Here is a 72,089-nt window from a genome sequence, read left to right on the forward strand (position 1 = left end):
GAACAGGGTGTGAAGTGGGGGAGCAGTGAGCGGGAGGGCCAGAGAGATCAGCAGGGATGTGATCTTGAGAAGCTGTGTGTGCCATGATCTGGCCCTATTAATACAGAAGGGTCTGAAAGCCTCTGTGATTCTCTTCCATGGTTAAGCATTTTAATTGCATTATACCTCGGATATTCCTAAATATTTAAAACACTGGCATGGTTGAACTAGACAACCTTTAAGCAGTTTCTTCCAACCGTGAGATTTAGATTTCATGATTTAGGTTTTATGATCTCAGACTGAAAAACATGTTAGTTTTCCTCCACTAGTGAGACCATGGCCTCTGCTTTTCTCCTAGGAAGTCCCTCTTATAATCACTCTCTTCCCAGGATTAAAGGGCTACTCTGCCTTCACGTTGCTACCCACTCTCCTGGAAATGGAGAATCAAGCTAGGATGCGGTTTTCCTTTCATTACTACATCCATACAAGAGTAAATCAAGAATAAAAGTCCAGTTAATGAAAAGATCACTGGTCTTAATATACTTAGCAAAATTTTAAAGGCAATTAAAATTATATACATAGACAATGATAAAAATTCTAATGAAAAGACCCGGCTCTCCCCTAAAAGAAAAAATCATGTAATGTATATATGCATTCCATAAAAACATACATGGGGAAAACTTTAGAAGCCTAAAAACAAAACATCAGTAAACCAAGCCACACTTAGAAAAATGAAAGCTGATTTTTATTTTATCATCAACAGCCATTCTTTAGACATGAACATGCATACGTAATATTCTACGCACACATCACAGTTTTTAACGTTAGTTAATAAAGGTTAAACACACAACATACATCCTTACAAAAAAAGTCAAAATGCAAACTTAAAACTTTAAACAAAAGTATTACTAATTTAAAAAAAGTTTGTGTTGGGTACCATTTGTACAACACAGTTAATTTAAACATTTTCATTTTGGTTGCACATGAAAAAGGCGGCAGTAGAAAATAAAGTCATTGAGGGTTTTTAAATAGCAGAATAGGCAGTTTTGCCATGCAGGAGAAGCAATATTAAATATTAGTTTCAAAAAAAATCCACATTTAAAAATATTTAGTTCAAGTCACAGAATTTTTCTCAGTAGAGACCCCAATGCAATGCATAATTAGCTGCCTTAGATGGCCTGTTTGAAAGGATGATATCCCTTCAGAGTGTAACTTTACTAATTTTGGCACAGAAAAGAAGTCTTAAGAACAAGAACATGATTAAAAAAGAGGGAAGAGGAACAGAGGAAAGAAATAAAAGCAAGAATAAATGAGATAGTAATTGCAATCACTAAAAAACTGTGCATTCTCAGTCATTGCAGAATACTGTCTTCTGTCTACAGCAGGTGCTTATTCCAGAATTGTTATTGCAGCATGGATTTAATTTGCTTGGAGGTAGTCTCATCATTCAAATGTTTTGTTGTGTACCTAAAAAGAGGAAAGAAAAAAGATCGGTTTTAGGAACTTAAAAAAGAATCAGTATCAGGTTCTCTAATTATGACAGGATGGGAAATTGGTCTCAGCAAAACTCTCAAAATGATGGCTTCTCATTGTAGCTTTAACCCTGTTCAGGTTCTGCACAGCCTGTCATCCTCACTCCCTTTCCAACTGAATAGCCAGTAGCTATTTAACTGAGTTACAACTACATTGCTGAGATGATTGGTTAACCTCTCAAGTAAACAATTAGCTGTAACTTCTCACTCAGAAGAAAATGCTGTTCTACCCCAGAGGCTGGCAAATTATAGCCCATGGGCCATCCAAACCACCAATTTTTGTATGGACTGTGAGCTAAGTCTATTTTTTAACCTTTTGGATGGGGGGTGGGGTGGGGGAAGGAAGACAAAAAAAAGAAATAGTACTATTTCATGTGTTATTGTGGAAATTCTACAAAATTCAAATTTCAGTGCTTACATACAAAAATTTTATTGAAACACACATGTTGATTCATTCATGTACCATCTATGGTTACCTTCCTGCTATGGTGGCAGAGGTGAGGAGCTATGACAGAAACCATGTGGCCCACAAAGCCTTTAATATCTACTTACTCCCTGGCTCTTCACAGAAAAGTATTCCAACCCCTGTTCTATTCTGTATTTAAGATGTGTCAATTACTACAGCTGTTATATCTCTAAAATGTCTCAATTCTCCAAGTGCCTTATTTCTAGGCATGTGTTTTGCTACATGCATGCAAATCCAACGTAAGAATTAAAAAAAACAAGAGTGATAATCATAAAGATTCACGACAGTACTCCCTTAAGCAGTAAAAATCCACTAAGCAAGCCTATGTCTCAGGCACTGTTCAAGGAGCTTACAACCCAGCAGACGGAGAAAGATAATGATACACTAATACCAGTGACAAGGTAAAGCCTAGCGGCAAAGGAGTATAACAAGAAGAGAAGTATAACAAGAAGAGGCTACATACAGAGACAGGGAAAAACCATCTCACATGGACACCCAGAGGCCACACATAGTAAGGAGTTTGGAGATTATTTTAAGTGCAATAAAAGCCAGTGGAGCATATTAAGCAGGAGAGGGGTGTGATGTCACTTAAGTTTTATCATTCTGGCTGTTGAGGGCGAGCTGTGGGGAACAGAAGGAGCAGCAGGGAGGCATTAAATAAGGGGGCTGTTACTGAGCACCAAGTGTGAGATGATCAGATGTCAAGGCTTGGGCCAGATTACAGCAGCAATGGAGACAGGTGTTCAATGTGTGGGTGTGGACTGTATTTTGGAGATAACCCAGACAGACTAATTTGGTTCACAAGAATTCCACATATAATCTTAAGGACTAGATCTTTTTTTCTAGAGACAAGGTCTGGCTATATTACCCTGGCTGGCCTTCAATTCCTGCGCTTGGGCAATTGAGAGCCCAAGTAATCCTCCTGCCTTGGGCTCACAAGTAGCTGGGATGACAGGTGTGTGCCACCATGCCCAGCTAGGACTACATCCTTTTCAGCAGGTCCACACAGATCATCTTTCTGTGTTTAAGAAATTTAAACCCAATTCCTATTAGGTTCATTTCAAATTAATTTAAAAACTGAAGAATGCTTATTAAGTACCTGATATACTGTCTACAATGTTACTGAGAAGTCACTCCCAAACTGTTCTCATGTTTTTGAATAGGTATCAGAGTGCCTGGCACATAACTGGTGCTCAACAAATATTTGTGGAAGGAAGACAAAATAAGCAGCCAGGTTGGGAAGAAAAAAAATCCATAAAGGAATATTTACATTAAATGCTAAGTGATGTTGCAAGGATTTAACCTTTTTGTTCTCTTTATGTAAAGTATACACAATTACATGAAATCCTACAGATGTCTCGAAGTTCTCAAAATCCATTTCTTCATTTATTTCTCCCCTACTTCTTTATACAACTAAATAGTGGAAAGAGCCAAGTAATGTGCACAGTAAAATTTCTACTGCAGAGTAATTAAAAGGATCACTACTCAGCAATGTACTATACTATTTGAAGGGTGGTAAGTGTTTTCCTCTCTACCCATGACGCAAGTTCTCGCTCCTTCTATGGGATGTGATCTTAGCTTCCTTCTTTGGACAAAGCCAATCCAGAGCACACTGCATCACCACACTCATTTATCAAGAAAAGGCCAATATTATCTAATACATGCTAAAATAAAACATGAAGATATATGGCGTTACTTTCCTTTGTGCACAAAAACAAAATTTTTTCCAAATGCATGACTGTTCTACTAAAAAAAACCCAATTATTTACCTTTACTCTTAAATTTAATAAAGAAGACAATTATCTACTACTGAACCTGAACTCCCAGTTCTCTTTCTTTCCCTCTTATGATTAAATGTATTTGGTTCCATTTTTCCACCTGTAAAATGGACATATGACTTGATGCCTTCTCTTAGTAGCACAGGAAGTTCTATATAAATAATTACTACAGAAAAGCATTCAAAACAAACATATATATGCATATGGAATTATTCTCTCATTTACAATGTTTTGGTCACTAAGTTCTATTTGGTGGAGGTGTGTAACACTCGTGTAGTATTTTTGGGGTTACAAAATGCTTTCTAAACATGTGCTCTCAGTAAAACATATTAAAGGCTAGATGGATTTACTTTAAGAAATATTTTTCAAAGTATCAGCATTATCTATATCAGCTAGGGTGTTTGTTTAAAAGGAAAGTGCCTGAGTCCCAAGTCAGACCTGATTTTGTTGTTTCTAAAAGCAACATTTTATTTTCTAGTTTCCATTATCTATTACAAAGGAAAGAAAATGTGCCAAACTGACAGGTGACTCTTGCCTCCATGTTGCTTTCCTTCCCTCCCCTTTCCCTCAAACACAGATTACTTTGTGGGAGACTTCAACCCTGTCTTTCACTCGCCATCACTGCCCTCCTCTGCTTTCATTCTAAGGAAAAGGAAACTGAACTACCCTTAAAGTGAAAAGTAGGATTCTGAGTTAGGCATACTACCTTCAAGCTGAAGAAAGAATCCTAAAACCTCCTAGATCTCAATTACCTCTAAGTTTTTGAAAAAGATTTCCTGCCACTTGCTGGCTTCAAAGAGCCTGACCAATCAAAAAGACAAAGGCTTGGGAGAAAAATCAGGCTGCCTGAGACACAGGGAGTATTCAGAAAGAAACCAAGGAGGAAAGACTCATGGTATCATTAAATATTGGCAAAACCACTGAAGTATGCATTGTAAAAACCCCAAGAATACAGAATTCTAAAAACTAAGCTTATGGTTACAATACTTTGACATTATAAGGATTTTAAATTATGTTCCTTAATCTTGCTGATGTTCATTTAGAATAGATCACCTTTATTCAGGCAGTAACCGCTTATGCAACACTTTTCATAATCTTTTAAAAACTATTTTTAAACATTTTTTCATAATCTTAATAAAATCATTTGACAGTTCCACTTAGCTGAAATGATACAGCCTACATTTTATGTGGTAAATATCATTCTATAAATATTTCTGTGTTCATGTAATTTTTGTGTTTAAACCCCCAAAAAATCAAGTAATGGGATGTCATCTTTTATGTCATGTGAATACTACCAATTAAATCTCTGTAGTCAAGTATTATAAAATACTGAGATTTTCATTTAAAAATGTTCTAGCAGCTGGGCACAGTGGCTCACGCCTGTAATCCTAGCACTTTGGGAGGCCGAGGTGGGTGGATCACTTGAGGTCAGGAGTTTGAGACCATCCTCGTCAACATGGTGAAATGCCGTCTTTACTAAAATTAGAAAATACAGGCACACGCCTGTAATCCCAGCTTCTCGGGAGGCTGAGGCAGCAGAATCACTTGAACCCAGGAGGCGGAGGTTGCAATAAGCCAAGATTGTGCCACTGTACTCTAGCCTGAGTGACAGAGCAAGACTCCATCTCTAAATAAAGAAATAAATAATGTTCTAGCATTTGCAGAAGTTTGAGCAACTAAATTAAGTAAAACTAATCTAAGAACAGACATTAAATAATGACTACTTAATTTTTATTATAAGAAATACGTAAAAGTAACAGAACACAAGTCTGAACACAAATGTAATTACGTTCTATTAAGAGGAAAGAGCTAGTTAGTTACAAGCCACTTTGTATGATATTATTTTGTAAAAAGATAACTACTACATAGAGCTATTATCTACATATGTAAAGAAAAAACTCTGGAAGGCTATAGGCTAATAGTGGCTTATCTCAAAATGGTGAGATTACATTATTTCTTTTTATTTACATTTTCTTATGTTTTCTGAATTTTATTTATAACTGGCATATAATACTTTTATTAAAAAAACAAGCAATCTCTGTTTCAAGAGAAGCAACAAGTAAAAGCCAAAATCTTCAACCAGAAAATGAAGCTGCTATTGTCATGTGTCCCACACATTCCTCATCGTAAATACTATCACCAGTGTTTGGAAGCGAGATTATCAGTAAACAAAATAGGATCTTCATATTTCCAGCTTTAACACTTATTTTTATATCCTATTCACACTTAATGCATTTTCTTTACATAAACCATTTTCCTTACAGATTTTTTCTGTACATATGTATGCGTACATATACACACCTGAGAGCATTTAGAAGACCTTCTACACTATTAGGAGGTTGGTCCTTAAGAACTTTGATACAACCTTTCATCTAAAGAAAAAGAAAACAGAAAAGGTAAAACAGCCATTTTTTTCATGTAACATTCCTTTTCAAAATAGTAAAATAAACCAAGACCGTAACTATGGAACCCAAGAGATAACATACTATGTCAAATTAATTATTCTTAGAACAGAAAAAACCCAACCTAAGTGTTATTATTCTCACTTAGTCAGTGAGAACAGAATCAGTCAAGCTAAAGTACCACACATGCAATGAAAACAAAGGGTTTGCTAAGGGAAGACTTCCTGGAAAACGTGCTGAGTGGCGATTTAAAGGACAGAATGGGCCAGGCGCGGTGGCTCACGCCTGTAATCCCAGCACTTTCGGAGGTCGAGGCAGGCAGACCACAAGGTCAGGAGATCGAGACCATCCTGCCTGACACGGTGAAATCCCATCTCTACTAAAAATACAAAAAAATTAGCCAGGCGTGGTGGCAGGCGCCTGTAGTCCCAGCTACTAGGGAGGCTGAGGCAGGAGAATGGCATGAACCCAGGAGGTGGAGCTTGTAGTGAGCCGAGATTGCACCACTGCACTCCAGCCTGGGTGACAGAGCAAGACGTCATCTCAAAAAACAATAATAAAATAAAAAAGAAAGGACAGAGTGAGTATGTTAAAGAAAACAGGAGCTTTCAGGTAGAGAAACCCCACAGAATAAAGTATCACACAGAGCACAGATAGGAATTTTTCAGTGCTGGACCTGGAGTTATGAGAGGCTGAAAGCCAGGAGTCATATGAACTGTTATGCCTGGCAGCAGGGGACTCACAGGTTATTTTAAAAGGTAACCACTTGATGACAATGGTATTTAACATATATTAGTCTGGTTATTGTAAAAAAGCATAATACAGCAGAAAGAACACAGGCTTTGGAAGCCAGAGAAATGTGGGTTCTACCATTTTCTAGCAAATTTTTTTTTTTTTTTTTTTTTTGAGATGGAGTCTCGCTCTGTCACCCAGGCTAGAGTGCAATGGTGCGATCTCAGCTCACTGCAACCTCTGCCTCCTGGGTTCAAGCGATTCTCCCACCTCAGCCTCCCGAGTACCTGGGACTACAGATGTGTGCCACCATGCCCAGCTAATTTTTGCATTTTTTAAAAATAGAGATGAGATTTCACCATGTTGGCCAGGTTGGTCTTGAACTCCTAACTTTAGGTGATCCGCCTGCCTCGGCCTGCCAAAGTGCTGGGATCACAGGCATAAGCCACTGCACCCGGCCTACTAGCAATTCTATTACTTAATCTGCTAAACTTTAGTTGCCCTGTCAGTAAAGGGAGATGACACCTAACATCCTTAGAGTATTTGCAGAGTCACAAGGGAGAACAAATGTAAAATTCCTGGGACATGGCAACTGTACAGTAAATATTAACTCATTTCTCTTTACATATGACAGGTGTACATGAAGGCAGGAAGCTTGGCTAGCAATCAGTAATCGAGATCCGAAATGCTAAGAGCCTAAACTAGCTATGAAAGGGAAACAGGAAGACAATTCTCACCAAACATTAAAGAACTAGATGTGAGAGGGTGGGGAAAGAAACTATGAAGTAGAGAAATTAGAAAACTATTTCTAATACAAACTTTTACAGAGAGAAGAAAAGCAGAGAGCCAACTATAGTCACAAATTATGATGACTGGGTAGGGGAGGGAAAATACATAAAGTCTTCATTGTTTTCCACTGGAGCATCACTACTGGCTGTCTTTTTAATTTCAAGACAGGGTCTCTCTTGTCACCCAGACTGAATGCAGTGGTGTGATCATGGCTCGCTGCAGGCTGGACTCCCAGCCGCTCAACGTAGCTGTGACTACCAATGTGTGCCACCACACCTGGCTCATTTTTTCTTTTTTTGTATAAATGGGGTCCTCACTATGCTGTCCAGGCTGGTCTTCTACTCCTGGGCTCGAGTGATCCTCCTGCTTCAGCCTGCCAAAGTGCTTGGGCTACAGGCATGAGCCAGCACACCTGGCAGCACTACTGACTTTTTGTAAGTATTCTGAAATAAACATTTTATATTTGAAATGGCCTTTCGCCAAAGGACATGATTCAAAATTTCTTATATTTAATTATTTATTTATATTGCCAAATATGTAGTAGAAGCCTTCCAGGAGGTACTCAATAGACAGTACAGTCATCCTTTGATCATTCTATTGCACCTGAATACAGGCCACAAGAAACACAGCCCAAGGACAGAGGAGATGAAAGTCCACCATTTCACAAACTATAAATCTGAGTTTTGTGAGAGTTTGCTAGCTCTTATCATAAAATAAAATCCTATGGTTTCCATGGAGAAACTCGTTTGAAATTACTTACATAAAACAATAACTTACATCAATTTTGGAAGTTTTAGCAAATGCTCCCACTGGATGTACGTGGTCATAGAGTATTATGACGCCCACCATTACCCTCAAGCAGAATGACACTGTCTCTTCATTTGTAAATCTGCTTCTGTATTCCCTGAAGAGTAGATAAGATATGCATGGAAGAAGTGCATTACAAAATTATTTTTAAAACACACGCACAAGAAAAACCTTTTCTGGAATATTTTATTCAAATTTCTATCAATCAGTTGAATGCAGTATGTTCACAAGTAGCCACACTGATACATTCAAATCTTATGTCTGTTTTCCTTTCCATACCAACCCCCTGAAAGAGATACAAAATTCTTTAATGAGGTGATTCTCCTTTAAGCTGACGCTGACTTGCCGCTTTGATCTCTAAAAGGGACACTAACATTATGCCCCTTACTCCACAATGAGATCCCCAGAGATATGAGAAGATGGTGAGTGGAGCAGTCATCACCCATGTATTCTGGTTTCTATAATATCTGCACCCACATTAGTGTATTACTCCTCTGCTAGACTGATAGCAACAATTTTAGAGAATGGGTGCTACATAAAGGCTGTTACCACCTATGATGAAAAATCACTAGCTTAATAGAGCAAGCAGGTTGGCTATTTAGGGGCTAACTTGATTTAAATAAATTATAGTATTACTGGATATCAATTTTACTAAAACTCAATCCTATTCTCCTCTCATGTGTGAAAAAGAAAACTGAACTTTTATCTATATACAGAAGGCAGTATATCACAGCAGAAAGAGTACGGAACCAAGATAGAGACATCCAAGCACATGGATACTGTCCCTTCGTTTCCCAGGACCTCACTGCCTGAAGCCGGTGGTGGGGGGAAGGAAGAGGATTATGATGATAGTTGCCCTCCTATTTCATAAGGTTTTCCAATGAGAAGATGTACAGTATAGTGCTTTGGACCATCGTATATGTGGCCCATTGTTGACCAAAACGTCATTAAGCAGCACATGACTGTATTTATAATTCTGGAATCCAGGAGGGATTCTTTCTGCCTGCTAACAGGAAAAATCTAGCCAGGACACACTATATCCTACATCATAAATGCTTTAGAGAGGAGAGAAAAAAAAAAGAATTCAGGTTCGCGTTGGAAAAAACAAAAAAGAGTGACAATTAATAATTGAGAGACAAAGGGATAAACAGAAGAATAATTCCAGCCCTTTGGCAAAAGGGTAAGATTCTTTACTAAATATGGAAAAATAACATTTATGGTAAGTATAACCAAGGAGCTTTAAAGCTCTTCTCCTACATTCCAGCCACCAAAAAACCACCACCACATTTCTGTTCTGAGAAGAGAACTAAGGGTCTGAGTCAGACTGACTAGTCTGAGGTACCTGAAGACCAACTAACTCTATTTTATGCTTAACCAGAAGTTACATTAAATAGCCAAATTATTTTAAGTTTGTTCACATATTAATATTCAATATTTGGAATATACTTACTTTCTACTTTCCAGATAAAACATGTTCATATATGAACATGTTTTGAAATATCAGTCATCTCAACAGCACTGTTAAAGTGAAAAAGATCAGCTGATACTCACGGTGTTTCCAGCATGACTCTGCATACACTAGCCATGGTGCTTAAACAATCTGTGGTATTTTCTATTGGTAAATTTTTATTCTGTAGACGTGTATGAAGAACAAAAAAAGTAAAAGTAACAAACAGTTATTACTTAAGCACAATTAAAAATTTAGCATAATGTGAAAAATTAGCAACTTTAAAACCTGGTTCCTACTCCTAATTTTCTAAATAATGCACTAGACTCTAAGCAACTGTTCCAAGCACTGGGGATACAGCTACGAGCAAGATAGCGAAGGCAGTACTCTTCCGAAAGGCACTTGCATTCCAGCTGTGTAAGAACAACTGCAACAATGCAGACAGGGGGTCAAAGGTATAGAGTTTTACAGGCTATGCAATAGTTGGATTCTATCCTAAGGGTACTAGGAAGTCACTGGGAACATTTTACATGGAGGAGGGAGGGAACGTGGTTTATGTTTTTTTTTTTTTTTTGGAGACGGAGTCTCGCTCTGTCGCCCAGGCTGGAGTGCAGTGGCCACATCTCAGCTCACTGCAAGCTCCGCCTCCTGGGTTCACGCCATTCTCCTGCCTCAGCCTCCCAAGTAGCTGGGACTATAGGCGCCCGCCACCTCGCCCGGCTAGTTTTTTTTTGTATTTTTTAGTAGATACGGGGTTTCACCATGTTAGCCAGGATGGTCTCGATCCCCTGACCTCGTGATCCACCTGTCTTGGCCTCCCAAAGTGCTGGGATTACAGGCTTGAGCCACCGCGCCCGGCCAAACGTGGTTTATGTTTTAAGATTACTTGGCTGCTCTATGGAGAAAGGACTGTATTGGGGCAAGAGTGGAGGAAATAAGAATGGTCAGGACACGAATGCAGTAATCCAGATGAGAAGTCTGATGTGGCTGGTGGCAAGAAACTAACTTTTCATATTCATGATATATTAATATTTTGGAGGGATAGCCAACGAGACTGTTTGATGGAATACATGTAGGGAGTGAGGTATGGAAAGGAATTCAGGATGATGGCGAGGCATGGTGGCTCACGCCTGTAATCCCAGCACTTTGGGAGGCCGAGGCGGGTGGATCACCTGGGGTCGGGAGTTCGAGACCAGCCTGACCAACATGGAGAAACCCTGTCTCTACTAAAAATACAAAATTAGCCAGGCGTGGTGGCACATGCCTGTAACCCCAGCTACTAGGGAGGCTGAGGCAGAAGAATCGCTTGAATCCGGGAGGCAGAGGTTGTGGTGAGCCGAGATCGTGCCATTGCACTCCAGCCTGGGCAACAAGCAACAAGAGTGAAACTCCGTCTCAAAAAAAAAAAAAAAAAAAAAAAAAAAAAAAAAAAGAAAGGAATTTAGGATGACATAACTTGTAAGTTTTTGCCTGCACTGGTACTATTAATTGAAAAAGCAAAAACTAAAGAAAGGGCAGGGTTGCAAAAGGCAACCCAGAGTTTGGTTTGGCCATACCATCAGATATCACTGAGGTGTCGACCACTCCAGAGACACTGCAAATAGGTGGACAGGTGTGCACATGTGGGTCTCAGAAAAAAAGTCAGGACTCAACGCATACATCTGGGAGTCTGTTGGCTTCAAGACGGTATTTAATGTCTTGGGCTTGCTGAGATCACGCCTGCAACAGGAGGATGAGCAACAACACAGAGCAGCTGCCTAGGCAATGCTTACCTCTGACACAAATTTTGTTGTGGCATCACTCAAGGTTTTCAGCATTGGAGTTGCCTCAGCATAAAACAAAGACATTCGATTTGCCAATTCATTATTTACTTCATTTTCTCCTTCTGCCTGTGGGGAAGGTAAAAGCATTTGATGTTAGTTCACGAATTATTACATACAATAACAATTATAAAAGGACCCAGGCAGGGTGCCTGCCTCAATTACATTTTAGACTCTCATGTATCGATAATACTTAAATATTCTTTAAAAAAAAAAAAAAAAGACTACAAATGATCTGAAGTTATTTTTTTTTAAAAGATTAACCTCTTCAAAAATATTTTAAATGATATTAAAGAATCTAAATAAAACCTTGATGAACTACTACATACAAGAGATTCTAAATGTTATGGAGGACAGAAAAATGATTATAAAATTGTACCCTGTCCTCCATCATGAACAATTAAGTATCCATACAACATCCACGGTAAGATTCTAACAGGTGATAACACAAAAAGGGAGTCAGAGGAATATTAAGTTGGAATAGAAGAAACTAAGGAGAAGAGTTATCCTTTTGCAGGTGATATTGGGCAGGTAAACAAGGTATTCCAATCTGGCAGGGGAAACAGTATGTTTTCAAATGACTCCCTAGAAAGTAATTCAGCATATTCAGTGTAATGTGGCTGCAACCAATGAAAGATACAGGTTGGGGTCAGACTGTATTGTACAGTACCTTAAATGCTAGCTTAAGTTCATATTTTTCTTCCATATGGAATGGGGAGCCATTTAGAGTGTTAGATGAAAGGAATGACAACTAAGTCAATTTCCTAAAGAAAATTAACTGATCATCATGGGTGGATTGTAAGAAAATGGAAAAAGACTTGTAGGTCCGAAAAATGAGTTATGCTGTGCAGAATGACTGCAGAAAGAGTGGGAATTAGGCTCTCTGTTGGAACAGTGGGAGGAGGAGATGGAAAGGGGGATGGAGAAGACATTTCAGAGATACTTCGGAAAACAATTGGCTTTTACCTGTAATTATTGAGGGTAAAAGGAAGAACCAAGATGACTAATGTCTTTAGCCTTAAGTGATGGCAAGGATGGGTATAGTATACGATTGGCTGCTTTGCTTTTATCTTATTTTACATGGTAGGTATGAAAAAGACAGATGTTAAGGTCAGTCTCACACCAGGAACTGGTCAATGCAAAAATCAAATTGGTGCAAGTAACAGATGTTTCGTAAAGAGGAATCTTTTCCTCCAACTCAGCGCCTTAGTGCACGCGCTTCCTAAAATATTTTCTCAAGGAAAAAGAAAATGAGTGATAGTCTTTGATATATATATATTTTAAATCTCTTATGCCACTTATCACTCCTTACATAGTTATAGTACTTCTCTATTCAACTATCTATCTGAAACAAGGGTTGATCTTTGAAATTTTTCAGAACAATTATAAGGTTCACAGAATACACAGAGAACAAGCTAATATTTTCTTCCACTCTAGTTTTACTTAACGGTACTTAGTTCCTTGGAGGTAGAAAAGAGTAATAAACAGCTTAAGAGGAGGATGGTAAGAGGTTAACAGACCTAAAGAAGCCAGAAGAAATGCTATACTAGCCAAGGAGCAGGCACAAGCCATTTTCTCAAACAGCCATATCAGGCACAGATGTGTTAACAGGCCATGACCTCACTATCCCCTCGTGCCAGCATTAACCATTAATTTCTCGGAGGAAAACTGACTTGGGTTCAAGATTTCTCTCCGAGAAATTAACTCACGATAATTTCTCTCTAAGACTTCCATTCTAAGAATATGGAGACAAAACACTTGTAACTATGAACTCACAAAATTTCTGTACAGTTAAAATGAGAGTACATCGCGAAATTTTATAAGCATCAACGTTATACAGACAAGCAATTTTACTGAAGTAGTTGTGGGAATTTAAGAGACTGTGAAGAAAAATAGGTAAATACCATACGGTTTGTTAACAGTTTGCTTTTCTTCCTACAGCTGTGGCTGCCCATAATTACTATCTTTATTACTAGCTTTAATGCTATCTGAATGAACAAACAAAATAATAAAATGAACAGGTTCTAAGTTATTCTTACCATCCCCCTAATTCAAAGCATTAACTTACCGGTACATTGTTAATCCTCATACGACTCAATGTTCTTCTATAATAGCTGAAATCATTCTGTATGGCAGGATTTGTCATCTGAATAAGACATTTGTGGGAAAAAAAAATGTTATGTACTAAATGCTAATGTAAAAAATTAAGTGAAAAATCTTCAGTTTTAATTAGTATAAAACATTGCATAATTCATAGTATCATTTTAAGAACTAGAACTGGTATAATCTAAGGTGGCTTATAACTGTATTCAGTCCTTACTGAACATATAAAACGGAAGACCACAGGCAGTATACTTTCCCTTTTCTTTTCAGTTAATTTCAGGTAATGTACTAAAAGCTTGTTTATCAAACAAAAACAAAAAGGACTGTTTAGGCACTTGTTTTTAGTTACTACGATAAAAGAATGTAGATATGGTCAACAGAGCAATCCTCAACCTAGAATTTTACATACAAATCTGACTGTGATACAATTATAAAATGCTGAAGTTTGGAATCCAGCTCTTCCATTTTCTAGAGAGGGTACCAGAGGCCCTGAAAAACCAAAGGACCTGGCCAACATCTCATGACTGGGGTTACTGTGGCAGAGTACAAACTGGAACTCAGGTCTCTTGATACGAGACCTAGTGCTTATTCCTCTACATTCATTCTTTTTAACAACAAGGTATTTATAGTTCCAAATACTATAAACAATGACAGATGAAAAAAGAAACAGAAAGAAAGGAAGAAAGCGGGAAAGAAGGAAGGGAGAAAAAAACAAATTTTAGCAACATTTTAATATAAAACTGTTGAAAAACGGGGCCAGGGGGTGTGAGCAGAAAAGAAAAAACATTAGAAAAGAAGCTCAACATTTTGTTTCGGAGATAATTTTTAAACAAAGTTAAATGAAGACTGCTGAGATGGTGTGGATCACCTGAGGTCAGGAGTTCCAGATCGGCCTGGCCAACGTGGTGAAACCCTGTCTCTACTAAAAATACAAAAATTAGCCAGGCATAGTGGCACATGCCTGTAATCCCAGCTACTCGTGAGGTTGAGGTGGGAGAATCACGTGAACCCAGGAGGCAGAGGTTGCAGTGAGCTGAGATCACGCCACTGCACTCTACCTTGAGTGACAAAGCAAGACTCTGTCTCAAAAAATAAAAAAAGATTGAGACTGAATACTCAGTAATTTGCTCTTTGCCATATATCAAAAGACCAGTCATAATTTCTAAATCCAGTTTTCCATTTTTATTAAGGTCTAGCAGACATCATTTAAATACTTTTTAACAATGTTTCCCAGCTTTTTCTCCCAGTACTCATTAAAAGATTCATGATTTTCATAACAATCAGGGCCAATAGATAATTCTACCTTGAGTTCATCAAACCGGAGTGTGAAATGAAGAATTTCTGCAAACTGTTTAGCAAGAGCCTGCTCTCGCTCTAGATGCTGGGTGGGGGAATATGGGGTACTTGTTAAGGCTCCCAGAAGACCTCTTAATGCTGCTTCTAAAGAAAAAAATTGAAAAAAACATTAAGTGTTTGTATCTGTGTGATTTTTTTTTATTAAAAAGTGAACAATTCATAAATGTTAATTCCCAGAAAAGTTCCCTTTAAAAAACAGATGATCTAAATATAATAAAAACTAATTAAGAAGTTTAAATGTTGCCATTACTAATGTACTGCACACATTATGAATACCGTTTAACAAAATACCTTAAAGGGACTAATTCAAGGGTTTATAATTCTGTAAACCCAGAATGAAAATAGTGCAGAAGTGAATTTGAATTCAACACCAGAATCAAAGGGCAAATTTTATATTACTTTAATAATTTCACACAGTGTGGAATTTGGTTTTATGAAATGGTAACTATTATCTACAACTGAGTAACTTTCTTCAATGGCACTGTGTCCACACTGTTTGTATATGCCTATGAATCAATTACCAATTTCTCATACTTTGAATATGTTTTTCATTTATAAACACAAACTGTTTGCTTTCCGTTACTAAAGAGAACAAAATATGTGGTTCAATAAACTTCTTGTCTTAGAACTTGACATTTCAAGGCTACAATATAAATATTCTAATTCATTACATGAGCAAAATGGTCCCTTTGAAGTAAGTGCTACTTTTGGGATGCTAGGCTAATAAATACCGTGTTTGATAATGGAAATACTAAATAGTAATACTAATACTAAATACTAATATTTCATTTCAATATTTCAAAAAGCCATAGAAATCAAACGAATTCAGTTACAGATCACAGAACTGGGAAATGCTGCTAGATTCCGGTCAGAGAAAATAAGAGCTTACAGAGTTAAATTATGATCTGACGTTAATAAATGTCAGATTAATAAACAAATATTAATGATAAATTTAAAACTTTATGTCTGGTCATCAGCCCGTAACTTAAAAAAAACCCCAGTTTTCCTATTTACGAAGATTTACATATGAGTCAACATCTACTGTACACTGAATATAGTCTCCCATTTGATTTTCACCATCAACTATGACATGGTCATTGCAGATGGATCAAATGAGTTTCAAAGAGCTTAGAGCCCAAAGTTATAGCTAGTAAATGCTACGTATTTCTGACTCCAAAGCCCTATTCTTTCTACCACAATGAACTCTCTGAAATAAAGCAACATTGTACGTAGCCTTCTGTAACCTTATAAAACATTAACCTCCTGATTACTACCAATAGTACCAATTACTTCTGTAACCCTACAAAACATTAATCTACTGGTTAAAAACAACAGTAGGTACTTATGTGTCTGTTAGATACCAGGTACTGAACTATCTCTTCACAGACATTATTTCTCATCCACACAATAACTCTAAATGACAGCTATTATCCTTTTTTTTTCCAGTAAGTCAGAAAATGTATTGACTGGCTACCCTGTGCCAAGCACTGGGAAAATGGATATAGACAGACATGCTCCCTGTGCCCATATGGAGCCTTATTATATATAGAGAAAACAAACGATTACAGTTGTGATATGTGCTGAAAATAAGTACACAGTACAGTGGAAAGGTATAAAAATAAGACCTCACCTAATGGAAGGCCTAGGAAAAGATTTCCCTGAATAAGTGACTCGTGGACTGAGACTGAAGTATGTAGTAAGGATGAACATGGGTTTGCAGACAGAAAGGCAGGGAGCCAGACCCTGAACTGAGAAGAGCATGACATACTTGAGGAACTGCAAGACCACCAATATAAGAGTACAGAGGGCAATCAGGAGGGTAACTAGGACTAACATAATTAATACACACATAATTTGTGTACCACATTAAGTACTCCGGCTTTGGCATCCTAACGTCCCTGGAGAAATCATTTAAGCAGAGGAGTGGCATCATCAGATTAGCATTTTAAAATGCTACTTCATTTGCAGTGTGGAGCAGTGTGGAGCATGGACTATAGGGGTATGGATGGTGTATCAAGGTGTAACAGTGGATGTGAAGAAGATCAATTAAAAGTCAAACATTTTGGGTTATATTTTAAAAATGGTTTACTTCTCCAAAGATTCAGTCTATGTGTTGGTGTTAAGTGGAAAACTAAGAGAGACACAGAACAGAAAAAACATTTTCACAAAATATTATTATAGTCTGTTAAAGCAAAAAAGAAAAATGCATTTGCCTAGACTTTATCAGGTCTCAGGGTTAATTTCAGCATTCCAAGTTCTCTACCACTTTTGGGATTGGAGTCAGGTTGCTTGGCTAAGTTGGGATGGTCAGTGACCATTAGTTGCAGAACTTTTGTCTATGAATGGCTGAGGCCCTCAATGGTAGATCTACGATGAAAGGGAAACTCAAGATGATAAATCTGCTAATCTGCCTTTGAAGCCGCTAGATCAGCCTCACCCTGCAGGCCTGTGCCGGCACAAGTCAGTCCTACTAGCCTACAATACTCTGTCTCAAGAGAGAAACTGGAGACAAAGAACCCACAGAAAATGTGCCAGAGGTCTCTGGATGAGTTGGAGAGAAAGAGAGAACAAAGAAAAGATGACTGGGATTGGACTCAGATGAAGCTCCTAAAACAAAACCATAAGATTGTGATTTTTTAAAAAGCAGATGACCAGGAGAAAATTAATAGGCTATTAAGCCCTAAATTCTGGAAGAACTAAAGGAAGCTGGTAGATAAGTGCAGGAGCCAAAACCATAGAAGGTGCTTGCAAGGAAAAGACAACCAGAAGGAATGATAAAGATGACAAATCAGTCCACAAGCTAGGACAGGGAAGAATAACTAGTTGACTAGAAAGAGGAGGCCCCTGGGGAGAGTTTCCCTATAGAGATAAGTCGTTTATTCTCACCAATTGCCATCTATCTACTCTCAAATCCTCAGAAGAGAACCTGAGGACATGGATTGTAAAGGATTTAAGACAACCAAGAGTCATGACCACAATTACGGTGGGCATTTGGGGCCTTTAAAATACATTTTGATAAATTCTGCCCAGTGAAAAGAAGCTAACACGTTGGAGGGACTTATTATGACCCTTGGAGGCAGTCCCTAATGTAAGCCCCTAAAGCATGAGGAAGACTGAGGAGGGGAGACAAAGCAGTTTGTCCTACTGCCTGACCATACAACCTTCCCTTAGGTATCTGCCTCAACAGGAGGGGCTCCAAGGCCTCTGAACAAAACAAGCAAGTACAGAACAAGCAAGTATGGCAAGTTTACCAGGGCAGTGTGGTTAGACCCTGTCAGCAAAACTGAGTATCTTCAAATTAAGCAGGTAATCCTTGCCCTGTCCCACTGTAAGTATGCAAACTGGCAAGGGATCAGGGTCCTTCTTCTGAAGTATAACCCCTGGTGTATCTGTAGTGCTCAGGCCAAGAAACCTTCTCCTTAGAACTGCAAGATTCTGAAGGATCATGTGCGTCTTCACAGTTGCATGCTGCTCCACGGTGCTGTCTGTGCTGGAATAGCACCCATGATGGGACATACACCATGAGACCGATCAATTCCCATGGTAAAAAAAAAGGACTTATGTTCAACTAGTTTGGCCTATTTTACAAGTATTCTTTGTTTATTGGGATATGCTAAAAGGCCAAGATGAGCTTGAATAGCACCTGAGCACCATCAAAAGCAATTTAACTATAAATGCAGCCAGAAACCAGCATAAGAAAAGCTGTATATAGTAGACAAGACAACCAAGACAGAAAACCTAGGCTGATTGGGTTATAAAGTACAAAGCTACAGACTATGGAGACACTTGATTGAAAGACAAATAATGTAAAATAACTAATTCTAAAATTGGGAAAATAAACTACAATTCTTATTTCCAGTAAGAAAAAGATAATTTACACAGTATTTCTATCCAAACTATTGTCTGTCTTAACATTATATTTAACAGGCTGTACTGCATCTAAAGGAAAAACAGCAGTTATCTCACTTTTTTTCAGAACATAGACATTTTTAAAAAATGGAACTTAAACTTCGGAAGTTACAAATACAAATGGCCAAGTAGCAAATATAGAGTAAGATATTAAAAAACATGAAACAATAAAAACTTACTACAAACTAGAAAGCACAATTCCTAACTAACGGAGACAGAGATGGTTTGCCATGTGGCTCTGGCTCACTAACATGCAGATTAATTATTGCTAGTTGGAGGCTTAAAAAAAAAAAAAACCAAAACCATACAGTGACCAAGTGTTAAACCTGGCAACTAATTAGAAAATTTTAAAATTATGTGGGCCAGACAAATCAAATCTCAAGTTTAAATTTAGCTTTTGGGTCCCCAGTTTGACTTCAGTCTTACAGTATATACCCCCTGGTTTCTGACTTACGGATTTAAAAAACAAACAATCACAGTACGATTTTCTTATGATTAATTAGTAACATTTATACGTTTCAAAAATTCAAACTTTATGAAAGTATGTGTTTTAACTACATTCAAATCGTTCTAATTTCTGACACACATCTATACTATTCCTCTCCTGTGCCTATAACTGTACAAAATAAAGTGCTTCAAATTTACAACTTTAAAATCACACAAAGAGCTAACTGGCTAAATCTTACCTGCTCTGCCTCTTCCTCCTCCAACAAAGGGAGTTCCAATTTTGCTTGCTCATATTGAAGACACAATTCTGAACTTTGAATAATTTTTCCCAAACTTTGGGTATATCACTAGCCCTCTCGCTCGCTCGCTCTTTCTCAAGACAGGGTCTCACTATGTCGCCCAGGCTGGAGTGCAGTGGTGTCATCACGGCTACTGCAGCCTTGACCTCCTGGGCTCAGGTGATCCTCCCACTTCAGCCTCCAGAGTAGATGGGACCACAAGCAAGTGCCACCACACTCAGCTTATTTTTGTTTGTTTGTTTGTTTTTAAAGACGGGATTTTGCCATGTTGCCCAGGCTGGTCTTGAACTCCTGAGCTCAAGCAATCTCTCAACCTCAGCCTCCAAGTGATGGGATTACAGACAGGAGCAAGCACGCCCAGCCTATTTCTCATCTTCTACAGTTTTATATACATGAACTGAGCGTAACCAGTGAAAATTTCAAGAAAACCTCTTTGATTTCTTTGGATGCTAAAGGGTCCTATTATGAGAAATCACTTGGTAGAATCTCTCTCCATCTCTACAGTAAGTCCTTTTCCCATATATGGGAAAGTAATCCTCAGGCCCTTGGTTAAACTTTTGTGTTCTTAAAATCATTTAAAATCAATGCTCAGATTCATGTATGTAAAATCACAGATGATGAGGAAAATAACTTGTGGACAAAAATGGTCTAAATGAATTAAAAGGCCAGGGCTGAAAGAAGATTACACTATAATTTTACAGTCTAACAAACTTGCTTTACTTATAAACAGATACTAAACCAAATTCAGCATTATGAACATAAAATACTCTAAACTTCTGGAATGAATAAACATCTTTTTCACTAGGCAAGTCACAATTAACAAAACTTTCAACTTACCTAATCTCTGAGAAAATTCATAAAATTTCTTTAATTTGCCTACTAGTGGAACAACTGCACCCCATGCCTTCTCTTGCAACTTCTCATCTGCTGGATGCTGGATTGCCTTCAAAATCCAAAGAATAAAAATAGTTAGATTTAAAAAAAAATAAAACGGTTCATTTTTACATTAAAATGCAGGCTTTAGCAAACATAGGAAACCCTGGTATAATCTATAAAATACAGAATATTGAACCTAGGAGTGTTAAATATTATTTTTTTTTTTGAGAGAGCGTCTCACTCTGTCACCTCAGGCTGGAGTACAGTGGTGTGATCTTGGCTCGCTACAACCTTTGCCTCCCAGGTTCAAGTGATTCTCCTGCCTTAGCCTCCCAAGTAGCTGGGACTACAGGCAAGTGCCACCACGCCCAGCTAATTTATTTTTAGTAGAGACGGGGTTTCACCATGTTGGCCAGGCTGGTCTCGAACTCCTGACCTCAGGTGATCCACCCACCTTGGCCCCTCAAAGTGCTGGGATTATAGGCGTGAGCCACCACGCACAGCTCAGTGTTGAATATTCTACTGAGTGCTAAAGGTGAGTCTTCTCAACTCCACAGACTCCACAGAGGAGTGCTAAGAGTGGGTCTTCTCAACTCTATAGATACTTCAACCTATTAAATTCTTAGTTATCCTTGCAATAGATATGAACATAATGAAAATTTTAAAATGGTCCAATATGTTTGTGAAATATATTATGCCTTGGTGCCCAACAGATCCACAAAAAAAATATTGCGTATGTTTCCCGTAGCACAGAGTCTCTTAGTATTTCTTTGTCAAAGTATTATTTTAGTAGAAGAAAATAAAACTCAAAAAGTAAGGCAATAATATGCCAACTCTGGGAACAGGCTAAGAAATTTACAATAATTAAAATTCCAGGGTCCAAACTAGCATTAAGAAAACTACCTACGACTTAAGAACCTAAATCAAGCTGAAACTGTGATTTAAGAATTGTCGGCTGGGCGCCGTGGCTCACGCCTGTAATCCCAGCACTTTAGGAGGCCAAGGCAGGCAGATCACGAGGTCAGGAGTTTGAGACCAGCCTGACCAACACAGTGAAACCCCGTCTCTACTAAAAATACAAAAATTAGCCAGGCATGCTGGTGCGTGCCTGTAATCCCAGCTACTTAGGAGGCTGAGGCAGGAGAATTGCTTGAACCCAGGAGGTGGAGGCTGCAGTGAGCCGAGATCATGCCATTGCCCTCCAGCCTAGGTGACAGAGTAAGACTGTCTCAAAAAAAAAAAAAAAAAAAAAAAAAAAAAAAAGAATTGTCACAGACACCTATTCTCTATAACTAAAATCCTATTCTAGATACCAATTTTTCTCAGGCTTTCCTGAATAAGATGAAAAAACCAGTTTCAAATCTGAAAGGGAAGAAAATATAAACTAGAGATCCTTAATATAAATGACTTCTTCTATACCCAGTCTTTTTTTTTTTTTTTTTTTTTTTTTTTGAGACGGAGTCTCGCTGTGTCTCCCAGGCTGGAGTGCAGTGGCGTGATCTCGGCTCACTGCAAGCTCCGCCTCCCGGGTTCACGCCATTCTCCCGCCTCAGCCTCCCAAGTAGCTGGGACAACAGGCGCCCGCCACCACGCCCTGCTAGTTTTTTGTATTTTTAGTAGAGACGGGGTTTCACCATGTTAGCCAGGATGGTCTCGATCTCCTGACCTCGTGATCCACCCGCCTCGGCCTCCCAAAGTGCTGGGATTACAGGCTTGAGCCACTGCGCCCGGCCTTATACCCAGTCTTTCAAATCATTAAGCAATCTTTTCTGAATATAGAGGGTTATTTCCAAAAATACATATTTTCTTGTCTCTTTCATTTGCTTATAGATGTTTTTTGTACTGCTTTACAGAAGTTAACACATTTTTTAACAACCTGATTTACTTTCTCTAACATCTTGAAACAAACTAAACATACCATCTGAAATTCAGAACTAAACCAGGGACCTGCTTATCCACACTATCAAGATGTTACATGACATGTCTCAATACTCCCAAGGCACTAGTACTCTGACTCCATCCACACAAAAAACAAAAAAACAGGAAAGCAAAATAAAATTGAACCCAGACAGATCTAAAGGATGCTCTGAACAAATTAGCTGCAAACTGAATTAATGGGCTATATACTGGGTAAGCAATTTACTTTATAAGCTTAGGCATCATTTTCAAATTGATGTTTTATTCAATATTTTTAAATGATGCTTAAACCCAATAGAAGCCTGAAGTCAATCCTACTTATGTCATTAATCCAGAAATACTGTAATACTGAAGAAAATCTGACATTACAAAATGTAACAATCCTTTGTTCACATTTACTGTAATAAGGACATTTCAAAGAGACCCTGATATACTGATATATATGAAAAAAAAATCCTTTGGCCTCAGGCCCAGACTTGGTAATGATTTCTATCAGGTAGTAAAAATTTGTTTCTTGTATTTGTTATTCAGCAAACAAGTAAATAAGCCTTTCTGTCTAGTGGCAGCCATCAAATAAGCCAAGATGGGTACACACAATTCCATCCAGGAGGCATGGAGGCAGTAGTAGTTTGATGTAGTGTGCTTTCACTGATGGTCCACCGTTGGCACTACCATCAGTTCTCTTCTCTCCACAGAGATCCTGGACCCACCCAGCCCAATAAAGTGTGCAGACTAAGCCACACAAGGTTATGTCATATATAGGATTCGTGTGTACTGTGGCGGCTGAAAATGCCCAGTTCCTAAGGGTGCAACGTACAGGTAGCCTGTCCTTTATGGTGTTAATCTGCTGAAGTTTGCTCGAAGCCTTCAGTACACTGCAAAAGAGTGAGCTGGACGCCACTGTGGGGCCGTGGTTTCCTGGTTTCCAATCTAACCTGAATTCTTACTGGGTTGGTGAAGATTCCACATACACATTTTTGAGGTTTTCCTCATTGATCAATTCCATAAAGCTATAGAAGGAGTCCTGACACCCAGCAGATCACCAAACCAGTCTACAAGCACATGGTGATGCGTGGGCTGACATCTGCAGGCTGAAAAAGCAATGGGTTGGATGGTCCCTAAATTCCAAAAACTGTATCTGGTTCTTGCCATGCAGCTTGGAGAAGGTATAATGCTCTCCAGCTCCACCTTCACCACTAATATATGTAATGTTTGTATAATTAATACCTAATTAACAACTTAGGACAGTTACGTCTGTTTACAGGTGTTGTCTGTTAAAAACAGTCTGCAGATTATTGAATGCTTTGTCAAATCATAAAACTTAAAGTGATAGTATGTCTTCTTTCTAGTAATATAAACTTTGGAGTTACATGTCAAGTGTTTAAAACACACTGTGTGATACATGAGGTTTAAAATAAATTCTTTAGCTCTGCAGATTTGTCTGGTGCACATGATTAATCCTACAGTTTTATTGGGGTGATGGCAACGCTGTGCTGGTTTACTTTGAAGTGGCTGGGTTCGGCAAGTACAGACTTTTTAAGTTTAGTTTCGCTTTAGACATTTGTAGAGTGGGAGGATGATACCTTAACCCTATGTCGTGACCATATGTAGAAAAATATGGGCTCAAATAGAATCCACATTTTTGAATTTAATTTATTGTTCCATTTGTATGACTGCTGTTTCTGAGAGAAAAGTATGCAAAAATGCCACCATTTCTCAGAATAATAAATGTGTTGCAAGAGGCTTTTCTTAGGAATGAAACAAATCTGGGTTAACCTAAACAAAACTGCCTCAGTCTCCACAGTAGCATTTTAAGTTCACATAAAAGTTCCAATGTCACAGCTCTATACAAATCAATGGATAGTAGTCAGTAGGGCTACTGACACTGGTGTATTATGAAACTGAATGTTATATAAGTATGAATTATTAACCTTAACTTTTGCAAACTACTAATCAGTGCTAGGATGGGAAGCCAGTAGGCTTTAGATAAATACCTTTGAAGTGTGAGGGTAGAAAAAGTCAACTTTAATCAAGTTTTTAAAATACTTATCAGTAACACTAACTTGTGACCATTATGAATCCTTCAGTCACATCCGGGGAAAATAGCTGGCTATTTAGAAGTATGTACATCATTCTTAGACTAGTCAGCCTTACAAATAAAAACATCTGGAGCCAATCCACTCTGTCCACACTCACAGGCTACATAGAAAAGTCATAATGGAGCCAATAGAAGTTCCTGGTTTCCAATCTAACCGTATGTGTTGTCTGCAGTTATTTCTCTTGTCCCTGCTCAAACTACCCTAAAATCCTTATCATTCCACAAAGCTGGAACATCAGATATGTGCCAACATTTACATACCAACATAGTGTATTGCATTTGTCTTTATCATGTTTTCCCATAGACTAGGCTACTGTCTCCCAGGGTAAATTTGAGTGCGAAGGAAATGCAGAAAAGGAATTGCACAATTCTAAATTCTGGATTTGCTGGCTTTCATTTAAATACTGGTTTCTCTGGACCAATTTTTCTCCTATCTTCTCTATGGGATTCAAAAGGCTTGGTTAACTGATTTCCAGGAAATATTCATAGAAAGTTCACAGAAGTTGTTGAGATCTAAATTCCTTTCTACTAAAAAATAATAATAATAGTAACTTAAACCATACATTTTGACTGTATAGAGATTATTCAACTAAAGGAATAAATGTCTATTAAACTAAAAAACAGTAACAACAAAAAAGCAAATAGATAAAAGTTAAAATTTTATTTTCTTCTCTTAAAGAAGTTGATCCTATTTTTCTCGCAAGGATCTAAAAATGCTTTTCTAAATATCAATTCATTCTCACAATATAAAAATGCTCTAGCAAATGTCACCCATTTTCATAACTGGGCACAGATAACTATTTCCCTGGCCCTGCCTTGCCTAGATTTAGAACTGAAGACACTGGCTGCTCCCTTATAATAAATATTTTATGGTTCTTCCTTATACTTCTAATTCCTTGTCCTCTCACAATAATTTCACTCTGTTAGGTAAGGTTTTGGGTCAACACCCATTATAGCCAACATGTAAAAGGGAAAGGGCATTTAGTAAATGTCAGTGGTGAGGTTATTATGGAGCAGGTATAACTCATTTTCAAAAATGTTAAAATTGGCTGGGCACACTGGCTCACGCCTGTAATCCTAGCACTTTGGGAGGCTGAGACAGAAGGATCGCTTGAGGCCAGGAGTTCAAGACCAGTGTGGGCAACATAGCAAGTCTCTCTCTATTTATTTATTTATTTTGACGGAGTTTCACTCTCGTTGCCCAGGCTGGAGTGCAATGGTGCAATCTCGGCTCACTGCAACCTCCGCCACCCAGGTATAAGTGATTCTCCTGTCTCAGCCTCCAAAGTAGCTCGAATTACAGATATGCGCCACCACATCTAATTTTTTTTTTTTTTTTAGTAGAGATGGGGTTTCACCATGTTAATCAGGCTGGTCTCGAACCCCTGATCTCAGGTGATCCACCTGTCTCAGCCTCCCAGTGCTAGGATTACAGGTGTGCGCCACGAAACCCGGCTATTTATTTTTTTTTAATTTACAAAAAAAATGTTAAGGCGGTTATGGACATATTACATTAATGCAAAGTATTTATTTCCCTCTATGTGGTTAATCCTAGACAATAAGCATTGTTTATTTAATAGATTCTATCTTAAATCAAATTTTATTCTGTTTTGCAATGTTTAAAAAATTTAAACTAAAGTATATTAATATATAACGCAACATCATTAGTATAGTAGTAATAAGAAAATTCTCGGTTTATGTTAGCTTTGTATCAGACATGGTGCTATGCTGTTTACATGGGTTGTCTAATTTTATCTTCACAATAACTCTGTGAATTGCTTCCCCATTTTGCTACTATGAATAAGGCAGCCATACCAGCTTTTACATTGACATTTCCTCTTAAATTACAGTTGTTTGGAATGTTTTATAAAATATAAGTACCTGGTGCAAGAGCACAAACAATTTTATAGTTTTTTTTAACATACTGCCAAACCGACCTCCAAAAAGACTACCCATTTTACAATACTTCTTGAAGTGACTGAGACTACCATTTCTTCACAAACCAACTAAAACTTCTTCACAGTGATGTGCACTTACTAGCAAAGCTGACCATTTTTTCTGTTGTCTGGGCTTTTTCATAGATAGAAGAGTTGGCTGCTCTAAGTCTTATTAATTAACACTATCAGCAATTTAATTATTGATCTATGACTGTTATAACACATCAGTTATTTGTATATTTGGTATATATCCATTTTTTATTTGTACCTTCCTTTAATTTGTTTCTCTACTCTTCAGAAATCTTTTCTCTTTGTATCATTAAACCCGCATCAACTTCTCAACAAAAATCTCAACTGCCTGAATAGTTACACATTTGTCCCCCATCTACAGTAGATTTAAATACAGCTTTTCAGTTTTCTAGCTTACGTTTTTTATATTTCAATGCTTATTTATCTTTTATTACTTCATTTATCAATGTTCAACAATGGTACCTTTGTAAGTTGTTTCAAGCCTGGTAAGATGAATCACTTACCATTGCTTATTACTTTTCCCTTATATTTTTTTGTGTTCTCCAGTGTTATTTTTTTATGTAAACTTTCTCTTTTCTTTTCAACTTGGAGACACTTTCTCACATCACCAATCATGGACTATTTTTGAGTGAACTATGTGTGGCTATGTCTTATAGTTCCTTAGGAAAACAGCACTGCTGAGTGACTATGGGATCCTATGCAAAACTTCAATCTTTGGTCATAGCATTAGGAGATCCTGGCTTCACAGCCCTAGAAGGTCTCTTTGATATATCCTATATATAAACTTTTCTACCACTATACTCTATTCCAGAAGATTACAAACGAATCTTAATATGGATTCAATCAAATCTATAAACAGACTTTAGAGAAAACAGTATTATTAATATTATTATCATATTGTAGAAAGCCTTCCCACACACAGAAGCAGAATAATTCTCCCAAACGGGAAGTACTGCAATTAAAAAAAAAAAAAAAAAAAACCCGGGTTGGACACACTGGCTCATATCTGTAATCCTAGCACTATGGGAGGCTGAGGCAGGAGGATTGCTTAAGGCCAAGAGTCCAAGACCAACTTGGCCAACAGAGCAAAACCCCATTAAAAAAAGGCCTAAGTGTTCTATATTTTTTTAAAAAAGAAAGAAAGAAAGAAAGAAAGGCTGGGAGAGGTGGTTCGCATCTGTAATCCCAGCACTTTGGGAGGCGGAGGTGGGTGGATCACCTGAGATCAGGAGTTCGAGACCAGCCTGGCCAACATGGAGAAGTCCCGTGTCCACTAAAAATACAAAAATTAGCTGGGCGTGGTGGTGGGTGCCTATAATCCCAGCTACTAGGGAGGCTGAGGCAGAATTGCTTGAACTTGGGAGGTGGAGGTTGCAGTGAGCTGAGATCATTTCAGCCTGGGCAACAAGAGTAAAACTCTGCCTCAAAAAAACAAACAAACAAACAAACAAAAAAAACAAGCAAACAGGAAATGAATATTGTTTCTCTCTATAGCAAGATTTTTCTCTTCATAACAACAAGCTTTAAAGAAGTTTAATGACCTAACACTTATAAACAATTTAAATGAATTTGTAGCACTAACGACCATCATAAAAAATTTACCAATTAGTTAATTAAGATCCTACTAAATCATTTAAATCTTTCATTTCCACAAATGTTTGATTTTTCAAAATACGTTTAAATGTTTAGAGAACTTGAATTTCACAGAAATGGTTGTATGCCTTAGTTTACTGAAATCTTAGGGTTTTACTTAAGCCAATAACATTGCCAAGACTAAAGCCCTTGTATTTATTTGTTCAACAACTGTTTACTAAGTGCTGTAAGTTTACAATGTATTAGGTGCTGATAATAACAAAATATATAAGAAACCAGGTTTACCCTCCTCAAGCTGGAAGTACAGTGGTAGAGAGATAAACACTCAACAGTAATGGTTTACCCCCCCCCCCAAAAAAAAAGAATGGTTCCCACAAAAGATATGTGTGTAAAGTGGGAAAAACAGTAAGAGGAAGTAGGAGATTATTGGGGGATTTGAAGAAAAAAAGGAAGGGCATTCTAGACAAAAACAAAGGAAGGGTGCATATCAAGAAACAGAATTCACACCAGAATTTCCCTCAGTTAATGACACTACAATCTGCTAATGTAAAATAAAAACAAGGGCCAGGCATAGTAGCTCATGCCTGTAATTCCAACACTTTGGGAGGCCAAGGCGGGGGGATCACTTGAGGCCAGGAGTTCAAGACCAGCCTGGGCAACATGGCAAAACCCTGCCTCTATTTGGCAGGGGATTAGCCAGGCATGGTGGTGAGTGCCAGCTACTGGGGAGACTGAGGCAAGAGGATCACTTGAGCCCAGCAGGTTGAGGCTGCAGTGAGCTGTGGTTGCACCACTGCACTCCAGGCAGGGTGACAGAGCTAAACCTTGTCTCAAAATAAAATAAAAACCAGGGAATCATTTAACTCTCTCTCTTCCCTTACCCTAAAGATTTGGTCAATCACCAACACATGTTTTGAATCACCACCGTCTGGTGTCTGCACTTGATTCTGCCTTCACTTAGTAGTCCAAAATGTCAGAAGAGAAATCAAGGTGGATATGGAATGTATGTCCCAAAGAGTGACCTTGATGACCTCTGCACTCTTTGTTATAGAGAATAATAAACAAACCAGAGGATGGGAAGAATCAAGAAACACAGCACGGGCAATGGCTTCAAGAAATGCAGTAATGAGAAGGGGAAAGATGAAGACCCAGGGGACAGGGATTTCCTCTGTGTAGTTCTGGACACCTACACGTGGCTACGCTACAGGGAAGAATTCAGTAAAAGAAAAAAGATAGAAGATTTAACTAAGAGAAAAAATAATTCAAAGAGTAAAGTTTCAGAACAGGATGAAGAATAAAGGTAAAGAAGTTAGTCTTGGAAAGAAGCAAGGACACAGCTTCTTCTGAAAAACAAAAGAAACAAAAAATGAGATGAATAGAAATCTGAAAAAGTTCACAAGTTTGGGAGAGGAAAGTTGAGAGAGACCACACTACATATTTTCTTTGTGGTGTAAAGTCATGGGGAAGGTGTACTGACTGCAAGGATGATTTCAACTTTCTCCTAGGAAGCACCATATAAATATTGCAAATTTCAGGTATAAGAGCAACCCAAAAAGTAAATAACATTTTCTTAATGTACAAAAACTACCTGTTTATGGAACGCAGTTTTTCCTTTCATGCTCATTTCACTGCTATCACTTCTGAAACAATGCCAAGTGAGCATCCTTCAAATATAATACTTAGTATGAAATATAGAATTCTGAAGTCTAGAAAACAAGAGATTACAAAGAGGTGGGACAGTAAGTTTTAGTTAACTAGAAAATACATAAATGTGATTTACCTCTCGTATTTCGTGGCCAGCTCCTCTGTATGATTGCAAGTCCTCCAAGATGCCTTCTGCATCTTTTAATACTACATTCACCTGATTATAAATTTCCTTCTCAGACTCTGTAGGCTGGGCATCTAAATAGCAGGAAAGCACAAGAAAATTTACAGTGACATGAATTTTTTTAAATACATGTGTAACTCTAAGCAATTAACAACCCAAATTTCCAAAGATGAGTTAATTCTAGTTAATGTTAACTTTGAACTTTTTAAGGAAAGACTAATACTTTTTCCATAGTTCTACATTTAAATGACTAGTTTCAAGTTTATAGATATTACAGAAAACAAGGGAACACCAAACATTATTAACTTAGTTTAAGTTCCAAATTAGGACTTGGTGTATTAAACCAATCTGATAATTATAATTAAAATTTTTAATTGTGATAGTTTTAACAATCACTTTTTCTACTACATCCATCACTATCACTGTAAATGCATCAGAAATGATAGATTTTAATGCAAAAGAAAGCCTACTAAAACATGTTGCTTATCTATAGTTTAGGACAAACTATTTTCATTTTCCTATAAAGTTCATTTTACTTTTAATGACTGAGTTTTGATATTAAAAAGTAAAAAACTTTAAAAGAATAGTTTTTAGGTGCTCACCCCCTTTGCCAGGAATCACTCGAAAATGTCTCAACATAAATACTATAGGTTAAAGAAGGGAGGATATATATATTTAACAACAAACCCAAGAGAGTATCACTGAACTATTCTGTTGGTGAATACAAGGTCAAGAATCCTATGCAGAGGAGTTCAAAGTTATAAAACTGCTCCACAATTACTCAGCTGCTGAAAACTAGATACTTTAAGCTACACTACAACACTATTACTGAAATTTTGAAATACTAAAGAAAATCTGAGTTCCTACACACTTGGGAGTAAGAGAAAAATGAAGGAAGAATTACAGTTATAAAAAGCAGAATCAAGGACACAAAATATGGGCATTTTCACCACCTGTGGTGTTAGCTGCAAAACATATGTTAATGAATGACTAAATCTGGATTTCTCTTTGCTTGACTCAAGTTAACAGAAATCTTGCTTTTAATAATACTGGTCATTTGTTTCTCTAAGGACAAATCTTTTATATTTTAAGAAAAAAGGTGGACTCTAAGAGGAAATGAAGGTTTCTTCATAAATCTTTCCAACTAAGCCACATTCAGCACCACAGGTAAGGCATAAAGCACGTAAAATCATAAACATTTGATTATCATGTTTTAGAGAAAAATGGCAGAATTCCTCCATGCTAAAATTTTCTCTTATGAGGGAAAAGGAATCAGTACGAATTTAAGATGAAGTAAGAGCGTTTTTAACACTATCACACTGGTCTTTAAGTTTAAAAATATTTTAACAAACAAAAAAGAAGGTTTTTGGTAAATCTTTGTCTACCAATCATATAAAATTAGTTAACTAGACTTTTCTGCTCCTTTTCACCTCACCACAAATACACAATGACTTCTTTATTCCTTTACTTAGAACATTGTAAAGAAACTTTGTTACACATGAAACTGGGAGTAAAGATCCCTAAAAACTATAACTTTATTTTGTGCTTGGAGCAAGTAATAATTCAATTCTACCTATTAAACCTACCAAATAGTAAAAAATATACAACATATTTTCTAAAAATTCAATAATTACATTACCAAATTTTAGACTCAACATATGTAAAACAGTACTACAGCAACAATAAAGTAACATTCATAAGTCAACTTAAGAATGTGATCTGTTCCCTTATTTTTCAAATTTCTTTTCAGAAATCATTTTTTTAGGAAGAAAATACTGTGACAAAATAATTACACAAGAGGAGCCAATTGAAAAATTAAAAAAACTCTCTATCCAAGGCTACAAACGTATTATTACTAGGAACAAATACTGATATTGCAACTAAATGGTTAGCTTTCTTATAGATCAAGCTTTGTTATTTAGCAGGAATAATTTACTGCTAAATATTTTACATTTAGCCAGACCATATTTTCCAATGTAATAGTCAGACATACACTCTTTTTAAAAAAACACACTTCATAACTTTTATACTTACATCAGATGCAGTAGAGAAAAATATGTTTTACATGCAAAAAACGACAGTCTTACACTTTTTCATATGGAATTGTGAAACTACAGACATAACATCAATAGTAGACACATATCTAGTTTGAATTCATGAAGTGGGAATTCATGACAAAGGACAACAGTTTAGCTGTTATATATCAAAGGTATCTGTGAAGTTTGAAAATGCTAGACTATGTATTTTAGGTGTGGTGACTAGCTGTTAACATAAAAATGTGACACTGAGACTTAACATACAAACGAAACATTATCAAGTAGACTTAAGTAGACCTTGTAAGTGGTTAATAACTAGTAAAGGTTTAATAAGTACCAAGAAATTTAAAAATAGAGGAGAAGATTTAAGTTTCCCTTTAGGGTGAGAAAAACACCCAGCACCACAATGATTGAACATTTTTTAGACTGTCACAGGAAAGTCACATTTATAATTTTGAAAGCTGCTGAAGACTGCTGTAGAAATGAAGACAAACAGAAAATAGCAGACAAGTAAGCACTACTTTACTGAAAGCAAGTCATGCAAAAGGGTGAAATACTAGGAAGGGGGGAAAGCTGTATAAAATAAAGCTTTTTATTTATTTATTTTTTTTTTCAAAAAACGGTACTATATAATGCAACCAAGACTTGTCACTTTGATTTTCCATAGAAAAAAAATGGCTTTACTATTAAAAAAAAAAAAAAAAAGTACCATTTAGTCAGCTTACAAAAGGACATTCAAAATTGCAAAATAATGTATCTACTACTGAGAGTAGTAGACATACTACTCATCAAGCCTAGTTTTTAAAGCTGTTCAAGGGAAATTAAGGCATGTTTCAATTGTTCTTATTGAAGGTAAATTAAAAATTTTAGTAACTTCACACTAATTTCCTATAGGGTGGAGGGTAGAAAAAGAGTCACTAAATATAACTGCTAAAATTGAAGCCATTATAATATAAAAAGAAGGAAGGACTAACTATGAAATGAAAAAATAAAAAGTCAACATAAAAATTATAATTGTGATAAGGGGTCTTTCTGCTTTAATTTTACATTAATTCATTTAATAAACCTATGCAATCTATCCCTGTAAGTTACATCAAGACAGAGACTAGAATGTAGAGTATGTACCACTGGTACATATGTAAACTCAGTTCCTAGATTTTCTATAATACATTTTGAATGAATGAGAGGGTACAGAGACATAAATAAGTCTCCAGCATGAACTAAAGGAGACTATTATGCTTTTTGATCCCTGAATAAATATCATCCTATATCATTTTAAAAAAATAAGAAAGATGACACCAGAATAAAGATACTTCAAAGTACAGGGCAAAACCAACTGAAACTATGCAAGAGATAACTGAAAAAATTAGAGTAGGTCCCAATATTTCTAAGTGATAAGGGGGAAACAAGTAACACAAAGGACACAAGGAATAGAGGAAATGCATGACTCAATGGAAAGGCACTATAACAGAATCAGAGAAAATATATTCTATTTCTCCCGTAACAAATGACTACCTCTATTTACTCTCCTATTTTGATCTACCTGGAGGTAAGTAAATCAAGTTTAAAAAATACATACTGAACTTCTATCATTTAAAAAGCACTATGCTAAGATTGGGAAAGGACACAAAAATAAATAAAAGTCACTTTTCTCCCAAGAACTAGAATTTAGTGAGCTAGTAGATACAGAAGTTACTTAGGCTAGAGATTTGTCATTAGAATAAGCTATAAATTAACACTGTTGTTATAAAATAGGAAATTCCAACAACTAAAAGAGTATACAGGCCCCCATTCAGTGTTGTTGTTTTTTTTCCCAAAGACAGTCTCACTCTGCTACTCAAGGTGGAGTGCAGTGGAGCAATCACAGCTCACTGCAGGGCCACATGTCACTATTCCCAGCTAATTAAAAAAAAATTTTTTTTGTACAGATAGAGTCTTGCCATGTTGCCCAGTCTGGTCTCAAACTCCTGACTCAAGTGATCCTTTTGCTGTGGCCTCCCAAAGTGCTGAAATTACAGCCATGAGCCACTGAACCTAGCTCGATTGAGTGCTTTTTATATGCTGTCAATAGCATAACTGCCGCCAAATTTTATGGAGCAATTTTGGGCTTATGTTTTAACTGAACTATTATTAAATAAAAACAAAATAAAATCTTATCATCTAGGAGTAATCTGTTCTAAGGGAAAAAATCCTTCTATCAAGAGTAAACATTCGACTGAATACAGACTTAACATTTCATGCCTTAAGGTCTCTGTCCACGTTGTTCCTTCTTTCTACTGTCCTTCACTATATTAGTTCAAAACATTCTAATTCACTCTCCAAAAACCAATTCAAACATCACCATCAGAAAGTCTTCCATGATGGGCCAGGTGCGGTGGCCCACACCTGTAATCCCAGCACTTTGGGAGGCCGAGGTGGGTGGATCACCTGAGGTCAGGAGTTTGAGACCAGCCTGGCCAACATGGTGAAACCCCATCTCTACTAAAAATACAAAAAATTAGTTGGGTGTGGTGCTGCATGCCTGTAATCCCAGCTACTCAGGAGGCTGAGGCAGGAGAATCGCTTGAACCCAGAATGTGGAGGATGCAGTGAGCCAAGATCATGCCATTGCACTCCAGCCTGGGTGACAAGAGTGAGACTCCGTCTCAAAAAAAAAAAAAAAAAAGGGTCTTCCATGATGATTCTCATTCTACTCACTGCCATTTAAAGTTGGTATCTTCATAAGCTACATGTTGAAAATAAATAAGTAAAACTATGAGTTTTCTGGCTGGTGGGCATCTGTAATTCCAGTTACTTTTGGGGACTGAGGTGAGAGGGTCACTTGAGCCTGGGAGGTCAAAGCTGCAGTGAGCCGAGATCATGCCACTGCACTCCAGCCTGGGCGACAGAGACTGACCCTGTCTCAAAAACAAAACAAAACAAAATTATGAGCTTTCGTTTCTATCCTCTCCTACTAGATTGAGAGCTCCCAGCACGTATGGGTTGTATCTTAGTTCTATTTTGCATCTCCAGCACCTACTGGCTGGTATACAGGAGGCAAGGCATAAATGTATGTTGAACTGAAGTGAAAAACAGTTACGGGGGTCGTGAGAGGAGTAGTAAGTTAAGGGAATAATGATTTACTTTAAAGACAATCTTAATTTTGTAAACTACAAGATTCCATGAAATTACATTTCAAATGCACTAGAATATGTCATTTGTATATAACATGATACAAATAGCCAGGTAATCTGCATGAATTATTTCTATAGTTACCCAACTGTAGAGACATATTGGGATAGACTTAACCAATCAGATTAATAGAAATAGTAAAACTAAATTACTCTGGTGACATGAATATTAAAGTGCACCTAGAAATAAACAATGTAGTACTAATTACTCTATCAAAAATAATGTGGCTTTATTTTAAGTTATTGAGAACTAGCAGATCAACAATGTTGGCAGTTTTGAGTCTGGTATAAAGCAGTATACAACAGTTTAAGAGAGCACCCATCTGATGGGCCAAGGTCACTGTAGTAGCTTAATGATAAGGTAAGCTTTTACAAATGCGTATTTCCAAAAAGAAGAAAAATATAGAAATGGACTGGAGATTAAATTAAGATAATGCCAATGTTAGAATCAAAAGAAAATGTATCTAAAAATCTAAATAAGAAATAACAATGGGTAAACTCTACTTTGGTATACAGTATGTCGCCACTAAATTTCATTTATAGTATACCAGTAAGTATAAAACCAAAAGATCTACATTGGCTGATATAGGCAACAATATCTGCCTTTACAGTTAACATTTATATGTACTTCTGCATTATTAGTTATTATTGTTGTTCGCAATTTTTACCTTTTCCTGTCACTATTATTAAATTATAGTAATGTATCGGGTGCGGTAGCTCACATCTGTAATCCCAGCACTTTGGAAGGCCAACGTGGGTGGATCACTTGAGCTCAGGAGTTTGAGACCAGCCTGGGCAACACGGTGAAACTCCATCTCTACCAAAAATATGAAAAATTAGCTGGGCTTGGTGGCATGTGCCTGTAGTCCCAGCTACTCTGGAGGCTGAGGTGGGAGGATCCCTTGAGCCAGGTAGGCAGAAGTTGCAGTGAGCTAAGATTGTACCACTGCACTCCAGCCTGGGTGACAGGGCGAGACCTCGTATCAAAAAAAAAAAAAAAAAAAAAAGTGTATGTGTGTGTATGTGTGTATAAAATGATCCAAACACTCCCACAGATTGGAAAGCCAAGACCAAGTAATCTTTTAAATACTACATTTAAATTCATGCTTCTCACTTGACCCAAATATAACACTAGGTTTACAAAAAGATCAAGTGCCAAGTCTTGAACAAGATCTTGACTGTATCAAAGTCAAGATTCTGTAAATGTAAGGAATTTGAGACAAAGAGGAAAAGGGAGACAGAACGGCAGAAAAAGACACAAGACCAAGTTTGAAACAGATGCAAATAAACTAAAATACAGCTCTAATGTAAGTTGCCTCATCTGAAAGAGTATCTTCAAGTCAGCAATCTGCTCAACATCCTCAAGCTGATTAAAAGTCATGCTAAACATGCACTTAATATAGCACTGGTAAATTGTTGAGAAGGGTCAAGAAAACTAATATTCATCTAATATATAATAGTATTTCCCCTAAAAACCCGATTTCCCCTGAAACTCAATTTCATATAGACCTGATATTGATATTACTACTCTTTACTAGCCTGTACACAGTACCCAAACTGTAACAGATTCTTTATAGAAATGGAATAAAAGTAGAAAATAACCAGAGACCACAAATTATTCTACAAAATGGAGATAGCTATAAATTGATGTGTTCATATGAACTGCCATGGTTTAAAATGGTTCATAAAATAGAATGAATTACCACATTAAATCATAAAAACTAAATTGAAGTTGGAGGAAAAGGCAGTGACTTTCTGGGGGTTTATTTTAAATGATTTATTTGTTTTGTTTTTAAAATCAGAAAACGTCTTAAATTTTAAGTATATAAAAATACGTTCAAACACTTTAACCTCAAATAAAAATATAAGGGATCACATGATTTAAAACCTAAGGAATACCTCTTCACCCTTTCCTAACAATTTTCTATTGATCAGTTAAAATAGCATCATTCACACTAAAACACCAATTTAATAATTCTTCTCAATTTGACAACCAGACAAGCTAAAGCGGTATCAACAGCCAAAAAAAGCAAAAGCTTTGCAACATGCACCGAGGTCAATGACACTTACCTGCCACTCTTAGACCATATTACAATAGGTCATGCAACATAAAACAAACAGAAGGCAAATTACTTAAAGGTCTGTGAACCCATTATTTTTCCTTTTATTTAGAGTCAGAAAAAATAAATTCCTGAAATAAATACATTCCATTTTTTTAACTTTTCAAATTATCTGCAAAGATTAAATAATTTAGGTTCACACTTACCTTTTAATATTATGCCCAAATTACTGAGCTCTGAATGGCCTTCATGAACAGATTGATATTTGAAATACTCAAATATGTACCCTAGAATAACTGAAACCTGGTCGATTTTTCTTGACTGCAATATAAGTTTTCCCCAAATATTGCTTCTATTAATAAATCTTGAGGTAGTACTTCTCCTTTCTAATATTTTTCATAAAAATGTTTTCATTAGAGAATAGATCTCAAATTACAAAATAATCTCCAACTAAGAGATATAAAATCTCTTACAAAAACTCAAAGACATTTTATCATCACAATTTAATCTATAAAACAGGACTTCCAGTTCTAGAAGGCACCAGAAATTTACTCAAACAATTCATAGCTCAGTCATGCAAAGCAGTTAAAAAGATGGCAAAGTGGAAACATTCATTTAGTGCAAGACAAACGCAGTCTACTGCAGGCAAAGAGAAATAGGTATAAAATCATCTTCTCACTTTCAAAATCAAGGAAAAAATTTGGCCCCTGCTCAAGGTCTGTGCATGTCAAAACTTTAAGAAGATTCCCCATGTTAAGGTACCTGTCAAGACAAGAATGAGAAAAGAGAAAATATCCCTTTATAAAAAAGAACATCTGAAGTTTACTTAAAGAAAAATAGCAACAGGGAAAATGTTCATTAGGCCATGAATTCATTCTTCAGGTTACCCAGACTGTGCTCTGGCAGACAGCAAATCGGGTTCTCAAGGTGTTGATATGTAGGACCTAGAGGTGAAATGTGGTTTTCCTGTACACAATGGCACAACTGATGCTCTAATTCTTCTCAAAATTCTCCCAAGACAAGTTTCATTAATGGCCTTATAATGAAAAATTCTTTAAGTATTCCAATAGTGCTAATATTCTGAAAAAGAAATTTCTGATGAAGAATTATTTACATGTAGTATTGTTAGTATAGCACTGAAACAACAATTTATTTCAAAGCCAAATATTAATACATTTGGCCACGGCTCACCTTTGCATCTCAAAACAGTATAAAACTTTCTTCCTGCATGCAATTAAATAAAGCATATATTTCTAACCAAATTTGGATTGTTAATAATCTGTGGAGGTTATGGAGAGTACTGATTCAAGATATGCAGCACAATTCTGATTTTTAAAATAAAATTATTATAGGATTATAAGCGAACATTGTTTGACATAGTCACTAAAGCATACTATTAGAATGTTCATCATAAGGCTACTTGCTTCATGGACTAATGAAAGGACAGCACTGGCTACAGACTCAACATGATTTTAGCAAATGAAAAACTAAATTATACATATGATGGTGATGTTTGCCTACGATTAAGAAAAAAATCATGCAACCTTTGTTTGATTCCCATGTTTAATTAACAAATATTCTGGCTGGCCTTCACTGTGGTGAGTATAATTCATCTTTCACCTTTACCATTATGCACCAGCTGTGAAGGGCTAAAGAGACTTACTTTCAAAGTCCAAGAAAAAATGTGCTGCATTGTGGTCTATGTCCCTGGTTAGCACCTTAATGAGATTACCCATGCCAGCAAACCTAAAAATAAAAATGGCAACATCATTTAGTTCCAGTAAAAAATTTTAAGCAGAGGCCTGGGATTTGGCAAAGGCTGGCTTGCTCATAATTATCAACAGGTGCAGGTTTATATGCTTTTGGCACTGAGAATTTGGAACAACAAAAGCACATTTGGCTCTGAGTTTATAGCTCCTGTCCCTCTTTTCCACATATCAAAAAAATTACATAAAGCAAGATGGGAAAAAAGATTAGATTTTGACATGTTACTCCTTTAAAATTTTTGAGGCATATATTTCTCAATTTAAATTAACAGCAAAACTAGATTTCTCAAATAAGTAAATACAGAAACCATTTTTTTAAACAATAGGGATATTTTCCTTCTTGCAGAGTCAAATCCTATTGGGAATACAAAGAAGAAAGTATTCAAACCACATTTAACCATTAAAGCCTAAAGAAAGTTATCAATTAATGACCCATCTAAAAAAACTTTACCACACATAAAATATTTTTGATATCTTCTATCTCTTAAGATTAATCAAACTTTTATTATTTAACTCTTAGACTGAATAATCAACTCTATACAACTATACCATGTATGGAACTTAAAAGTTAACACAGCAAACAAGCACAACAGGGAGCCAGCAATTATCACAACTTAGTAGGTTTGCAGAGCGAAAAAAGTGAAAATACGGCATTGGCATAAATGTTGCCCAAGATCTCCACAATACAGTGAGGATGAAAGTGGGAAATGGGGTCAGAAACACCCAGGAAACCAGGTTCAAACCTCGAAGGTAGAGTAACAAAAGGGGAGGCAAACTATGGTATCACGGCTACCCACATCCTCCTCCCTCCAACTGCTGTACTTTTCCTCCAACTGCTATGTGTTTTTCTCCAAAGATCCCGTTGCTGGCAAATGTAAATAAAGCAAAACATAAAACAATATTTTTATTGAGAAAAAAAGACAACTTGCCACTCACTCTCATTGTAAGAAGCTTGAAAAAAGTTACACTTCCTGTCACCTGTGGCATCCCCTTCTTCCACCTACTCTCCAACATCAGCATATGTTTCTAACTGTAAGCTTCCCATGAGGAAATAAATATGAGTGTGTAACAGTTACTTGCTTTAGTGGTCAAAGTCCGATGTACGGAAACAAAAATTTCTTATAAAATGTTAAAAGCAATCTAATTTATTCACATATGGTAAGTACTGAATGGTTCTTCCCTTTTGAAACAATATTCCCCAAATGGGGGAGGTGGAGATCTATCTTCTTTTTATATTAATATTTCTATTACACAGAATTTCAAGGGCCTGATTTTGTACAATACTTTACACAAATGGATTAGGTGACATTAAGCTAAGAGGGAAATATTTAGTATTTCATCTTAATTACCTTATACATTGTAACACATTTAATAATACCAAGCTTTTATATTAAAGGAAAGGATAAACATTTTTCCTAAATCATCACACCCAAATAATAACCTCAAATTGGTTACTAAAGTTATTCAATAGATGTTGGAAGAAACCATTTGGAAGTAGCATACTTCACAGCTTTAATTTTTAAAAGCTTTCCAACATATATGGAATGACTGTTTCCAAACATATATAAATTTTCTCACTAACGAGAACTGAGACCAAATACACAAAAAATTACCTAGTGGTATCAATACTGCAACTACAGATGAAAAATATATCATGAGAAAGGACTATAATTACTTTTAGTAGGAAAAAGGCAGCATACCATTTGGTTTTAGGAGTTTAATCTATGGAATCAAACCAGAAATTGGACTCTAGCTTAGTAGCTGTTTGACCTTAAGGATGGTAGTTAACCCTTCTGGGGACTCATTTCTTGATTGGTAAAATGCAGGTAATTTTAGTAACTATCTTAAATTCCTATTATGAGTGTTAAATGAGATTAAGCACTGACTCAGCTTAGTGTCTGGCACACAGAAAACATTTAATAAATATTGGCTGTTGCTGTAATTGAAACCTAAATATCACAAAATAACCTTTTAAAAGTAATAATGGCTCTATTTCTTTTAATATAAACCTGAGTCCTTATCAACACATTCCAATGTTATAAATTAGAACAAAGCCCATATTTGTCAAGAATATTGCTGAAATGTTGCCCTAAAATTAGTTCTATTAACAGGAAACCATCATCAGGTATGCATGGAGAAGAGGGAGATTAGGCTTCCTTACCTTTTTACCTGTATGCACACAGTCCAACCTTGGGAAAAATTTTGGAACTAGCCAGGTATGTCTGCTCCATTGTCCTACAGCTCCTTCTGTAAACTTCTTCCTCTGTATATGGTTCTTCTTTCCAGGCACTCAAGGCTAATGTGATCCTCCCCTCCTCATACTTGGGAGTATGACCACTACATCAGACTTCGTCCTGACCTACTTACTCTCGTAAGGATTGAGAATTTCTTGCCTATTTATCCCACACACAGACACTTAGTTTGAAAATGGCTCAGTTGGCTGGGTACGGTGGCTCATGCTTGTAATGTCAGCACTTCGGGAGACCAAGGTGGGCAGATCACGAGGTCAGGAGTTTGGGACCAGCCTGGCCAACACAGTGAAACCCCGTCTCTACTAAAGGAGGTGGCGGTTGCAGGGAGCCAAGATCACACCACTGCACACTCTAGCCTAGGCAACAGAGCTAGATTCCCTCTCAAAAAAAAAAAAAAAAAAAAAAGAAAAAAAAGAAATGGCTCAGTTTATCTAACACAGTGTTTCTCAGTCTCAGCACTATTAACATTTTGGTCTGAGGAGTTCTTTTGTTATTGAAGTCTGTCTCACATTGCAGGAAACACAGCAGCATCTTGGGTTTCAATCCACTACATACCAGTAGCTACCCCCCATACAAGCTGTGACAATTAAAAATGTCTCTAGATACTGCCAAATGTCTCCTAGGGGCAAAATCACCCGACTGAGAATCACTACAACAACTGTTGTCCAGTGCAAAACTTGGCTCTACCACATAGCACACAGGACAGATGCTACATAGGCAGCACATATCACAATGTCTCTTTGAACAAAAACTCATGCAATTTTCAAAGCTCTAAAAACAGTCCCATTATAACATTATCGGTTCTCCTATCCTTTATAAGAATAAACAAAAAATTAAAACCATAACCCTATCTTGCTATATTTTAACCTGGCCAAAAATCAAACAAACAAAAAAACAAACAAACAAACCCTCCTGTCCTCTCACTGTGACTGTTTTCAACTAATATGACAGTGGTTAATCATCAGCTTAGGTGGGACCAGACTGCCTGGGTCTGAAACCCAGCTCTGCCACTTCCAAGCTTTGTGACTTTAGTCAAGTGTTTTTTAACTTCTCCATTCCTCAGTTTTCTCATGTGTAAAAGGTGCATATTAATAATATTCACCTCAGAGGGTTTCTAAAATCATTAAATGGGTTAAAATAAGCACCACATTTAGCTCCATACCTGGCAGTTTATTTACTATTACTGTTGCAGCTGTCAGAGCAACCTAACGACGGGCTCTGTTCCCAGCAGCAGAACTTATGGAATGTGAGGCGTGGGCGGATGTGGCAGTCATACTTCCTGCCACAGAGGATGGCAGTCTGTCACAAGAGAATGAACCAATATTACAGTGCAAAGTCTCAGAAAGTGTCCTGGAGTCATTAATTTCCATTCATTCCTGAGTTCCAGCTGTCACTTCTTTCAGTCCAGTTGCTTGATTTTCCTCTGGTTTTAAGATACCCTAGTTTTTTTAAACCAATATCCCTTTTAGCTGTTGAGCTGGATTTCTGCCATCTAAAGGAGACTAGTAAGATTTCTAAGTTTTGGATGAATAAATACATTTGATATGAAAGATACCAAAGGTTTTAAGACTTTTTTTGAGACAGGGTTTCACTCTTGTTGCCCAGACTGGAGTGCAATGGTACGTTCTTGGCTCACTGCAACCTCCGCCTCCCAGGTTCAAGTGATTCTCCTGCCTCAGCCTCTCGAGTAACCGGGATTACAGGCAGGCACCACCACACCTGGCTAATTTTGTATTTTTAGTAGAGACAGGGTTTCTCCGTGTTGGTCAGGTTGGTCTTGAACTCCCAGCCTCAGGTGATCCACCCGCCTCGGCCTCCCAAAGTGCTGGGATTACAGGTGTGAGCCACCATGCCCAGCCGGATTTAAGATTTTAAAGCAGACTATATAAAAACTAACCCAAAACACTATTAATATATTTTAGAGGTAACAAATATTATCACTTAGAATAATAAACTAAGTCTTACTATCTGAATTTAGAAGGGAAAAGCTAAAGAATCCTCTTTCAAATTATTTTCTATTGTAATCTTTAGATTTAAACTAAATATTGTATTTACTAAATAAGCTAAAAATAAATTTAACACAAATTTAATACACAGAAACCAGACACGGTTTACCTCAAGAGTTGTCCTATTTCTGGTGGAATTTTTTTTACTATGAGCCCTTACATTAGACATTTGTTTCCACGTTGACAACTTATCTGGAAAGGAACACGCCCTTCCTGGCCGGTAGTCTGTGGAATGTATTTTTAAGCTAACAAAAGGCACTTAAATACATTAGACCATTTTCCCATAAAACATTTGAAAAGAAGTTTCCTTACAGAATAATAGCCAATAGAAACAACTACACCCTACCATTACTATAATACTTCCTCTATCTTTCCAGAAACTTCCTAAGAGATGTTATTACTTCACTTACTTTTTCCTCCTCAAGGTACTTTTTAATTTTGTCTCCTCTTCCTAGAATGCTAGTCCTAAAGATTTTCCCATGACTGGCTTCTTTCCATCCTTCAGGGCTCATCTCAAAAGGTTTCTCTTTGAAAAGGCTTTTCTCTGCCAACCTCTTCAAAGGAGTTGCACCAGCTGCAGCTTCTACCAGTGATAATCTTCTACCTACTGCTTCACCCAATTTATTTCTTAAGCATATTTATCACAATCTGATTTTGTCTTAATTGTTTAGTGTCAGTTTTCCTCACATCCAGCTTATAAACGTATTAAAGATTTGTGAGTGGCCAGTGAGATGGAGGGGGAGGAAAGAAAAGTAACAAACACACTGACCAGCTTCACTTTAAATCAGGGTTTCTTAAACTCAGCAATACTAACATTTTAACTGTACTATTCTTTGAGGGACTGTCTAGTGCCTTGTAGGTTTGTTTAGCAATATTCTGGGCCTCTGCCCACTAGATACCTCTTATCACCCCTGCTCTCAGCTGTGACAACCAATAATGCCTCCAGACATTGTCAAATGTCCCCTGGGAGGCAAAACTGCCTGTTGTTGAAAGCTGTTGCTTTTAACATATTACCACCAACCTGAAGTGCACCCTCAGTTTGCTACCTCACTCAATCTCCTCTCCCACTTTCCCAGGTGATTATTCCATACATTTAAAAAATGCTTACCTTCCTCATGATCTCTTCAAAAAAAAAAAAAAAAAAAAAAAAAAAAAGAAGAAGAAGAAGAAGAAGAAAACCACAAAACCCCAACAACCCATCCTCCATTCTCACTTGCAGGAAATGACCTCACTGTATTTTTCACACACAACACACAGAAGCATCTATCTTTTCTACGACCCTCTCTAGTAACCATACACCCACCCTCTGTACCTGTTTCCTGAAGGACAACCTTTCCTCTGGGGCACTACTCCCACTTGCCTTTGTCTCCTCAAGGACTTCATGTTCCCTCTACTACAACATCATCTTTCTTGTCCTCTTTATAGAAAGACTTGTCAAATGAACTGTTGATAGCTGTTTCTTTCCACTTTTCAAACTTCTATTCTTTCAACTCATTCCAGTTTGGCTTTTATGCCCACTACAATAAAGCTGTCCCTGTCAAGGTCGCCAAAACTTGCATTTGGCTAAATCTAAAGGACAATTCTCACACTTCAACTTACTGAACTAGCAGCTCTTGACCCAGTTAATCACCCACGCCTTCCTGAAAACACTTTCTTCAAAATTTGACATTCTGAACAATATATTGTCTTGAGTTTCCTTCCTACTTGTTTTTCTTTTCAGTACCCTTCTGTTTGGCATACATACATTTATTTCTTCCATCTTAAACAGAAATGTACCTTGATTCTATTTCCCTCACCAGCTCCCATCCTATTCCCTTGCTTCTCTTTGCAGCAAAATTCCTCAAAAGGAATAGTCTAACACTCAGCTTCTTTTATTTCTCTCCTTTCATTCTCTGTTAAACCCCTTGCAATGTGGCTTTTATCCCCATCCCACACCACCAAAACTGCATCAGGTTTTGGTGGGATGGGAAGGCCATCAGGTAACTTCCATGTTGCTAATTCCAATGTCAATACTCTGCCCTCACACCTTACCTTGCCTGTCATGAGCATCTGCCCTGACACTCCCCTCATCCTCCTCAACACACTTTTATCATTAAAGGGCAGCACTTCTCACCTCCCCAACTGCCACACCTCCCTACTTCTTGCCACCCTCACTTCTTGCCAGGGTTGCTGGTCTCCCTGTTTCCACCCCAGCCTCCTCCTATAATCTCTTCCACATATAAGAGGCAAAGCACTCTTTTAAACATATAAATCATCCTTTCTCTACTCAAAGCCATGCAATGACTCACTAACACACTCAGAATAAAATCCAAATCCCTTACCAGGTTGATATGATTCAAATTTGTGTCTCCACCCAAATTCAGTGACAAATCAAAGACAATGGGGAAAAATGCCTCGAAGGCATCTCAGAGACCTTTGTGGCAGCCCCCCCGCCATCACAGACTCAGAGGTCTAGGCAGGTAGAATGGTTTCACAGGCCAGGCCCAAGGCCTGGCTGCCCTGGGGACACTGCTCCCTACATCCCAGCCACTCCAGTTCCAGCCATGGCTAAAAGGGTCCTAGATTATGTCTCAAGCTGCTGTTCAGGCAGGTACAAGCCATAAGCCTTGGCAGCTTCCATGGGTGTCAGGCCTGCAGGTGCGCAGACAGCAAGAAGTGTTGAGGCTTGGGAGTCTCTGCCTAGATTTCAGAGGATGTATGGACATGCCTGGATGTTCAGGCAGAAGTACACTGCAGGGGCAGAGTCCTCATGGAGAACCTCTCCTAGGGCAGTGCACTGGGGAAATGTAGGGTTGGAGTCCTCACCAAAGCACTGCCTACCATAGTTGCGAGGAGGGGGCCACCCGTGCTCCAGACCCCAGAATGGTAGATCCAACAACAGCTCGAACCATGCACCTGGAAAAGCCACAGACACTCAATGCCAGCCCTTGAGAGCAGCCATGGGAGGTGAGCCCTGCAGAGCAAGAGGGGCAGAGCTGTACAAGGCCTTAGGAGCCCACCCCTTACATCAGTGTGGCCTGGATGTGACACATGGAATCAAAGGAGATTATTCTGGAGCTTTAAGATTGAACAACTGCCCTGCTAGGTTTCAGATGTGCATGAGGCTTAAAGCCCCTTTGTTTTGGCCTATTCCTCCCTTTTGGAAGGGGAGTATTTAAACAATGCCTGTACCCTCATTGTATCTTGGAAGTAACTAACTTCATTTTGATTTTAAAGACTCATAGGTGGAAGGGCCTTGTCTCACCTCAGGTGAGACTTTGGACTGTGGACTTCTGAGTTAATGCTGAAATGAGTTAAGAGTTGGGGGACTACTGAGAAGGGCTGATTATATTTTGTAATGTGAGAAGGTCGTGAGATTTGGGAGGAGCCAGGAACAGAATGATATGGTTTGAATTTGCGTCCCTGCCCAAATCTCATGTCGAGTTATAATCTCTAGTGCTGGAGAAGGAGCCTGCTGGGAGGAGACTGGATCATGGGAGTGGACTTCCCCCGCTTGCTGCTGTTGTGATAGTGAGTTCTAATGAGGTCTGGTTCTTTTAAAGGGTGGGGCACCTCCCCATCTCTCTTCCTCCTGCTCTGGCCATGTAAGACGTGCTGCCTTCCTCTTTGCCTTCCGCCATTCAAAGTTTCCTGAGACCTCCCCAGCCATGCTTTCTATACAGCTTGCAGAACCATGAGCCAATCAAACCTCTTTTCTTTAGAAATTACCCGGTCTCAGGTAGTTCTTTATAGCAATGTGAGAACAAACTAATACAGGGGTCCTACAAAATCTTACATCATCTGCCCCTGACACACTCTGGCCTCATATCCCTTCACTCTCCACTGCACACATGCACATCTAACCACAAAAGCCTGTTTGCAGTTTCTGCTGCTCAGTAAGGCCTCACCTCTTCAGAGAGAATCCTTGAGCTACCTACCCATCTATAAATGCCCCTTCCATCCTCCTCTCTATCCCCTTCCCAAACTGATGGTTTGTACCATCTAACACACATTCCTATTACTCTTATCTATTTACTTTGTCTTTCTCTGACTAGGCAGGGGTTTTGTTTTGTACACTCTCTATCCTGAGCACTTAGAACAATGCCTGGGATGTAGTTGGTATTCATACGTATTAGCTGAAAAAATACATGGTTAAAAACAGACAGAGAGGCCGCACACAGTGGCTCACGCCTGTAATCCCAGCACTTTGGGAGGCCGAGGTGGGCAGATCACCTGAGGTCAGGAGTTTGAGACCAGCCTGGCCAACATGGTGAAACCCCATCTCTACTAAAAATACAAAAATTAGCTGGGCAGGATGGCAGGCACCTGTAATCCCAGCTACTCGGGAAGCTGAGGCAGGAGAACTGCTTCAACTGCGAGGCAGAGGTTGCAGTGAGCCAAGATCACACCACTGCATTCCATGGGCAACAGAGCGAGACTCCGTCTCAAAATAAAAATAAAAACAAAATCCTAGGACCCTTAAGAATTATACTACATCCACTCTGCCTGCGGTCTCTAAATGGAACAACAAAGCCTAGATGACAGCACATCTGTTTACAGCATAGTGCACACAATATTCTAAGCCCACTATTGAGATCTACTCCTCAGAAAAAAATACTCATTTCAACGAATTACTGCTCACTGACAATGCACCTACTCACCCAAGAACTCTAATGGAGATGTATAAGGAGATTAATGTTGTTTTCATGCTGCTAACACAATATGCACTCTGCAGCTGATGGATCACAGAGTAATTCTGACTCTTAAGTCTTATTATTTAAGAAACACATTTCTTAAAGTTAAACCTGTCACAGATATGGATTCTTCTGACGGATCTGAGAAAGGAAACTGAAAGCCTTCTGGAAAGGATTCGCCATTCTAGACACCATTAAGAACCTTTGTGATTCATGGGAAGGGGTCAAATATCAACAGGAGTTTGAAAGAAGTTGCTTCTAACTCTCACGGATGACTGTGAGGGGGATTCAAGACTTCAGTGGAGAAAGGAATGGCACATGTGGTGGAAATACCAAGAAACTAGCGTAGAAGTTCATCTTAGAAGGGCCTTTAAGATGTGACTGAATTGCTGCAATCTTATGATAAAAATTTGAGTGGATGAGGAGTTGCTTCTTATGGGTAAGCAAAGAAAATGGTTTCTTTCCTTTTTTTTTTCTGAGACAGAGTTTCACTTTGTCACCCAGGCTGGAGTGCAGTGGCACGATCTTGGCTCACTGCAACCTCAGCTCCCGGGTTCAAGTAATTCTCGTGCCTAAACGTACTGAGTAGCTGAGACTACAGGTGCAAGCCACCACAGCTAGCTGATTTTCTGTATTTTTGTAGAGATGGGGTTTCACCATGTTGCCCAGGCTGGTCTCAAACTCCTGAGCTCAGGCAATCCACCCACCTCGGCCTCCCAAAGTGCTAGGATTACAGGCGCGAGCCATTACGCCCAGCCAAAAATGGTTTCTTGAGATGAAATCTACTCTGAAGATGTTGTTTAGACTGTTAAAATGAGTATTACATCAACACAGCTGATAAGCACTGGCAAGGTCTGAAAGTACTGCCTCCAATTTTGAAAGTTGTATTGTGGTTGAAATGTTACCCAACAGTATCACATGCTACAGAGAAATCTTTCCTGGAAGAGTCAACTGATGTGGCAAACTTCATTGTTGTCTTATTTTAAGAAATTGCACAGCCACCCAACCTTCAGCAACTACTACCTTGATCAGTCTGCAGCCATTAACATCCAGGCAAGACCCTCCACCAGCAAAAAGGTTAAGACTCGCTGAATGACGGCTCAGGTAATTGTCAGCATTTTTATCAATAAAGTATTTATAAATTAAGGTATGTACACTGTTTTTTAGATATAAATCATATCAATAATCCCAGTAACACTTCTGAAAATATTCAAGGCACCACCCTCATCAAATATTGCCCAAAGTCTGCTTACTGAACTGATTCTAAGAAACTGTACCATCACTTGAAAGCAGGCCAGGCGCGGTCGCTCACGCCTGTAATCCCAGTACTTTGGGAGGCCGAGGTGATGAGATTACTTGAGGTCAGGAGTTTGAGACCAGCCTGGCCAATATGGCAAAACTCCATCTCTACTAAAAATACAAAAATTATCCAGGCGTGGTGGCACATACCTGTAGTCCCAGCTACTAGGGAGGCTGTGGCATGAGAATCTTTTGAATGCAGGAGGCGGAGGTTGCAGTGAGTCAAGATTGCACCACTGCACTCTACACTCTGCAACAGAGTGAGACTGTCCCAAAAAAGATAAAATAAAAAAAGAAAAAAATGAAGAGGAGAGGAGAGAAGAAGGGAGGAGAAAAGAGGACAAGGGAGGAGAGGAGAGGAGACAGGAAGCAAGCAAATGTCACCAAAAGGAATGAAAAGGTGGGAAGAAGAAAAACAAAAGGGACCTTTGAAGTCCCGTCATAGTTTCTTCCAGCGGTAAGATAGCTAGGGCTCCAAGCTCTAGCTTCTTGTGGAACTCCCAGCAGCAGTGCATAATGTGGCCCCCTTCAAAGGTCTGAGACTCCAGGCCTATGGGGTTCTTCCTTCAAGCTCCTAAATTCTCCCAAATCTATCTCTTCTCTTTTGTTCCCTGAGCCCTAAAAGTAATTGCTGTTTCTTGTGGTTTCTATTAATATCTAAGTTACCTCAGCAGTCTCTTTTGGCTCAGGTTTCCAACACTTGTGAACTAAATACATATATTAAAATTCCTCATTTTAAAATGATTTCTGCTTTCCTGGTTGGAATTTGATATCAGGGAAGTTCTACAGAACAGCTTAATCCTTAACCTTACTAACACTATCTAACTCACTGCTATCAAGTACTAGTTTAACTATTAATAAAGTGATCCTTTGATTCTCCATCTTTTGTGAAATGTAAAGAAAGAGACAGAGAGATCAGTACAACAGGATTCAGGTATTCCTGGGTGCCAGTGTTAATATCAACACAGTAGTACTAAAATCTCCCCATGAAGCCCTAGCAAATGTTAAGATCCATATATTTTAATTTTGGCTACTAAATTACATGCAGTTAAGTCACTTGACTTAAAGAAATGTGATATAACAAAGGAATAAAAATTGGGAGGCTTGATTTCTACTCCTATCATAAAATGTGTGACTTTATGCAAGTCAGTTTACTTGTTAGACTAAATCTCTTACTGAGCTTCTGGCTATTATTCTATATCCATTCCACTGCATCTTGCCTAATGCTGACATCTAGTGGATGGATACACTTAGACTTCATATTATAGAATGAAAAATCTTATTCTACCTATTTCTGTTGGGCCATGTGCAATGGATATAATAAATTAGGAGACTAATACTGTTCCTTACATGGAAGTGAAACACAATAAAATAGTATTAGATCAGATTGTCATGGTATCTTTGAGTCTGATTCAAAGATTACTGCCATTCTTCCATGATTCCAGGCATTAAAAGTTAAAAAATCTTCTGTATAACAGGAGATAGGAAAAAGAAGAATTTGATCACCAGTGCAAATTACTGTCAGAGCCACATATTTAGACCATGAAAGCACAGAAACACATCCTGTTACAATGGCTTGCATCAAGCACAGACAAAAAGTATGTAGAAGGGCTACTACAAAGGCTCAAGGCAAGTAATACAGAAGTTTCTGGAATGGAATATGATGGAAACATGCAAAACCACAACTCAAAATGACCTATTTTGTAAGGACTTACTATGATAGTTTCTCTTGAAAATACGTTATCATTAGACAAATACAGTATTCTGAATTCATTTTGCATACATTATTTTAAAATCTATGAATGCAAAATAAATTTTATTTCATGTCAACAACTCAAAAGAAAAGCCTAGTCACACAAGTCCACTGTCACATTTAATTACCAAAATTGTTATTTTTTTGTGTGTGTGTGGAGTAGCGTTCTGCTTTTAACTATGGCTTTCTTTATACATCATGCTGTAAAATAAATATACGTCAATAGTTTCAATGACTAGAAATGGAAATATTTTAGAAAAGTTTCATTATATATTTCAAAATCATACTAGGCTGATGTAAAATGCAAGAGCAATGGGCACAATCAGGTGGAAGTGTAAACTACTATGACAAGTTTGGGAAATCAGTCTGATATTCCTTCTGAAGCTCATGTGCAATATTCACACAATGAACTGTAATACTGTGCAAACAAATTAACTGCAGCTACATGCAATAAAAATGAATAAGTGAATTATAATGCTATCGGAAAACTGTACACAATATAATACCATTAAATCAAACACCATATTAAAGATACTAGTTATTTATAGGGGGAGATGATCATAGGATTGGGCAACTTTAAAGACCTGAGAATTATTCTAGTTCCTCAATTAGTGGTGGATTCATGGGAGTCTTATTTTTAGGCTTCACAATTTACAAATGAAGTATGCACACTCTTGTATGAATCAGTAATTTTAAATGTTCAAAAATGTAAAGCCATTGATGCTGAGAGAACACGTATGTCTCACTGAAAGATGCCCAAGAAAAAAGCTCAGAATGGAATTCAGGTGCCTACCTCTTTCTAACACACATGCTACACAATACATGGATGATCAGTTTTTTTAAATGTTTCATTATAAAGCCTCAGATACTTCCATATATGTAGCTTTTACAGTATCAGTGGTAGTAGTTGTTCTAAATCAAACAACGTTTACTTAGCACCTGTCTGCCAATGGCTGTGATGAATATTGAATATCTGGTGCTGAGGAATTCACAGACAAGTGGAAGAGACCAGACAAGCAAGTGTGGGTATACTTTCATAAAGAAACGAGCAAAGGGCATTCTGAATACACAGAAAACGGAATACCTAACCTAGTTTTGGTAAAGTAAATAAAAGCTTCCCAGAGGGGCTGATTCTTAATTCTTTCTTGTTTGCTATTTATTTAAATTAGGAAGTAATTCCAACATAAAATACAAAAAAAAAAAAAAAAAAAAAAAAACACAAAATAAAAAAACACTATTCACAGTCTTGTCACCCAGATTAAAGCTGTAACGATTTGGCAATAGTTGCTTTAGATGGGCTACTTTTCTATGTGTGCAGTTGACCTCCCAACCTCTTTCAATCAACTTTCCTCCCCTCTCCTCCTCTCTCACTGAAGATAATTAGTACCTTTTTAAAAAAAAATTATTAGATAGAGATGGATTCTCCCTATTTGCCCAGGCTGGTCTTGAACTCCTGGCCTTAACCGATCCTTCCACCTCAGACTCTCCAAGTGTTGGGATTATAGGCATGAGTCATCACACTAGGTCTTTTTTTTTTTCCAGCATGGTTTTCCTGCCAAACATATTTTAAGATTTTTTTACTCCAAAGTTATATATTCATCATAAACAATACAGTATTGTTCTGCTTTTCAATTTGCATATATGATATACTATGCATATTCTTTGAAAACTCGATTTTCTCACTCAATGGTTTTTAAAAATTATTAATATTCATTCATTTTAGCTATTACATACTATTCGATTATTCAAAGAAACCAGTTTATTCACTCCTCTACTGAATGATGAGATTGTTTTCCACTTTTAAATATTAACAGTTATGCTTTACACCTCCATACACACACTATATATACTTAAGCTCATGTACAAGAGTCCTATAGGACAGCTATCTGAAAATGAAAAGGCAACCGTAACTTTACATGGTGCTAAATTGCTCTCCCAAGTACATCCATCAATTCTGTTCCACAGGTAGAAAGAGTTCCAATTTCCTGTCCTCCAAAACCTCAAGTTTAATTTTTGGAGTCTGAAATGTCTCTGATGTTTAAATTTGTCATTTATCAGTAAACATATGCACCTTTTTGTATTATATGTTTATGGGCCATCTGTGAAGTGTATATGCATTTCCTCTGCCACCTATGGTCTTTATTTTTCTGTTGTTTCTCAGCCCCACTCCTACCTTTCTGCACTGCTGGGGCTGAGAATTCAAATGACATTTCCCAGACATCTTTGCCAGCTGGGCTCCTGTTAGATTATGTCAACAGGAGGCACTGGAGGGAGAGAAGACAGGAGGAAGAGAGAAGTTACTGATTAGAACAGGCTAGTAGTTGTTGTAGGAACAGTGTGAATAGTATCCAATACCCTAATTAGGGACGGGTGCAGCCTGTAGGTTCAAGCCTAGTGGTGGCAGCAGCTTGTCTCTGGCAAAAGCAGTATCACAATTTCTTATTTTATTTTTGCTACTCTGTTCTCTCCCTTGTTCCTTTTGCTCTTCCAGCTTTTCTAGTATCTTTGTAACCAATCTTCTATATTAAATTGTTTGAAATATCCAGAGTGGTAAGTTTTCCTAACTTAACTTCAACTGTCATACCACTCTTTTTTCAAACTGAGTTTTAGGGAAAAAAATATATATATATATTTATTATTATTATTATTTTGAGATAGGGTCTTGCTTTGTCGCCCAGGCTGGAGCATGGTGGTGTGCTCATGGCTCACTGCGATCTCGACCACCCTGGCTCAATCCATCCTCCCACCTCTGCCTCCTGAGTGGCTGGGACTACATGCCCGTGTCATCACGCTCGGCTAATTTGTGTGGGGGGAGGGGCGTGGGGGGAATATTGTTGCTGTTTGTTTTTTTCGTGGAGACAGGATCTCATTGTGTTGCCCAGGCTGGTCTCAAATTCATGGCCTTAAGCAATCCTCCCCAACCCTGGCCTCCTAAAGTGTTGGCATTACAGGCATGAGCCATCACACCTGGCAGCTTTAGAAATCTTGGATATCAACCTTTTAATGCTTATATACAAGGCAGATACTTTCTCCTAGGCTCTAACATATCTTAACTTTCTTTATGGTGTTTTCGTAACAGCCCAGTTTTTCATCTTCATGGTCTGTGCGTACTGTTTAAATAAAAATTCTTCAAAATTGCCTTATTCTTGCCCTTTTATTCACTCATGTGATTGTCAAATTCTACAAAAAATTCTGATGGGATTTTGATTTGATTTTGCATTAAATATATAATTGCCATCTCTATAATTTCAATCATTTTGTCATTTAATCTATGAATATGACAGATTACATAAATTCATTTTCTATTGCTAAACCATTCTTGCATTCCTGAGATCAAGTCTACTTGGTTGGTTATTTATTTATGAATAAATGAATGAGGGTGAATAAATAAAATTTGAAACAGGGTCTTGCTCTGTTGCCCAGGCTGGTCTTGAACTCCTAGGCTCAAGCAAACCTCCTACCTCAGCCTCCCAAGGTGCTACAATTACAGGCGTGAGCCACTGTGCCTGGTTTATCTGGTCATTTAAAAAAATATATTCCTAGATTTGGTTTTGCTAACATTTCACCTTGGATTATTTTGTAAGACTGACCGGTAGTTTTCTTCTCTGTTCCTGTCTGGTTTTGCTGTCAAGCCTATTTTTATACATAGACTTTTTCTATTATTTGGGACCATTTATAAACGATACAATGTGTCAGTTATTCAATGAGTTTTATAGGAAAGTTCTTCCAAACATTTAAGAAGTCTACATCTGTTTCATTTTTTAAACTCTAGCCTCTAACAGACATTCCATCACACAGCCGGTATTCAATATATATTTGTCAAATTAATGAATAATGAACAATTCAAGTAAAAAGCAGCTTATTTATCCAAAAAGAAATTACGTAAACTAAGGGCATCCCATAGAGTAGGTTTAAGTCAAATGAAACAAAGTGTAACTTAATAAATTAGGGAGTAAGTTCATAATCCCTTGGTCTTACCTACGAAGGGATAATTCAAATATAAGCTCTATAAACATCAAGAAAATCAAGGACAAGGTTAACAGGCAAAGGTTTATTGCTAAAAGATTAAAGCTAGCCTAGGCAGCAATGATATTTTCCCACAATACTCTTTACCACCTCTGAACTAATCTCCAATGGTGTTTCTCATGTTCTTATGCATTATCACAATGTGAGCACAAATCCTTAAAAATCTTGATGACCAACAGTCATCTCCAGAAGCAGCAATTTTAGTTTTCTGTTTTTGCACAGAGAGTAACTAAGGGCTACAGAGACATTCTCATCCATTACTTATAAACATGCCACCCACCTCCCCAGAGTGAGAGTCTCTGGTGCCTCTTTCAGTCACCAAACAGCAGCAAAAGAGCAAGGAACTTAAGGACCGACTGCCAAGGAAACAGGCCCTGTGGCAGTGAAAGGATAAACTGTCCATCATTCTTTCTTCTCCTCGGAGATTTCACAGGAAAAGGAGAAAGTGCAGGAAACAGGAGGCCTACAATCGAAAGGAAATCTGCCAGAATTTGGCATATAGAAGTAAAGTGTCATTCCTAGTCACCTCACTATGACTGAAATAGATTAGAGATTCTTAAAAATTGTTCTGCTTTCTCTCATAATTTGAGTTAAAAGAAGGTATTCTCTGAAGTTAAGTATCCCTTAATTTCTGGGATTGACTAGGGGCTCTTCTCAACACTACAGCCACTGTGAAGAGCGAAAGACAACAGGCAGAATGGCTTTATATCCCATTCCCAATAAACAAGAGAATCTCAGACCAGGAAGGGACAGTTCACAGTCAAATGGAAGACTCACCCTTGACTATTTAACCTTAGTATGAATCTATTCTACAACATATCCACACGAAGTAGCCATCTCACCATTGCTTAAATACTCTGCATGACTTAAATTTTAGACTTTGGTCAATTTTTAGAAAAATTTGTAGAAACTTAAGCCAATGACTGAATAAGCACAATTAAGACATGAATTCTAACCTCGAAAACCATACAATCCTTGTATTAAACTGAAATTCACCCATTTGTTAACTTCTCCTCCTTGGTTTAAATTCTCTTTGGCCTCCTAGAAATAAACTGAACACAATCCCTGTGCTATTTAACAAACCATTAAATATATGAAGTATCTTAAAACAACAGACAAATGAGGTCAAAAGAAAAGTTACCCATCAGATCATGTACGTTCACATTTGCAAAGTTACAAACAAGACATCTCCTATCTAGTAATGTCAACCAAGAATTTAGCCTCTAAGTAGAGTTCAGAAGTGATTTTCTAGGTAGGGACAGGCATGGTGGGTGGCTAATGCCTATAATCCCAGCACTTTGGGAGGCTAAGGTGGGTGAGGATTGCTTGAGCCCAGGAGTTCAAGACCAGCCTGGGCAACATAGCGAAACTCCATCTAAATTTGTATTTTTTGAGACAGAGTTTCGCTCTTGTCGCCCAGGCTGGAATGCAGTGGCACAATCTTGGCTCACTGCAACGTCTGCCTCCTGGGTTCAAGTGATTCTCCTGCCTCTGCCTCCCAAGCAGCTGGAATTATAGGCATTTGCCACCACGCCCAGGTGATTTTTGAATTTTTAGTAGAGATGTGTTTTCTCTATATTGACCAGGCTGGTCTTGAGCTCCTTACCAGGTGATCCACCTGCCTCGGCCTCCCGAGGTGCTGGAATTACAGGCATGAGCCACTGTGCCTGGTCCCCATCCAAAACTTTTTTTAAAGTTTTTTTTTTTTTTTTTTAAGGGAATACTCATCACAAATACCTTGTTAAACATTATAGGCTAAAGAACCAAGGGCAGTGGAAACTTTTTTCCCTGAGTGTGATCTTAACTTCCGTTTCCAAAGTACCCCCCACAGAGGGCTTTGCACGACGTTAGTGCTAAGGTTAGGTCAATAAATGAACGCTTACTGTGGCACATACAATTCATCCAAAAACAATTAAGAAAAATTTCAAGTGTTCCTAAAAGAAATTAGTACTAAAACTTCTAAGTTAGAAAAAAAATTTCACTGGAAAAAAACGTTTTTAAGAAAAGCAGTATGTTATGGCTGGTTGGACACAGAAGCTAAAAGTAAAATAAATTTTAAAAAGAAAAAAGTATGCTTATCAGGAAAAGAAGACAGATGTTAAGAAATGTTCTTAAATAGTTTTCTACAGTTTGTCAGGTCTTTCTGTTCTAGCCTTGTACACTAACGGAATTGAATGCAAGTGAAATTACAGAAGGGCACAAATGTTTTCCTGGTTCTTCAACTTAATTTAACGGAACTAAAATTAAAATCATTATCTTAAATGTGTCTCCTCCAGGCTTATCATAACCAAACAGAATACAAAAACATATTTTTCTTCTCTTAGTAATAGAATTTTAAAGATATGTACTTGAATAATTTTCTACATTAATAAATCAGTATCTCTTACAGTGCTAAAAAGAGTCCAGCAGAGGTCATTCATTTACATTCTGATGTTGCCAAGGAGGTGGTAATTATAACTGAATATATACATTTTTGCTTTGCCTTTTTTTTTTTTTTGGAGTCTCACTCTGTCCCCCAGGCTGGAGTGCAGTGGCACGATCTCGGCTCACTGCAACCTCTGCCTCCCAAATCAAGTGATTCTCGTGCCTCAGCCTCCTGAGTAGCTGCGATTACAGGCATGTGCCACCACGCCTGGCTAATTTTTGTATTTTTAATAGAGACCGAGTTTTGCCATGTTGACCAGGCTGATCTCGAACTCCTGACACCTCAGGTGATCGATCTATCCACCTCTGCCTCCAAAGTGCTGGGATTACAGGCATGAACAACTGTGACTGGCCTTTCATTATATCATTTTTTTAAAATACAATTTTACTTCAGAAAGAAGTAAAATTTTACAGCAGAAAGAGATCCCACTCGGTAAATTTAAAAAGCAGGTCCCATAATTATTTTCAAATGACAAATGACAAGGCCAGATACCTTTGTAAATAATTTTGTAAAAGCTGGTTCATTTTATTCTAAAGGCTGATTTATACAAAATAGGAAGAAACCTATGTTTTCTTAATACTGTGGAATAAGCTAATTGTAAATGAAATGTTGAGGTCATTATTAGGACCAAATACAATATGTGCTTATGCAAATTTTTTGAATTAAGTATGCCATTAATTATTACAGCTTTTAGTTTCACAAAGCACATAAAAAGGAAATGTTTATATAAATCACAGTCCAAATCACTAAACCACTTTGAATTTTTACTGTCAACCTAAATAACAGAAAGAGAGTAAAACAAAGAAAAGTTTATTTCAGAACAGAGCATTGCAATAGGAATATGCATGACATAGTAAACTATGCCATACATATTTAGGGAGGTAAAGGAAGACAAAGGTTTCAAAGGAAAAACAAGGGTTATATAATAGTTTTGAAATAAATATCCTTAGCTACAAAGATCGATAACAAGGGTGACACTAGTTGGAGGTTGAACAGGCGGATGCTGGGCAGATGTCCTTGCAGAAGTATTATTTTGTGCAAGGTGGTGATGGCCTTTGTGTAAGGATATGGTTTTTGTAGTCTCTTTCATTATCAGGCATATGAGTGTGAGAACACTCTTCACAGCCTTCCCTGGCTCTGCACACAGCTTCCCTGGGTTTCCTTAACATTAGTAACTCCATTTTGATTCTGAAGACTTTCACTACCACATGTCTAAAGTTGCTGGGAGAAAAAACAGAGAAAAGAAATGGAGAAAGGGGATGACAAAGGATAGAAAATCTGAGCCCAGACTAAAGGGTTTGTGAAATGACTTGAATGAGCTGAACTCCCTAATTTTATGAAAGAAGGGAAATAAAGACTAGAGAAACTTATTGACTTGGACAAAGCAGCAAATGAGTAAAAATGTGGGGCTTAATCCACTGACTCTGGCAGTGCAGCTTTTGAGAATCTCTTTAAAACACGGCATCAGGGCCAGATCACATCAAAAGAATCAAGTACCACCACAATGAAGGAAACAAAAACGAAAATCAGGTTCCCCACTATGTCCCCTTTAAAATGATTGTTAATGCTGTTGTTGCCATTAATCAAACTTCAACAGACCTGCCATTCAATTTGTAGTCAGCTGTCAGCTGCTGGGCAAACACTGGGATTCAGGGACATCATTCCAGCCTCTTTCTAGATCAGGCTGACACTTACCACCATACAGCTTATACTACTGATGGAACTGCAAAACAGTTGGTGACTTTCTGTAAGTCTCTACCTTTTTCTTGTTTTCAGAACACAATTATCAGAGCACTACTATTTGTATCCTTCCTATGGCAATGATGGCATTTCTCTTCTTAAAATTTTGGTGTCTCATACTGATATTTGGGCTTTGGGAAGACGGTTTTTTTGAGACAAGGTCCCACTCTATCGCCTGGGCTGGAGTGCAGTGGCATGATCTAAGCTCATGGCAACCTCTGCCTCCCGGGCTCAAGTGGTTCTTGTGCTTCAGCCTCCTGGGTAGCTGGGATTACAGGTGCGCACACTATGCCTGGCTAATTTTTGTATTTTTAGTAGAGATGGGATTTCACCATGTGGGCCAGGCTAGTCTCGAACTCCTGGCCTCTAGTGATCCACCCACCTCGGCCTCCCAAAGTGCTGGAATTACAGGCATGTGCCACCACGCGCCCAGCCCTGATATTTGTTTTTTACATACTTACTTCATGTTCTTTGAAGGCAGGCACTCGCCAAGGCTCAACATTTATTTTCTACTCCCTTTCTCCACAAAATTTGTTGTTTCTGTTATTATGGACCAGCAAATAGAAGCTTCTTCAAAGCTATTTCACAAACTTCTAGCCTACACCATTAGGATACTTTTTTTTTTTTTTTTCTTTTGAGAGACAGAGTCTAGCTCTGTCACCTCGGCTGGAGTCAGTGGTGAGATCTTCACTCACTGCAACCTTCCCGGTTCAAGTGATTCTCGTGCCTCAGCCTCCTGAGTAGCAGGGATAACAGGCAGGTGCTACCATACCTGGCTGATTTTTGTATTTTGAGTAGACACAGGGTTTCATCATGTTGGCCAGACTGGTCTCAAACTCCTGACCTCAATCCACCTGCCTAGGCCTCCCAAAGTGCTAGGATTACAGGCATGAGCCACCATGCCCAGCCTGTGACTACTTCTTTAAGATTAGTTATATAGAACATGAAAAGCTACACTTACTGAAGTATGATGCAGAAAGGTCTAGCTGAATTTTCACTAACTGAGGTTCTTAATATGGGGGTCCATAGAGAATTCAGGAATCTGTGAATATGGATGGGAACCTTTTCACTAAACTCTATACAAAAATTAACAATTCCTTCGATCAAGAATATAAGTAACAAACCACAGTAGTATTAGAAAACCTATGAATTTGTCATTAATAGAAACCATGGGTATTTTCATATTACAATTTTTGCATACAACATCTACTTAAAATTATGATATACAGTATATTTACTCCTAATGCTTATTCTCTAACATGAGAAACACACATATTAATGTAAGAAGCACACATATTACTATTTGTTAATGGCTTTTCTTTTTTTTTTTTTTTTTTTTTTTTTTTTTTTTTTTTTTTTCTTTTTTTTTTTTTGAGACGGAGTCTCACGCTGTTGCCCAGGCTGGAGTGCAGTGGCACCATCTCGGCTCACTGCAAGCTCCGCCTCCCGGGTTCCCGCCATTCTCCTGCCTCAGCCTCCTGAGTAGCTGGGACTACAGGCGCCCGCCACCGCGCCCGGCTAATTTTTTGTATTTTTAGTTAATGGCTTTTCAATGTAATGTTTCCTTCTTAATCCTATGTAGTTTACGTCATACAATCATGTATCATTATTAGAATCATTATTCTGAGGCAGGATTCATAGGCTTCATAAGATTGCCAAAGAGGTCCTTGGCACAAAAAATACTCATTAAGAACCTCTGATCTGTAAAATACAGAGTAAGCAAGGTGATAACAATTCTGAAGGACTGTCATAGTAGTAACTGTTGTACTAGCTCTAACAAAATGATGGGCTGGATTTTTTTGTTTTTATTGTTTTTGTTTTCTGACACAGAGTCTCACTGTGTTGCCCAGGCTGTGGGCCAGGCTGGTCTCTTAACTCCTGGCCTCAGGTAGGTAATCCATCCACCTTGGTCTCCCAAAGTGCTGGGATTACGGGCTTGAGCCACCGTGCCCACCCTTGTTTTTGTTTTTTGAGACAGGGTCTGGCTCTGTTGCCCAGGTTACAGTGCAGTGATGCAATCATGGCTCACTGCAACCTGGACACCCCAGGCTCAGGTGAGCCACCACGACTGGCCTGATGAGCTAGTTTTGAAAAAATATACTCTGTTTATAACTAAGAAGAACACGGAAAGGGATTTTAAGCCAGTCATTTTCGCTTAAGAACACAAACTCTGTCTGTAAAAAAAATTACGTTGTCAATACTTAATAACTTATTATAATTAAAACAATTGCAGAATTACAAATGTTTAAGTACTCAGGACCCTTTAACAGCAACTACCTTTTATGGTAACGATTCTTTGCTTCTAAAAAAATTTTTTTTAAAAAAGGACCAAAACTAATAATGGATAGAATTCTTAAGATTATGTGTAAAGTGTCTTCCCTTCTGTTTTCAATGAAAAAAAATATATATGTACATACATATACTTTAAACTACTAAAATTATGGCTTAGAACTTTCTTGATCAACTATACTGGTGATAGCTAAAATGACTTAATTCAAAGGAAAACACATACCTCTCCTACTGAAAGAAAGCTGTTAAAAAAAAGTTCTAATTAATTTACATTTTCCCCACCAGGTCCTACTCTAAGTCAAAAACTAACCAATCGATATTTCCTAACAACATTTTTATTACCTCAATATTGTGTATAGAACATTTCCCTTAAATTATATGTAGTTAATATAAGCTTTTATTGAAATCATACATTTGAATAATCATTTCCCCCAAAGACATATTTACCTTCAGCCAGTGCTGGTGATTCTGTCCTTGTCCTTCTATCTGTTTAAAGAAAGAAAAAAAAAGGAAGACAGTCTAAAATATTATTATATTTTAAAACAAGTTTTTATTACAGTTAACTTTGAAGTTCACAAATGCCATCATGCACATGCACATTTTATACATACACACATATATTTACTTCCTTGGATTAACTCAACCACCACTTATGGAGGACCTATTTAGAGTAAGGCATCATATTAAGCCCTGAAAACAACAATAGGTTAAGACAACCCAGTTGTCACTGTCAATATACTCAGAGAGTACAAAGTGTACGAAGACAAGTACACAAATCTCATCATAGCTTATGAAGCAAAGGGTAAGAAAAGGAAAGTTAGTAATTCTTCTTTAGTCTTAGAGCAGGGGCCTACAACTATCAAAAGAGGCATATTTATATATTCTTATCACAGTTTAAGTTCATTCAGTTTCAATGTATTAATAATCAGTTTTACTCAAGGTACTAAAATCCTTATTCCATGACAATAACCTATTATTTGCCAGCGACACATCTGGCAAAATTCAAGTGAACCACAAAGCCCTCTCTAGGATTGGTTTTATTACCTCACTCATTCATTCATTCATTCATTCATTCATTTCTGTAGAGAGAGGGTCTCGCTATTTTGTCCAGGATGATCTCCAATTCCTGGTGCTCAAGTGAGTTTCCTGCTTTGGCCTCCCAAAGTGCTGGAATTACAGGCATGAGCCACCATGCCAGGCTTGGTTTTACTATTTCAAACACACAATTTTAGGTAAAATGGAATCTTCAGAATGAGTATAACTGTGCAAATAAGGTTATAAGAAGCAAATAAAGACATTAACCCCTTGGAGAAGAAGGTATGGATCACTCTTATCAGGAAAAAGCCTCATGTTTTCACTCTAGCTGAGGTACCTCCTCCTGACTGTACTATCTATGGTTCACTTTCTGCTCTGGGGCTTTGCAATAGATGTCTACAGGAATTCTTCAGTTATCCAGAGACATAAACAAACATGAAAATTTGAAGGTGTTAACACCATGGGCAACCCTTGACCAATGAGATGGGATCTAGCAAATAAATACCACCTTCTTCCCAGCAAAAGGCATATCTTTATTGCTTTCTCAGAGAGCTTCCTCAGGATCAAGCCCCAGGTGCTCACAAAAGTGAGCAGCTCAATAACGCACCCTTGGATTGGCGTTCCCTCTTTCCTAGTTCACTTGTTCCAGTCCTTCAACTTCTGTTTCTTGCTAACAGGTATGCAAATGATTACCTGTAAGAAAGCACCAGTCTCAGTTTCTGCTTTGTGGGTGAAACTAGGTCAATACACTTGATTTCCATGATACCATAATCCCTTTTCATCCTACCTCACTGGATGTTCCTTCTTAATTAAGACTACACTTTCTTGCACACCCCATATTCCACCCAAACTCTCACTACCCAAAATCCTGGTGCCTACTATTTCCTACTAACTCAAGGCGGAAGATTCTGTTGCCTGAGCATTATCAGATCTACTACTACTTCATATTCAAGACACTAGAAGAGAGGTTGCAAAAATGTATATGGAGTTGGCTGGCTGGGGCCATCTTAGGTAAGTGTTAACCAGGCAAACAAACAGGTGTGTTTATCTAAATGGTGCCACTGTTGTCAACATGCCATGCTAAAAATACAGGTCATCCAGAGCTCAATATCCATGTGAAACAGATTTTAGACATGAGCAACTAATGAAATAAGTCAGACACACTCAATAGGCCAAATGAAACCGTCTAAGGGCTATACGTGGAATAGCCATCAGTTTGAGACTTCTGCTGTAGAACTTCACGTTGTCTACAATTTATTATTTTATTTAATTAATTATTTATTTTGAGACGGAGTCTTGCTCTGTCACCCAGACTGGAGTGCAGTGGCGCGATCTCAGCTCACTGTAAGCTCCGCCTCCCAGGTTCACACCATTCTCCTGTCTCAGCCTCCAAAGTGGCTGGGACTACAGGCGCCCGCCACCATTCCTGGCTAATTTTTTGTATTTGTAGTAGAGACGGGGTTTCACCGTGTTAGCCAGGATGGTCTCGATCTCCTGATATCGTGATCTGCCCGCCTCGGCTCCCAAAGTGCTGGGATTACAATTTTTCACTTTTCTCTATGAGTTAGTTCACAAACAGGAGTCACGTTCAAAGCCTAACCACTCTAGTTTTCCTCAAAAGCTTGCCTTGGATCAGTATTACCAGAAGTGAAATGAATAAACACTTTTTTGCTTTTTCTGCCAAAGATAAAACTTCCTTCCCTAAGGCCCACTGCAGGCACCCAGAAATAAACAAAACAAGTGGCTTGACTGACCACTTTTATAAACAATAGCAGAAAAAACAGGGCTACTTTGCATAAAACCATGAGGAAAAATTCAATTATTAATTCAATAAATAATTATTAATCTACTAAAATAAAATTTTAATTAATAAATCAAGACACAATAAAACACTTGTAACTGTATTCATCCTTAGAAATCAAGTATCAGGTCATAAGTAGTAAATATGAACTAATATTTAAATTGGACAATCCAGGCACCTAAAATCTACAAACCCTAGAGATTCTTCAAGTTAAGTGCTAAAATGTACTTGCCTCCAGTAAGACATGAGTTATGACTTCAGACCATTCTGTCAACCATGTCTATAGCTTTGTAGTATTTCATATGATGGTACATAAATCTCACTGCTGGCCTTGTGCAGTGGCTCATGCCTATAAGCCCAGCACTTTGGGAGGCCAAGGTGGGTGGATCACCTAAGGTCAGGAGTTTGAGACCAGCCTGGTCAACATGGCGAAGCTCTGTGTCTACTACAAATACAAAAATCAACTAGGCATGGTGGTGCATGCCTGTAATCTCAGCTACTCAGGAAGCTGAGGCACAAGAATTGCCTGAACCTGGGAGGCAGAGACTGCAGTGAGCTGAAATCACGCCATTACACTCTAGCCTGGGTGATAGAATGAGACTCTATTCAAAAAATAAATAAATAACTAAATGGTGTTGAAATAACTCCACAGAAAACTAAGATAGACCCTTCTCAAACTATACATTACACATGAATTCGAGTTTAATTTCTCAAAACTGAATCTCAGAAAATAGAACAAAGAATCTTACTTATCTTTGGAGGAATAACATGCTAAAATATAAAGCACTATAAGAAATTTTAAATGGAAAGATCAATCATGTAAAAATTAAAGATAAAGGATAACAAAATGTCTTAAAATAGTTCATGGGAGTGTATATAAATCACATGAAGACAACAGAAAAAAATAACTTGATAATTTGTAACAGGGAGGCAAAACAATAAATTATGAAAAAAATGTATACTCCCTAATAATAAAAAGCAAATATAGTAAAATGGTTTAGAGAACTGGTTCTGAAATGAGATAGACTTGGGTTGTATTTCTAATTATTTAAATTAAGTTATTTGAGCATGCTTTATTTGTAAAATGCAGATTTCCACTTATTTAAATTAGGTTATCGATGCATCCTTTTCCTTTGTAAAAGAGCAAAAATGAACTCAAAGTGTGTAGATTAATGGAACTGCTAGTTTTGCTCAACATGGTCATTACCTTTTGTATTTAATATTAAAATTACAATAATGTGTATCTCTCTTCTGGCACTAAATCTCAAGTATAGTACTCTTAAGAAAACCATGTCTAACACGCACCAGAACTCAAACGCCTGAGGCTTCCTCTATGTCATCCTACACCATGCTTACTATCACAAAACAGTTTGATCAGAAGAAAGTACAATGGTTACATTAAGAGCCTCCCACCTTGATATACCTAGAACTACATTTTCTATATAAAAACAAATATCAAGGCATATATGATACATATAAATCTTAATATTGTGCAAATATTAATACTAAATATTAATACAATATCGATAAATTCTTTTTTATAAAGTTTTAAAAAAAACATTTCTAAATAAAATAGAGATGGGGTCTTGCTATGTTGACCAGGTTGGTCTCGAACTCCTGGCCTCAAACAATCCTCCCATCTCAGCCTCCCAAAGTTCTGGGATCACAGGCATGAGCCTGGACCATGCCTGGCCAAGAAATTCTTAATCTCTGTTGTAAACCCATGCTCCAGAAGATCTGAAATACCAACATTTCTCATTATCTCTAAACCTTTTTTTTAAATTACCTCCAGGGAAAAGTAAATTGCCAGTAATGGTTGCCTAGGTAATGCCAGGTTTTCAGAACATGACTTGATTTTTGTAGTCTAAAAATTTCTTACAACCTTAATTTTCCCCTTTATTATAAGGGTAAAACATATTCACTATAAAAAATACATAAAGTGGAAAGAAACAAGCACCACTACCTATAATCCCACAACCAAAGCTTTAACAATTTATTCTAATTTCTTTTATGTATATTTTTATATGATTTAACACCATTTCTTTGTATTTGTACTGCTTTTTATCATTGATATCATGAGCAATATTTTCACATAATTAAAAACTCTGCCAAAATGCCACTTTTAGTCTTTACATACCAACTCATCATATGGTTATACCACATTTTTTCAAGCATTTTCTCACCGTTGGATATTCCGGTTTTTCTAACCTTTTGCTCTTATAAACAATGCTATGCCCAAGACTTCCATAAGCACATAAAGACTTTGTGAGATTAGAAAAAGTTATCCCAGTCTAATATAAAAATGTTTATGAACTATTACTTTATTACACAACCTCAACAACTACACAATATAGCTCTGCCTGGGTTGGGGTTTAAGAACCCCAGCAAGCAAACACCCTGGCTGTGCACACACATGTCCCTGCACGCAAGGGTCACACTCTTGCCTACTGACAAATATAATCCCTGAACATTAAGGCACAAAAACATACCTAAGCCAGTGCCAGGCACCCTTGCCCCAAATTTCTCAAATGAGACTACCAGATCAGTTTCTGTCAGACTGGAGTGGTGGGCAAGTAAGCGAAAGGAATCACCTCAGGGGATGCCTGGAGTCTGGAGCTCAGTCTGGACAAGACCATGCTGTAACCACTTGCACGGACAGAGTGTCCTCACAGGAGCTCTCCAGAGTCCTGGCATGCCATAAGTGCCAGTATGGGTTTATGTACCAGGCAACTTGCTGTAACCTTGAACTCCTGGCTCCAAGATGTGGCCAGAAGGCCCAGAATCGCTCCATTCACCAGACAATCTTCTCAAATGTGACATGTCTATCTCATGCCTGATATACCCACAGGTGTGGCACCCCTTGGGCAGAGGGCCATGTGAACACCTTGAATAATTATCTTAGCTATGAACATAAATCTTTGTTGAAATAACTTAAAAATGTTTAGGATACATCAAGGTCTCTATACCTAGTGCCAATTTCTTGTCCAAAGATACATTCTAATTAACATTACCATCAGAATGATGCACTGGCCAACTTCCCAGCATCCTTGACAAGTGGTGTCTTTTTTTTTTTTAAGAGACAGGGGCCAGGTGCAGTGGCTCATGCCTGTAATTCCAACACTTCAGGAGGCTGAGGTGGGAGGATCACTTGAGACCAGGAGTTTGAGAACAGACGAGACAACACAGCAAGACCCATATACATAAAAACAATAAAATGAACAGCCAGGTCTAGTAACATACTACATGTGTGGCTGAGACAGGAGGATGGCTTAAGTCCAAGAGTTCAAGGCCACAGTGAGCTATGAGTGCCACTGCACTCCAACATGGGCGACAAAACAAGAACCTAATTCTAAAAACAAACAAAAGAAACAGGGTCTCGCTCTGTCGCCCAGGCTGGAATGCAGTCGTATAACCATAGCTCACTGTAACTTTGAACTCCTGGCCTCAAGGTGTTCTCCCTACTTGGTCTCCAAAAGCGCTGGAATTATAGGCATGAGCCACGTTGCCCGGCCTCTCTCCCATTGGTTTTTTAACTACTGAGGCCAACTATTTTTTTCTCCACAATTGTGTAACTTAGTTCTTCCCATTTTCTATCAAGGCCTTATGTATTTTCAAGGAAGTAACTATCAAATCTGAATTTCCTTGATCAGAAATTCAATATAAATGCATAAAGTGAGGCACAGTCTTTTAAAATTGTCCCTTTCTACTCGGCTGCCTTTTTCTAAGTACTTCCTATGTTTTAGACACTGTACTGCATGATATATTTCACTGAAGTCTGTCAATCTAATAGGTTAAAATTAAACCCTTTTCATTGATGAGCAATCAGAGGCTTTAACAGTAGTTTGTCCAAGGTCATGACTAAAGGGTAAGGAATCAGGAAAAGAAGGGGAAGGGACAGAAATGAGGAAGGGAACAGAGGGAGAAAATTACTTTTCAGGAAACAATCTTGTTCAATATTTATTACAATATTCCTTTCGGTAAATATGATTTCTTATAAAACAAATACTACTTTTCCACTAATTTCTTTTACTGTAAAATTAAAAATGATTCTTTAAAAAAATAACCCACGGCCAGGCGTGGTGGCTCACACCTGTAATCCCAGCGCTTTGCGAGGCCAAGGTGGGTGAATCACTAGGTCAGGGGTTCAAAATCAGCCTGACCAATATGGTGAAACCCTGTCCTTACTAAAAATACAAAAATTAGCCAGCTCTGGTTGTGTGCAAAAAAACAAACAAAAACAAAAACAAAACCAACAAACAAAACCTACAACAGCATAATTGAAAAACCTGAGACAAGGGCTAAATTAAAAGGCCAAGAGCTAGATTAAGAGGCTCACCAGGCTTTGAGGACATTATATAGAACCTTCTTACTTCTGGATCTCCTGGTTACTGTCAACATCTTGCCCGGATTATTGACCATCTACAATGGAACTTTTCTGATACTTCAACTCAGCTAAGTTTTGGAACATACAGCCATGGAGAGACTGTAAAATGCATTTTTGATGGCAGGTGCTTTAATCGTGCTAACCTAAAGATTCCACAGGTTTAAGATATGTTATGTGAAAACAAGTTAGTGAGGTTCTATAAGGTCAAACTCTGTAAAATTAAATGCTAGTTAAAAGGAAAGATAGAGTTTTTGGTGTTCATTTAATCTACCCCATATGTTCAAAACCCCTTATAAAATTTACACATATAATTTTAAAGGAATGTTAAATACAAGCAGAGGTAATAAGGAAAATAAAGCTTTACAGGGGGGTGTGTGTGTGTGTGTGTGTGTGTGTGTGTGTATATACACGGTCCAAATTTATCCTGGGGTCAATTTTATAAAAGATCAAATACATAGTTGAATTTATACATCCTGCTAAATATATATATATGCGCTCCAGAATTATCTGAAGTTGCAAATTGCACTAGCACTGAAATGACCATTCCTTCCAGCTTCTCACCTTGTTTCACCACTCTCTCCACCCCAGTCCTATGCTGAAATGATCTGAAATCGCAAAATTTTTTTAAAAAAAATTATGACCAAGTTTGGCTTATCTGAGAAGTGCAAGATTGGTTCAGAATACCTACTGTTTTCACCACACTAACAGATTAAAAGAAAAAAAGCCATATAATTACCTCAAAAGATGCAGAGATGCACTCTGAGGTTGGGGGAAGGGGAGGACTGGGAACAGAGAAGGTGCATTTGAATGAAAACAAAGATGGATTTTTCAAAATTTGCCTTTCTTTATTTTTACTTTAGAGACAGAGTCTTATTAGGTTGCCCAGGCTGGGCCTTTCTTTTCTTGTAAGTCATTTTTTTCAAACAATTCTATATGATAATCAACAGGATGAACTAATGAAGGCATATTAAAGAGTGGTTCAGGTAAAATGATTCAGTGAATTCCTAATCTGTGTGTCATGTTTATGGTGACAGAAAACAAGAATGTTCTCTACTGCTGTTAAAGAAACTGATACATTTAAAAACAAAGCACAAAGTGAATCCTACAATGCAATACCTTGACTTTCAGTAATCTGCTCCGCTTTCAAAATCATGACTGTATAAGCAGAAGCTCTTGAGATAAACCTTGTCTTTCCCCACAGTGTTGTAATTACAGTAAAAGCTTTTCCATAATAATCAGAACTAGAAGTTCAATTAATTGCAATTCTTGAAACATTTAAAATACATACACGTGCATTCATTAGCTAATCCTTTTAAAGAAAACCAAAGCACATTCTTCAATGACAAGCAATTGCTAGAGTATTTTCCAGCCACCACGATCCAATGCTTGTGTAGAAATTACTAGAGGAAAAAAAGAATTTTTTTTAAATTTTTAAAAGCTTACAAAATGCAAATTCCAATTCTTCACAGACTATGTGTGAACAGTCAGTTTATGAACCAGTGCTGGTTTGCAAAGTGTTTCTTTTAAGTAGCACTAGTATAAATAAAGCACAGGTTCTGGAGCCAAACTGTGAGGCTCACCCTTGGACAAGTTTCTCTCTCTCTAGTGGGGATAATAGTAATACCTACCACCTAATTGGGTTATTATGAGGATTAAGTAAGAATATGTCTAGCACTTAAAACTGTCCCTGACAGATAAGGACTCTATAAAAAAGTTGATATTATTATTACTATTGTATAGACCATAACCATAGATACACTTTTTCTAAAATGTCTAGTTTTTGTCTTTTTTAAATGTAATGAGAAATGAAGATACTGAAAATACAGAATTCTTTATAGTTTTATACTTTTCTCCAATTTTTTATATCCTGATCCATGACCAATCATATCACTTCTTTTAAAGTCAGTCACTGGTCACTGCACACCTGTTATTCACTAAATGCACATTCTGAAGAGCATGTAGCTGTGTTACTTCCTGTCCCCCAGTGACAAACCCATGAGATACTTTTGTTTTTAAATGGGTAACTGAAGGAGAGGATTTGCCAACAAAGATGAAAGTGAAGCAAAGAAACAAAAGTGATAATGCTGGAAATAAAATTCTAATGAAATATTAATGGAGTTACAAAAGAAAGAGTTGACTGTGAGAATGTTGACACTGCTGCCAACAGAGAGACTAAACATGCAGCCAGAGGAACTTTCTGAAGGTAAACTGATCAACATAAAAGAAGAGAGTGGTTATGGTGAAAAGGATGACAATGTCTCAGAGGAAGTCATGCCAGCAAGAAACCTTCATATTAAAGGAATTCTTACATATACTTCTTGATATTCACGGTGTAATGGATAAAATGTTTGAAGCTGATCCAAACTTACAAGTATTATTAACTTGTCCAAGGCCTAGAAATGATGCTCACTCCACACTATATAACAGGGAAGAAGAAACGAGGCACAGTTCCAATCACTCTTGAAAAGATTTTTACAAAGAAATAAAACACTTTAATTCTCCAGGTTTAAATTAAACTGTACTAAGTAAATACTAGTTTTACTATTTTATCCATTTCCCTATACATTTTGCAACAATGAGAGTATGTTTTGACGAAAATTTCTAAAAATCATGGAACAACATAATTTCTAAGATTGCTTTACAAAATTTAAGCCTGCACAAGTATTTTTATATTCCACAGCACAAATGAGAACTGCCTGTATAAAGAACTTTTACAACCTAAGAAGGAAAGCAAATGAATTTAAAGACAGGCAAAAGATTTCAACAGATAATTCACCAAAGTTAAATGGATTGCAAATAAGCACTTGAAAAGATGCTCAACACCATCAGGCACTAGAGAAATACAAACTGAAAACACACCAGATGGCTAAAAAAAATACTGTAAATGACCATACCAAGTGCTGGTGAGAATACAGTGCAAATGAATTCCTACACACTTGTGCAAAGCCACTTTAAAAAGTTAAATATACACCTTCCATATAACAGTCATTCCATTGAGGTATTTATCCAAGAAAAATGAAAGCATTATGCTCATACAAAGAATCATACACTAATGTTCATAGCAACTGTACTTGTAGTCTCAAACTGCAAGCATCCCAAATGCTCATTAGCAAATGAATGGACAGACTGTGGTATTTCCATACGCTGGAATACTACTCAGCAATAAAAGAAACAAGTTACTGACACAGCCAATATTAAGTATAAATCTCAAAATCACTACGCTGAGTTG

The 72,089-nt window shown here is 37.6% G+C and overlaps 1 protein-coding gene, 1 non-coding gene and 1 pseudogene across 2 annotated transcripts; 1 reads left to right on the forward strand and 2 right to left on the reverse strand.

Annotated features, from left to right (window-relative positions):
* Nucleotides 1-818: 818 nt before the first annotated feature.
* Nucleotides 819-38,173, reverse strand: CYRIB (CYFIP related Rac1 interactor B; the record flags this gene model as incomplete). The annotated part of the gene is given in 10 exon segments (NM_001261694.1): nucleotides 819-1,446; nucleotides 6,057-6,127; nucleotides 8,456-8,582; nucleotides 10,037-10,116; nucleotides 11,705-11,821; nucleotides 13,821-13,898; nucleotides 15,159-15,295; nucleotides 20,704-20,809; nucleotides 30,098-30,219; nucleotides 38,091-38,173. Coding segments are annotated over 10 exon segments (975 nt in total). The 3' UTR covers nucleotides 819-1,382.
* LOC144330653 (large ribosomal subunit protein eL15 pseudogene) lies at nucleotides 23,161-23,859 on the forward strand (annotated as a pseudogene).
* On the reverse strand, nucleotides 27,373-27,499 carry LOC144330943 (small nucleolar RNA SNORA25). The gene has a single exon (XR_013397651.1). It is a non-coding gene; the product is annotated as a small nucleolar RNA SNORA25 (small nucleolar RNA).
* Nucleotides 38,174-72,089: the final 33,916 nt, after the last annotated feature.

This window comes from Macaca mulatta, chromosome 8 (assembly GCF_049350105.2).
Source record: "Macaca mulatta isolate MMU2019108-1 chromosome 8, T2T-MMU8v2.0, whole genome shotgun sequence".
Lineage (NCBI taxonomy): Eukaryota > Metazoa > Chordata > Mammalia > Primates > Cercopithecidae > Macaca > Macaca mulatta.